This window comes from Stegodyphus dumicola, chromosome 2 (genome assembly GCF_044657685.1).
Source record: "Stegodyphus dumicola isolate Sdum_Otavi_A_Nest chromosome 2, ASM4465768v1".
In the NCBI taxonomy this organism is placed as follows: Eukaryota; Metazoa; Arthropoda; class Arachnida; order Araneae; family Eresidae; genus Stegodyphus; species Stegodyphus dumicola.
Genome location: NC_140769.1, coordinates 208241723 through 208313811, shown reverse-complemented (window position 1 = coordinate 208313811; position 72089 = coordinate 208241723). Strand labels below are relative to the sequence as shown.

Genomic DNA, 72089 nt, shown 5'->3' with positions numbered 1-72089 from the left:
TGTCATAGAAGTCTGTCGCCTGGGAAGAAAGGCAGCCCGTCACATTTGTCTGCAACATTTCACCTGTAGGAAAGTGTGCCCAGACAAGAACGTCTTCAGGTGCAATAACACGTGGAAGTACTTAACAGCAAGATCGAAGCCATAGAATGGATGGTCAGACATCTCCCAGCGAAACGTCTGCAACATATATTTTGTGGAATTCCCCGTATGCGTCCGATGTTGTCGTAGGACACCACAACACCAGCACTGAGCATCCCAAACCATTTGTTCTGAATGGCTCTTCAGATGTTCTCTAGTAAAGCGCAATAAAGATCAGCTTTCACCGGAGCACCACTCGCCAATTCGTCAATGAGCAGAATGCCTTTACTATCCCAGAATACCGTGGACTTCAATTTCCGTGCATAGACTGAGGATCGTCCGGCGCGTGGATCCCTGTGACGCCAATCAATTGTGAGTTGCTGTTTTCTGTGGTGAAGTGAGCTACCCACATCTCATCACCTGTAACGATTCTGTTAAATTGCGTTCAATAAACTGATTTATGTATCTGCTGCCTCTAGTTCTTTGTGTTTAAGTTTTGAGTATTCGAAATGGAACTCAAATACAATCAATCATATATATAGATTACATATCAATTCATATATTTGAATTAAATACATATTTACTTACCGGCCCGAAACTTTCTTAACACGTTGAGCGCGGCGCCGGTCTCTGGGGATTGACAGTGAACTTTCCGTGTGGCCGGCGTCGGTCCCTGGGAACCGGCACTGGAATTTTCGTTTGCCTGGCGTCGTTCCACGGAACCGACAGTATAAGTTAAAAAATAAATATAGTCTCAATGAAATGTGATCAAATTTAGCATTAATGAAATGTATTGAAACATTCTAAACAAAAACACGGCTTAGCTTTAAGGCTTAGCTCGCTGCCGGCTGAACGGAAAGGACAGCAAATTCGGCGCCGAACTCAGCGTGTTAATTAGAAAGCTACCGCTCGGCCTTAAAAACGCACAGCAGTTTGGTTTAAATAACCATTGATAACACTATTCTATGACGTTCTTTCTATAACGTTCTATAACGTATTATTCTATAACGTTCTTTCTATAACGTATTATTCTATAACGTTCTTTGTACGTTAAAGTACATATAGCACAAGAGTGTGCAAGGAAACTGATATATAACAAATTTATTTAATATTTTTCATATAATAAGGATAATTTCAAACTGTAATCATAATTCTAAAAATCCATGACATTATCGAATTGAGACCTGTTTCGATGTCAGATATATCTCGTAATGAAATCTGATATTTTTTGAAATTTAACAACTAATTTTTCGAGGTATTTGACAGTCCAATCTGTATAAGTTTCATTTATTTGTTTAAATGTTTGTAAAGTGTTATCACAGATTTTCATAAAAAAGGGTGTGAGAGATAATTGATAAAATTGATAGATAGAAATGGAGGGAATATTATGCATTTGTTCAGAAACATAAACGTAGTATTTGTGAGATTTCTCGCACAGCCAAATTATAATTGTTTTGTTATTTCTTTTTTTTCATATTTAATTCTTTTAAATTAATTTCTCAAAGTTTGTCATAATTTATGTGACTCAACTAGGTACGAAAAATTGATTCGGAATGTAAAAGAAATATATGTATTCTGTAACATTATTTTTTGTAAAGTTTAATTTTTTTTAATTAACAAGGTCTGTAACCAATGTTTGCACTTATTTAATGCACGGAGTTCCAAGCAGTTTCACTCATCATCCTACAAGCTGCAATAAACACAAAAACACAACTCTGAAAATGAAATATTCTAACAAGGATTGTAAAGCCAAAGGCATATAACTAGTCTCTTCTGTATGCTCAGATCATTCAATATGATTTCTCTCACAGCTTATACATTTTCAGATGAGTTACTCACGTTCGTTTTTAAAGGTAATCAAAATAATGTAAAACTGCAATTAAAAAGATTAAAATTTCGACAAATTGACTAAATGAAATATATATTCGCTGGTCGCTTAAAATTGCTTCAACGGTACCTAGTTCCAAATTGCAAGATGGGTATTCCACACACGGATAATCGAGAATTAGTATAACATTCTACAGCAAAACATTGCAAATTCCGTGCTTTTTTCATATAATGCATTCATGCTGTCAGATTTATTATGTCTAATCTTATAATATTATTGTAAAATTACGGCCGGTAGAAATCATTCCTTGAAAATGAAGGCCCCTTGCCACCTTCTTGATGACTAATTTCAAATGGATAATTCAAACGTGGCGAAAAGAGAAATATTAAAATTTTCAAAAATTCGTGTTTACGGTTTTTTAATACCTAGATTTACCACTGCTAACTAATATTATGATATAATAATATATTAATAATTAGTCAAATGAAATTTATGTGGCTTCGTGTCAACCACTTGGTATTTTTAACGCTGTGTTTGAGCAAAAAAAGAATATTGTTTATTTAAGCTATAATAAACATCCTACAGTAACATTTAGTTATTGTACATTGTTTTTTATCAGCACTTACGAGCTGAAGTTTCGTCTTATTAAACTATCCATATTGGTGTTTTTCATGCTCCTATATTGTTTTTGTATATAAATAATGGAAATTACAATTGGGATGATCAGTTCCATAAAACTCTCAGTATTCTGCAATCCTAACCACATGACCAATGGTGCCCCAAACATACAAGAAACAAACAGGTATTTACAAGTAGGAATGATTTTCGAAACGTTTGCTTAAACTCAAAACAAAATAAAACAAAAGGGTCGAATCAAAATGTTAATGTTTCATAAAAATGTGCAGGATAATGTTAGATGTAAAGCCTGTTTTCGTTTCCCTGGCAGACGTACTAGGAAGTTTCATAAATGAAAGTTTTCTCTTTTGGTGGGATAGTGGCTGTGACCTATACATCGAGCATTCATTGCTGGACAGTACGTGTATAATTACAGATAGATAGAGATAAGTAATTAATAGAGTATTTGACATATATAAACTCATCATTCAGATCTTCGAAAGTGTTCAAATAGTAAAAACACGATACCGTATGCTTTCACCACTTCACTTATGATGTAGACTATGCCCATATGAGGTACTTCTCCCTGTTAGAGTTAACTAAATCTTAGCTATTGAAATATAGCATTTTCAAATTCTTTCCATTTGAATTTAACATGAATAATTTTACTCTGATCTCTCTCTTTCTTTTCTGTTTGTTTCTTACTTCTAGCCATCTATATCCAGTTCTATATCTTCTACTTGTGCCTCTGATATTTAATGTAACGGCATTTTGCTTTAGAGTAAATAGATTTAAATTAATTAAAAATTACATTCCTATTTTCAAAATACTTTTATTAATATTTCAAGGTAAACATTTTGATATTCGTCAAATGGAACTCGAACCTAAAATTTAATTTTTATTAAATCTTTAATCTATTTCCAGCACTATGCATAAAAATGCCCTTTCTTGTTAAAATAACGAAACTGATTTTAGATTTACTAGTAATGAATCAAATTGCAAATTGCTTAGTTGACATTTTTCAGCTCTCAGAGTACATTCCATTTAACTATGCAGTAAATCGAATGATTGTTTGCAGTTAACAATATGTAAAAAGCTGTTTGGGCCAGGTCGAGAAACAGGTGGTTTACATCTGGAGGAAACGAATTTTTGACAATGTCTATATACTATATATAAACGAATAATTAGAAACTTCCGCGTAATGCTCTTATGAAATAATTCACTGTATATTAGAAAAGTACGAGAAACAGACGCATATTTTTTCAAATGAAAAAAATCGAAAAATTATGTGCTTACTAAAATCAAAAATCTCAGGCGAACAACAAATAAGGCCTTGTAAGGCCTTATGTATTGTTCCTTATAAGTTATGTGAATTTCCTTATAAGGCCTATTAAATTATACACACTTTTTGCTGCTGATCATTTAAATTTATTTCTTCGAATTGCTCTTTCAAACTTGAATACCCGATTCCTAAAAGAAAGTTGCTGATTTTGAAATAATGTATACTGCTTAATTTTGGTCGTGCGTTTATGAATTTTTTCTAATTTTATTTCTTTATTAGCGGAAGTACCCGATGTCAATTAAGTTAGATTGAAAGCAATGTATCTAACAACAGAGAGAACGATACCGTTGTAATCCTTCTCTAACGATGTAAAAAATACGATTCATAGTTATACATTTTTCAGTCTGGTGCGATATGCAACCCCACATAAAAAATTTCGATAGAAAAATATAATTCTCTCTCATTGTATCAGAAGCAATGTCACTCAGCTTTTAGTGATTTTCGTCTTTCTAATCAAATGGCCATAACAGCTCAAGTTCCATCCAATATTTCACCTATATTCAACTTTAGTCGATTCAATGTCGCAAAATATTTATCATAATTGATGAGAAATCAATAACGCAAACAAACAAACAAACACACAAACAGACATTCTTCTTTATATATATAGGTTATGTAAAATTGACAAATTTTTTTATTAACAAAATGTAAGATTTGCAAGCGAGCAGTAGCAACACTTTTCGAAATAAAACAATTCTATCTTCAACGCCCGAGACTGTTACCACTAGGAAAAATGAGTGCGAAAATTAGAACTTTCAGAATTTTTAATTAGTATTTTCGCTCATGAAAGTGGTTAAGATGAGAATAGTCGAAATGGCTTCCCTCGAATTTTCGGAATCGGGAATAACGTATTTAATGTTTGGGAAAGCTATTTTTATTTCATCTTTTATCTATTTTCGTATTTTAACAAACTCTAGGATTTGAAAGAGAGCAATGGTAACAACTTTCGAAATAAAGCAGATTTTCGTCTCCAGCTTGCGAGACTGTTGCCACTCGAAAAATGAGAAAGAAAATTATCGTTTTTCCGAGTTTTTATTTATAGCTCTGATTTCAGCTACTTTTTTTTTTTTTTTTTTTTTTTTTTTTTTTTGAGAAACGTGACGTCGACCTAATTGTAGAATGTTTGGTGGTGATAGCTATAGTAGTGACCGAGTTATGAGAGGACAAACACACAAACTTTCTTCTTTATATACTATATAGATAACAAGTATGAAACTTTCCCAAATGTAAGTATACGAACCGCGAGACTGTATTAAAATTTGGATTTACTTATTTGTCAAAAAAGAATTTTTTTAAAAATTTGACATCGCCAAAACATGAATATTTTCGTGATTTAAAAACATTTCCATAACTGGAAGTATATTACTACAAGCAACGATCGCAAAAATAAAGGTCGTGTAGGGACTTTTAAGCCGGATAAAGGATGTTGGTGTACATATACGTGAGCATATACATATACGGTTGGTACAGCTAACCTGCAATATAAAGAGAGAAGCAAGCCTACTCTTTAGAAAATTTCAATATTCTTCGGCTAATCGTTTTTGAGTTATGCGAGATACATACACACATATATTATATCTACATACATACAGAGAACACGAAAAAATCCCTTTTAAATGCATTATAAAATATACTATGAAAAGGAAGAAGTCTTTATTCTGTCCGTATGAGATGTCGCACAAAAATCATCCAAATGGATTCAGATATGGACAAAATGGATATTTCCACTGAAATGTGATACTTGAAAATTTTCGTAATTATAATACTTCCTTTATATTGTAAAATGCAGTAATAAAATATTACCTAAATGGGAAATCTTAAATAGATGAGAATTAGTACCAGAATTCCACAGCTATACTTTTAAGAAGTGGTCGTAAAAAAAAAGTGGTTCGCTGAGAACTTCGTTCTAAAAGTTCAAGCAATAACTAAAACATTTTCGAATAAATTGTGTGTGAAAACTGTATGTCCCGTCGTTCAAAAGTAGTGGACTGTAAATTCACTTGATGTTCCCTCAGTTTAGAACCCAAGAAACCTCAGAGTCATAATGTTGACCGAAACTACTTTATTGGCTTTCAAACATTAAGTTGGCTGAGGAACGGCGAAGAACACTTTGACACCTCTGACTTCAGTAGCGGCTCACCAAGTAAACTCGGGAGAACCTCTGCTTAGTTGAAACTCACAGCAAATTAAAAGCTCTAAACCCGAGCTTTACGATCCTAACAAATTTGTGTCTGCGCCTCTCCCCGGTACAAAGAGAGAAATACAATTTGCGTAACATAGAACTAAAATATTTAATCCTTTGCGGCGCACTGTACGTTAAAGTCGGAATTTCAGCAAGAAACGTTGTATTCAGTCTATTTAGTCCTAAATAAGTATACAGGTAAAATTTTGTAAAAATTGCACTTACCGTTTTAATTCTGTGGGTGTTCCATGAGGTGGAACACTGCGCCGCCAGAGCTTTGAAAAGTGCGACTAAGCGAGCATTGCAGTGAAGCACGAAAATGAGTAGAAGCGTTTGCATAAGAATGAAAAAACTCTGTATTATGGCTGTATACATGGTTTCCTGGATATACACAATATTCTTGAATATATACGGATAAATGAGATACATATCTACATACACAAGTCCTATATACAAAAATGTTTATAAATTTTCCTATTTCTTATCTTCGTGAAATTGTTCAAAGCAAGTCACACCTTTTTGATGGAAGCACAAACCAACTAAGATTAAAATAATTAACTACGATTAATATTAACAAAAAAGAAAAATAAGCTTATAATATATAGATACACGAAAAATATCTACACAATTATTGAAAATAAACGGGAATGAGACTAAAAAGGCAGCAAAAATTTCGCGTAGGTCTAAGTAAAGATGAGTCAAGCTACTAATGAAATTCCCGCCTAAAAACTACCCCCAAAAATTTCGAGATGCCAATATTAATGCTTTCATAACACAAAAACCACCTCGCCCCTTAATGCTGCTTTGTTTGAATTCATTCCCTACCCAAAAAAAATCAACAGAAACAGAAAACGAAAACAACGGATGTTCTCTCCTGAGAGCACAGATGTTCTGATTAGTAAGAGCATGAGATTGCTAAAGGCGCAGTGTTCCCGCTAATGGAACACCTGGTTTTATTCAATGATTCTGCGTATGATTTTTGTATGAAAGATTAAAAAAATAATTTGGAGTACAGCCAGCAAAATTATGCCTATCTTTCTCCAAATAAAATTTTTATATCATTAAAAAAATAGAGAAAATTACTTGAAAAAATGGATTTTAATAACACATAATAAATTAACGTTATGTGTCTCCTTGTGATATGCTACTATCTACGGTTTAAAAAGAAAAGTTCAAAGTATATTATAAAAGCATTTTTATCTATTTACGGTTGAATTTAGAGGCTTTCGAAGCGATTCAATTTGGGTGTTCCATGTAGTGGCACACTGAGACACAGAAGCTTAACCATATTTTAGAATCATTTATAAAAATATATAAATGTAAAGTTAAATATAAAATATTCGTTTCAAAGCGATCGTTGACGATTCCATATCTCTTTAGTCTTCCGTTGATGCGGTCATCTTAGAGAGACATTGTGAAAAACCTATATTTACTTATTTTCTCAGAAACATCGGTCATCTTAGGATGGTAATCGACAAGAGGATTTATTGTACCTATATTTTCTTTTTGTAAAATTCTGCGTTTACATTTTCTAGATCTAAATTTAAATTTGATCTTTCTCAAAAAAATAGTGTGAAAATGAATGCATTTCCGTTAATAATCTATTCCGTTAATAACTCTATCTGGCTTTAGGGGTCCAGAGGTAAAGTCGTTGAACGCTGGTAGCTAGACCCAGCACAAAAACACGCTGCTTGAGAATTTTGTGGTTTTTCTAATGTGTAATGTGCGTACGAAACTTTTCCTGAGAAAGTCCTCCCCAAACGCTTCCCTCCCCTTAGGAAAAGAGCCCTAACGTGCTCTTCCAATAATCCAATAAATATAAATACGGTACTGAAATATTACGTAGTTCATCCTGACTTGTGTCATCACAACTAACGAATCGCAACATGCAAAGGATACTTATATAAAAGGATTACTTTGAAGAAGCTGAAGGAAAAAGAACAAAAGAAGTCTTAATTTTATTCAAAGAACATAATATTAGAAATTTCAGACATGCATAAAACTTTTAAATACATTTAATCTAAAATAAATGCTCCTTTTCCCTTTTTTAATTTTTTAAAAATATATTGTTCATGAAGAACTGCCAATACAACTTTATGAAATGACTTAATTAAATAATAACGTTTAATAGTTAAGTAAATAAATTTAAAATTCTCTTAAAATAAAAATTAAATACTGCGTAGTACTCCCATACGTATCATTAATTTTCTACTTCCTTTCAACTTTTCAATGCAAGAGTTCCTTCTTGGATTTTTAGCAAAAAATTATTAATGAAAGGAAATATATGAAATATAGAGGTAAAAATATTCCTCATTCTTACTCGCACCTATAATTCATTACTCGAATACGCACCAGCACCTTTTAAATGTAGAAAAGATATATCTGCAGAATAATCGTCATGCGATTATTTTATTTACTCTCTTTTATAGGAATATATTTTCCACGACGATATTTTTAAACTGCGAAGTTTTGGAACCTCTTTCTGTTCTTCGTCGATGTTTTGTACCACGATTGTTTTCTTCGATGATGTTTTAGACTTACGATATGTTTTCCTGCCTTCTTTTCTCCCACATGTTTTCTACAACGAAGTTTCCCTCTTACGTTGTTTTCTCCGCTACGTTTTCGTCCGCGATGTCTTCGTCGGACCTCCTAGAATTCACTCGCAAGCAAGCGAAATAATCGTTCCATTTAGACTCTTGTCCTTCGACAAAATAATACCTGGCCCATTATGGATTAATGCAAATGTACAGAGACGTATAAGATTATGGGGTTCATTTAAAAATGACTTTTCAGTCCACTTTCATATTAGTTTGATTACCATTAAAAACGAACATGAGAAAGGTGTCTAAAAATTTGCGTCTTATACTTAGGAATTTTTGAATAAGAATACAATCATTTTTTTTTTCTTATGGTTGGCACTTGCCTATGTCGGCATCGTCCTGCCCTAAGGCCAGATCGGTAGTCTCTTTATCATGGAGGCGCCTAGTAGGCGGGACATCATTGCCTCCTATGAAGGGACAGACAATTTTACATCCATGCCTTCTCCGGGATTCGAACCTGAGCCCTACGGTATCGCACTCAGGTTTCCCTAACCACCATAACGCTAAAAAAAGGCTTGCAGCTACAGATTTGATTTTATTCATGATTTATCGTTATAGTCGTTAGAATATTTTATTCTCACAATTAAATTTTTTTTTTTTTTTTTTTTTTTTTTTAGCTTGTACAACGATGATTCAAATTTTAGTGTTTTTCCAGCATCAAAGCGGTTGCGCACATTGATTACAGACATGTTGTTTAAAAAAATAAAATTTACGAAAAAAAAATGCAGATCAATTTTTTAACAGTGGGAATCAATTTTTCGTAACTATTTCAGTAGTGTCAGTTAATTCAGACTTGTAGAGATTAATATTCAAATATTAAAACTGAGACTCGGTCTTTCAGAAAGCCTCACAAGTACTTTCTCTCTTTCCATAACAATGTATGTTATTGTCGTTATGATTGATCAATACCAGTATTGATCACCGATAATTTTTAAGAAAATCTGTGATAACGCTTTACCGACTTTTAAACAAAGGAATGAAGCTTATACAGGGTGAGCTGTCAAGTACTTCAGAAACTGTGTTCTTAAACGTTTAAAAATATTTCATATCTTTTAATGAAATACATCTGACACTGAAGCATGTCTCCATTCGATGATGCCACCGATGCTTGAAATTATATTCACAGTTTCAGCATGTTTATAATAAAAATTGTAACCAATGTGCTACTCACTAGTTTTCTCATATACTCCTGCGCTTTATGTACTTTAAAATTACAAACGGCTACAACTGTGTCTCTGTTCACCTTGTTTATTTAATCAAACTACTTTGTCTTTAACTGACAGAGTGTTGGCTTTATAGTAATATATACTTATCACACTCCTGCTGCTTTGTTTTGTGTTTAAAATGTTTCTTCAGTTTTATTTGGACCGTAAACGCTTCAAGAAAGTAATTCAGAAATCTGATTTAGAATGTGCGTGTTGATGATTGACTGATTCAGATTCTTGATTATTTTCTGATTAGATCTCATTTGCGTCTGCAAAAAGTGCCAATAATTAGGTAATAAATCTATGCAGACTTTTCGTCAGAACTCGTTGGTATGCAAGTAAATAAAATGCTTACACAAATGAATAAAATACTCCTCATATTACCATTTCGACGTTTCATATACAGATAATTTGACTAAAACCTGATAAAATTTATATTTTCTCTCTCATTGTAATGTTTCTTTATACTTTTATAAACGTTCTTCCAAATAAATGTTTCCACAAAATTATTACAATAGGTTCTCAAGCATTACCCTCTTAACCTTCTAAAACCGGGCCGAAATTCTCATATTATAGCTTTCAGACCAGCGCAATCCGAAACAGTTTTGCCCCCTCTTTGACATTTTCCTAATGAGAAAAGTCGTCAGTTCCCCTCCATGGATGAAGTAAAATTTACATGTTTGTCGGACGCCTACGTCCCATAGTAGAGGAGTTGCTAGATTTGCAATTTTTTCGATGATTATTTTGCTTTCATATTTAAGTGAAAGCAAAATTCTAAATAAATAGTGCATAAATAAATGTGCAGTACTGGATGCATATCCAGTGCACACTTTATTTAGAACAAAATGTATGCAATGTTTATATTTCATTCACTATTTCTAATCAATCTCGTAAATAATTTGTGAATTTTTTAACTTTGTTTTCACTCTTCATTTATATTCGCGTATTTTCGTATTAGAAATTAGCAAGCGAGAACAAAATTTAACAAAATATAGTAAATACAGACTAGATCTGTAAGTCTGCAGGCCGGAATGCGATTTTTAATAACATATTTTCATTAATAAAATAATGGTAATGACTAATTTAATGAAATAATAATAATAATATTTATTACCATTAGATGATTAGAATGAGATTCAATACAAATAGATTTTGAGATGAACTTACAGCAATAATAAAGCTTTACATAACAATAACAGAGATTTAAATCTGCTTTTTTCGATAATTTTGTTATTATAATATAAAAATCAAAATCCGAGATACATTGGTTGCGTTTAATAATTAATTTTAACAAATATTACATTGGACTATCAGGCAAAGAAGGTATATCTTTAACGAGAATTTTTCTTTGTAAAATTGGCTTTTGTTTATGTTAGCCGAGAAAAAAATTCGTGACTTATACATGCAATCATCAAAAGAATTTTGAGAACAGTTTTAAATGTTCATGAAAAATTAATTATACGTCAATTTCTTTCCATAGGTAGAAATTTCGTCTAAAACTATCGTTATATCCAAAAGTTGAAGTCTATTTCATTTTCAACGAATATTCTATTTGCACATAATATATTTTCCAATTTATTTTAGAAAGAGTAATCTTTCACGTTTTCAAAAGAATAAGGAAATATTGGGTGTTGATACCATGTAGTAAATTTGTTTTTTATATTTCTTCCAGTAATGAAAACGATTACCCTGCAATATTTTCAAAGCAAAATTAAGAAAACCGTTTACGCCAAATTGTGCATAAAGTATCTTGTCGTGTATATTTTTATTTAAAGTGTGGAATTTTCTCTTTGAAAATATCAAAAATCATGAAGAGCAAAATTAATTCATGAGAAATAACTTTGAAATGCAATAATTCCATTGTAATATGACATAGTGGATAAAAGTGCAATACAGTTTATTTATTCACAAATAATCCCCCTCATATGCGTAATTTATGTACTGTCGATTGAGAAATATAGGTTAGTAAATTAAACCGGTTAATTCAATACTTTTCCTTTATCAATATTTTTACCTGCTCTTCAGTAAAGCGGTAAAGGTGGCTGAACGCTTATAGCTCGCTTGGATTTGAATCCCGGATAAATAGTTGGAGTCATGGTTTTTGTGTAACGTAAATGCAAGCCAGCTTCTCTTAGAAAGTCCTCCGCGAAGACATAACTCCCCTTATACAGGTAATCGTTGGGTGCTTTGATGTAATTCAGTAAGCGAACAAATTAATCCAATCAATACCGAAGAACGGGTTGATTACATGTGGAGTTTTCCACCAGGAATGTAAATGCGAGCAATTTTCTCTTAAAAAGGTTTACACGAAAGCATCCATTCCCTTAAGCAGATAGCGTTCGCGTGCTTTTCCGTAATCCAATCCTAATTTTCATACATTTAGTAGTAAGTTGACATACACCTTATTACAGACAAAATAACAACTTTTTTAAGATATTTTTTATCAACTTGTCTGAATTCTCTCTATCTTTTGAAGAGTATAAGAATTTCAGCAAATAAAACTGGCCAGAATTTTATAACATTTAACTGATGTTTTGATTCAGTTTAGAAGTAACGTGAGCTTTACTGATATTTAAATATTTTTTGGCAGATCTCATCCTAAAAGAGGGTGTAAAGATAAATTGATTTTATTTAATTTACAATCAATGAAAATCATTGAAAGCAATCACTGAATGAATGAAAATCAGAAAAACTATTATGCATACAATTGTCTCTTATTTATCTCCTGATAAATCAGACAAAATTGCCTGCATAATAGAAGCACTTTGAAAGAGTTGACAGTTCTTAAGGGTTTTATGCACTCCACAAAACAATGTCAAAATAAAATCTTATTATTCATAAGTATGAAAAGGAAGTAAACGAGTAAACGATAAAAACGGTTTTACCTATTTTCTAGAAGGGCATTAAATCTAAAATATTAATCTATTCTTATTTGTTATGATTAAAGAACATTAAATATGGTAAGCTTAAAGAGCGTGCAAAATCGCTGACGTTTTAATCATAGCAAAAGTCAGTACTAAAAAAAATAGCATTAAAATTATGAGACAGATTGAGAAAGAGATGGCCTCTATTTAATTTTCAAGTATATTGGCGCGAGACGAAACCTGCGGTTTTTGCCAAAATGTAGCTAAACTGATAAGAAGAGGGAAATAATGCGTAGCCAGCGGCTACTCTGAGCAGCGACAATGGACCACCCAAAGATCTACAGATAGGCGATTCTCTAAAATGGGGAGGCCATGGATGGTACGACAGTTGTACCGATGCCGGCGTCTGAGAAAGTCATTCTCCTTGTACAACTGCTGTACCAGCCGGCTTCGAGAGGTTAATCGCATTTACGTTTACTCGGCTAGAGAACTCATTAAAGGACTTCTTACCACAATGCCCACAGTTGGATAATCTTCGGTTTCTGGCAAGTACTATCTTAGCTATTAAAAGGCAGCAGACCAACAATAAAGTGCTATTCACATTCAATGTTCGCATGTTTAGCTATTGTCTATTTTGCCTTTCTGCTCACTTTTCGAATATTTGATTTTGAGTGAAACGATCGTTAAGATAGTAGGTGCTTTGAAATTTATAATCATTCATCCTTTGGTATTTAATTAGGAAAATTCTCATCGGAAGACTCAGTGTGAAAGTAATTCAGCGAACAGGGAAGTACTGCTATATGCGGTAGAATTACATTTGCATAAAGGTATAAAACCGGCCCTTTAAAAGAGCTTCAACGTTTTCATATGAACGTGTATTTCTGTTGAAATTCAACTAGTTGCATAAGCACAAATCTTCATAATTTATTTTGAGATGGTGGAAAAACAGTGCTGACGTGTTATCAAGCTAAAAAAAAAAAAAAAAAAAAGGAGGACTGTGCTATATCTCCCGTTCTACGGGGCCGATTGACAAAACTCAAACTGCGTTTTTCATGTCTCGAAAGCGCGACTTAGGAATATATTAGATTTATACATAGCACTATTCTAACGTAGGAATCTAACATAGGCATGTGTTGAAATCTTACTCCAGCTTTGGATTAGCGTGAAACGTGATTGTTTACAAGCTCTTTTGCGATTTCTAAATTTCTTTTGACTTTTTTGAAGGTGTTTTTATTATAACATTGCAGTTTTTGTTTAGTATTTTTATCACCTGATAATTATGGAAAATTGTGAGGAAGATGTAAAAAATAAAAGATCTTATATTCATCGACCAAAGAAAAGAAAGTTCCAGGGAAATCAGCATAATGATACAATGAATAAGAAGTGTGGTGTCAGTTCTTCGTTTAAAAAATTAAATAGTGACACTGTTTTGCCACCAAGAGATAAAGATAACTTTAGAGCCTAATTTTAGTGGTTATAGACTATTTGATTTGGATATCCTATTTCAATGTATTGAAAATAATTTATGTTGTAAAATTTGTAATGTTCATTTAAGTGAACTATTTCATCATGGTTTAAGCTCAAAATTTGAGTTACTATGCTCAAAGTGTTCATGTAAAAGAACTTTCAGAAACTCTAATATGATGGGTGTCCGAAAAAATATATCAGAGCTAAACAGAAGATTTACGTATGCAATGCGAACTCTTGGTCAAGGGAAAGCTGCTATGCAGTAAATACCCCAGGAATTCATATCCGGAATGGGGTCCTTGAGTTTAGAAGTTGGAATTTTATTGATGGGAGAGTAAACAACCCGAAAGTTAAATTTCTGCAAAATATGTGCAACTTTATAGCTAATTGATGGAAAGAAGGGAATAACAACAGAATTTTTATAATCTCCTAAAATAAGAGTGTGGCTTTTAGTGTGTTGAGATGAGAATTTTTTAACTGCTTGATTAATAATGTTAGGTGAAAAGCCCCTGTCAATAGCTATTGCTTTTAAATAATTTAGTTCTTCATCAAGGGCTAGTTTGGAGGAGCAAACTTGAAGAGCACGGAAAACATAGGAATAAAATGAAGCTAACTTTTGTTTAGTCGGATGACATGATTTAAAGTGTGGTGGAAGGCAAACCGATGAAGGTTTACGGTAAACTGTAGTACTGAAGTTGGATGTGTTGCGTGTGACCAGAATGTCGAGAAGTTCAAAAGTGAACTGAATAGCAGGATCAATAGAATTCATTGTTGAAAGAACTCTATTTAAATCATCTTTATTACCTTCAAACAGGGTAAAAGTATCGTCTACGTAGCGGAACCATGCCGGGAAGTTTAAAGTTTCAAACAATTTTGATTCATAATAATGCATGTAGATATCAGCCAGGATGGGACTGAGGGGGCTTCCCATGGCTAATCCCTCAGTTTGCTTGTAATATTTATTTTGGAAAACAAAATGTGTTTGTTTCAAACAGAGTTGAGTGAGAGAAATTAGCTCATCAATTTCGATGCAAGAGAAATGAAATTCGCGAAGTCTGGTTTCTAGACATCTTAATGCACCCTCCACTGGGACATTGGTGAATAATGATTTTACATCAAAAGAAACCATGAGTAAATTACGAGGAGAAATGTTTTTAACCTTTTTTACAAACTCTATTGAATTTTTTATGGTGTAAATGTTATTGTCTAATAGAGTGGAAAATCTAGAAACTAAATATTTAGCTAATGGATACGAGGCAGTACCTAAATTTGATACAATAGGGCGGAAAGGAATACCACTTTTATGAATTTTGGGAAGAACATATAATCTGGCACAATTCGCAACAGATGGGATAAGCGAATGTTTTAAGTTGCTTGAAATGATTTGCGAAGATTTGATCGCAGTTTTTATTTTGGATAAGTCCGAAGGTGAAGGATCTTTAGGGATCGGATTAGCTTAATTTAGCTAAGCTTAATTTTGTTGAATATATGCTTTTTTTTTCTTTTCAATATTCTTTAACACGAAAAAATATTTCAGTCCCCTCAGTTTTGTGTTAAATGACTTTCACTGTATATCTCTTGCACATAAATCCCTTTCTTACATAAAATATAACTGTAAGTATAGAATAACTAAATAAATTGTAAAGGAAGTTTAATTAGCAACTATGAAATCTTAAAAAAGTACATAGTATGAAATTTATAATGGCAAACATTAAAAATAGATGAAAGTAAATAAAATTTAAATTATAGAATATACTTTATAAAATTAATAATAAGTGGTTAAAATATATTTTTTAATTACTTAAAACATAGAAGTTATTTGGCAGAGATTGTTGGATATGAAATTACTACTTCAAATTTTCAGATTACTATTGTTCGTATTTAAAGTCTCAACTTGCAGTCTTAATCCACATAACAACCATTGTAAAAATCACCCGTTATCATATTCCAAAGATCAGCAGCATACATTTTTTTCAAAATCGTGCATAATATTAAATATTGGCTTTTGATAGTCAAGTTGATACAAATAAGATGAACTGTTTTTATGATTTTAGACTAGTAGTTTATTCTTCCATTCACTTATTACAATATTTCATTTTTTATATGCTCAGCTATCCAAAATTTCAAGAGCTTTCCGGATATTTTTTTTGTCGAGTTTTTACTATACATACATTTCAGCATTTACATCGTCAAAATTACACAGACACATACTTGAAGTGAATTTACTTTTACAGCTAAACACAGGAACTGGAAAACAAAAAGTACTTATTCGGAGATTGTATTTCTTTTTCGTTCATGAAAATCAAAGTTCATTACACAAACATGCATTCACACTGCACAAGCATGTATGGAAATTCTTAATACATTTAGTAAATAAATCAGAAAATATTTTAATGTATAACAAATGAATAGTAAGTAGCTAAGCTTTTAGTTAGTAGTTAGCTTTTAGAACTAGTTAAGCTTTTATACAACAGAGCATAATAACACAGTTACGAAGATATTTAATGTTATAAAGTTAGGTAATTTAGTAAATTTCAGTTGTTCACCAGAGAATTATGAAGTTCCTTGTATATCTTTATAAATGAAGTTTATTGCTGTTTTAAGCAATTAAACAACTGTTCAAGTTATTTTAATAATTTTGAAATATATACACTAAAAGAAACAATAAAATGCATTAATCTATTTGTCAACCTTGATTTTGGCACGAAAGTCTGCAGAATGTTTCGTAGTTTTTAAGCACATAGAGGCACTGCAATTTTTTCTTATTCCTTAATCTGAAGTTTTCTGCGTTTTTTTTTTTTTTTTTTTTTAAATTTAAATTGCTGTATTGGCACACATACAATTTTTGTATAGTAGCTTCAGATGTGGATAAGTTTTTCGAACACTTTCGTTTGTTTTACTGGCGTCGCTGAATTTTGCGATGAAATGCAGCACATTTATTGCCGAGTATCACCTTCCAGATTTTTCGAAATATTCTCCTCCTTCCTCAAATACACTACGGCGATAAACAATAACCATTCACTAAAGATTTTGCGTAAATTCCCACTCATAATAATATAAATTGCGAAAATCTCACAATTAGCACCTAAACACACTATTCAGCAGTACAATTCTTTCGAAAGCGCGCCGTAGTAGTCAAAAGTGGGGTAGGCGTCTTGCCAGGTGAAACTAGTCGATATTTCCGTGACGTCAAAAATTCGAAAAGTGGGGTAGGGTTTGGAAATACGCGAGATGGCCATGGACTTGCTGAAGGTTAGATGGCATCACTTTCTTCCATATCCTTTGAAGTTTAGCTATTTTTTCCTGTTTAGCAATCCGTATATGTCTTGGATGTTGCTTGTGGGTGATCACCGGTATCCATTTCTATGTTACGTCAAACTGGTTCAACCTACGCAAGAAGACGAGCGGGAGAAAACATTTTGAGAACCTTGAGTGACACGTTCGGCAGCATTCCTCTCTTCATCGCTTAATTTTGCATTTTGGAATAACTCCGATGTAATGCTCTCCGAAGACTTGAATTCTGGAAGGTTCTGTTTCTTTTAACACCGATCACTGGAGTACATGCTGTTGTTTAGTTAAATGGTTCTCCAATGGTTGTTTAGTTTTGCGCCGTTTCCATCCGTTTGTTACGTTTGCTTTTGGTCTTTCTTTTTTTATTCGTGGAAAAATCGATTAACGGGTGCATTTACCAAGATATGTTATCAGAGTGGTTGTTTCCTGAGTGCGAGGAAGCTGATCCCAGCTTTATTGTGCAGCAAGACGGGGCTACACCACCGTGTAAAAACGTACGCTAGTACCTAAACGATAGTCAACCCCTTCGCTAAACTGGCCGTGATAGGTCATACGATATTCATATGCCATTGCTTTGCTGACTTACGAGATACCTAGCCTCATCGTGAATTTTTCGTGTGGGGTTTTGTTAAAGACAAAGTATTCGTGCTTCAGTTTTCCCAGCAGCAACATTGCAGCAACTGAAGTAACGGACAACTGAAGTGCTCGAATTTTAGACTTTTCACGCTGCATTATAGAGACAAATACAAGAGTTTCAAGTGTAGCGGCACTAAAATAATGTATACGTGCAAAATTCGTAAAACTATATTTCTTTATTTAGGGTAGACAGTAGCATGAAAATGGGCGTTCTGCATCAGGTGGGTCAGTGGGCGTGGCCAATGACATCACAGAGGGCGGGGCCAAAGGCAATGTTATCACACTAGGAGGCGTGGTCACAAGTGGAGTGGAGTTGTTGGTAGACTTCTGATTGAGTTGTAGACCTCCTGCTTTTCATTTAAAGTTAGTTTTTTTATATTGGCAACGGGAAATATTTTCTGCATCTTAATTTAGATGATATTGCGATGCTGCCCTCTATTAAGTGAATTGTATGTTTTAGAAATATATTTTTTAAGTCTGATGTTAAAATTATTCAATGCGCGACTCTGAAAACAATGTAAAAGAAACAAATATAAAAAAAGACTTTCCTTTAATGAAACTACAAGATTTTTTTTTATTACTCAATTTTATTCTGATACTTTTATTCTTTCTAGTTTTCCATGAAACTTTAACTTATTTCTCAGGTTTTCTGTTCATAATAACATATTCATTTACTGTCATATTTTTTTAATACTTAACGTTTCTAATTTGTAATATTTTATTTAATTTCCACATACTATTTTTTTCATACCCTTCATACCATTTCAGCATACCCTGATTTTTAACTTATATATTATATTTCACAAACGTTCCCACACATGCTGTTTATTTGTTACATTACTTAATTTTAGATGCAATTTCACACTTTTTTTAACGTTATAATGTTCAATATATTCTGAATTTTAACTTCATTTACTTTTTTTTTAAACCATTCTAGTATTCTATACACACTTTAACTTAGTGGTTTGAATTACTGTTTAAAAAGAAACGTTTATTTTTCGTGATCTTAGTTCTTTTACTAAATTTTCTACAGAATTTCTAATTTCTTTTACATGTTTAACAATATCTTCCTTACATTACCGAATATTTTTTTTTTAAAAACTTAAGTCTATAATTGTTAATTGCTTTTCTTACGTTCTTGATTTCCCTTCTGTGTTTATATTTCTTAATTCTAGTTTAACTTATTTTATTATAATGTTTTTATTTCTGTCTCATCACTCGTAATTCCAACATTTTATCCCTTTTTATTCATTTTAACGATATGGATTGTTTTCATTTACTCCATATTCAAATATTTCCTTACAATTTTTAAAATACTTGTTTTATTCTCCGATCATAATAGATCATCTACAGGTTTTACTCAGAAATTTCCATTCACAACTTTACAGTTTAATACCATTTATATCTAAATGTATTTCTTTCTCATACAGTTTTATGGTCTTGAAAGTGTCTAACATCACGTTTAGTTTTAAATTCCGATTACCTTTAAGAATGTTGATAATTTTCATTTCTAATTTTACAACCACATTCAGTGTTTCATCCACACATACCAAAATATTTCTTACATCTTCTGATATTTAGTCTATGTCATATTTCAGTACTTCAAATGAATTTACACTGCTCACACTAATATTTTTTCATGTTTTAGAGACACTGACTATACTAATTTTGCTATTTTTCATACACTAATTGCATCTATGTCAGCACTCATGATAAACTAGCAATTGTTTTGCATCACATGCATAAAGAAATTCTTAAAACCAACTTTTTCAATATCGTACTCAAATTACTGTTTTCCAGATGGGAATTACCAGTATTCTTTGGTTTTACTCTGTTACATCTTTTTAAATTTTAACATCTTACTTTTAATTCTAACATACATCTTTTGAACAGTTTTTTTTTTCTTTTAATGATAACCTTACCTTATTTGTTCAAATTAATTCTTTAATTCACCTTCTTTATTACCTTTCAGTACCTTCATAATTCACAATGCAAACGCAATGTCTTTCACTGACATTCTGTTTGATAATACTACAAGTTTCCTTAATTGACAAAAAGCGAATTATTTCTCATTTCAAAATAGAACCACTATATTTTTGCACAAACATTACCTTCATCCATTCAAGACTCCCCTTAACCTGTAACTGACGTAGCGAAAGGAAAGGAGACTCTTATCATATGCTCTTTCGACATTTGAGGTTTTTAGAACTTCTTTGCAAGTATATCAATACCATCAGAAAATATACTTGACATTTTTACCCTGTTTAAAGGCAACATACTGTTATAAGAATGGTTTTAGCTAAATTTATAAGACAAATAAACTCATTTTGTGCTAAATAGGGATAAACATTTAGATTCAGAATATTTCTTTTTAATCCGATGTAAGACTTGAATTTCATTCATGATACGGATTGCTCTTGATTTTTTTTTGTTTGCCTTACACTAATAGAAAATTTTTATTTTACAAGTTCAGCTTTTAACGAAATAGAAATAAAAAGTATGATACACCTGCTGTTTTTAAGAAAAGGAACTTTGATATATTTCTGGAAATGTAAATGCTTCTAGAGTTTTCTTTCAATAACGTTGATTTTCATTACTTTACTAATTTCAATAATTCTCTTATTAGCTAATATGAATGAAAGATTGTCAAAAATGTGACACAGTATAATTCTTACGAACATACGTACCTTTACCAGCATACAGGTATTACCGATTGAAATGAAGAAAGATACAGATATTTTACTCCAATCTACATTAAATTAAAAAAAATATTTAAACTTTCATACATTGCAAAGAATAACCGAAAACTCAATAGATATTGTCATGTTTGTATATATGAGATAAAAGTTTTATGAATGGTATTTAAAGTAATGCTTAGAACTTCCTAAAAGCGAACATTCACTATGTTAATACACATATCATCAGTTATTTACATTAATCAATGTAATATTAATCATTACATGTACTAAATGCATAGATATTTAAAGTTTAATTGTCTTACAATTGAATAATTAACTATTGAGAGAAAGAGGTTCATATCTGACACTATTTAATTCACATGGAACAAATTTTCCCATCAACCACATTGAAATTCGCCAAAGCTCTTTTATTTCTGCATTTTCACACTCACGACACATTTTAAATGTAACTATTGATTACCATTTCAAACACCGATATCATAACTCAGTGTAAAACTACATCATAACTCTTTTTTCCCCTACTAACTACAATTTTATATATTCAAGAAGTACATCTAAGACATGATTATTTTCTATGTTCTAGAAAATCAATTCAATTGCGAATTTACTATTAAGAATTGCGATTTTAGAAGACTTGCATGTATTAACGATGTCAACGTTTCTTCGTTTTTGGAAGATTCGCATCAAACCATGTCGCATTCGAATGTGGTGTAAGAGATCACTTTCTCTTTTAAACACTTGTAAACAATGGATGCAATTTATAAGAAGAGAAGTACCATTCTGTTTCAAAGCATCATCAGCAGCATATTTCTGTTTCTTTTGACACCGGCAAAATCTAAAAAAAAAAAAAAAGGTTCGTGAGATTTTCTTGAAATTCTTTTTTACTTGAAAAAATGTCCGAACATTCAATACGATGTAAAGTTTCATATTGTTTTTAAATTCTTATGCTCACTAAATGTTTTTTATCATGATTTACTCTTAAAAGTAACTTTATAAGTTTTCATATCCTTTTTACATGAAAAGAACTTGTGATTATTCACTACAAAATTCTAAGACGAGAAGCTTCGCGACTTTTCAAACTATAAACTTAAATTTCTTAGGACATACACTACATCTGATGTTTCATGAGATTTCAAATATCTCTTCAGATTACTGGTATTGAAGAAACCTCACAAATATATCACATAAGTAAAACTTCAGCGAATAATCGCTTCATAAACTCTTAAATCTTCAACACGAGTGAATCACTTGAAGCATATACTGCATTGTAAACATATAATACTTGAAAAAATTGTTATAAAAAATAAAAATACATTCATTTCACCAAGAAGCTTTTCTATTTAAATACATTTATTTCCAAAGAACAAGTTTCTGTATTATACATAAAATATACTTAGAATTTTCTTTCATTAGTTAATATCAAATTAACAGGAATATCCATTTACTGACATTTGATATACATGTTTGCTTTAAAATTAAAACTAAAATTTCAATATATTTTTATTAAAAAAACATAAGGAAAAAAATAGTCATAACATCAACCAAACACAGAAATTTAAATAGAATAGCTGTACTTATATTAATGCATTTTTATAATCTTCATAACATTTCGGTTCAAAAAAACCTATCACAAAATAAATGAACAATTTTTTTCTGCTTAAAGAATCTCTTATATTTTTAAAATTAATACATAAAAATATATCTTCACCAATATATTTAATTCTGTCATCAACACTTATTATAATGCAATAATGTCTTGTTTGTGAAGGATGATTTACAATGTAACCTTCGCATTTAAATAATTTTTTAATCACTGAATTTAATTCAGTTTTGATAGAGTTTATAAGTTCTTTAAAAAGTTCATCATCATCCCTTGCCACATCCGAACAATTGTTTTTACATTTGATTTGCAACGGTAAAATAATTTCGAAAATACTTTTATATAAAGTATTAGACACATCAGGAATAATTTCTTTCAATTTTTTTAAAATATGACAGTTTGCTTTTAGGTATGTAGGTTTTAGTTTAAAAGAATTTTCATATTGTTTAAAAACTTGTTGAAAAATACACTCACCTTCTTTGTTGAAAACTACCAACTCATTATTGCAAATGATGCTGGCACTCGTATAGACAAGATTAAATTCATATATTTTTTAAGAAAATTCTTGCCATGTTGCGGGAGTTATAACAACACCGTCTGTAGTAGGGTATAATATTTTATTTTGTTCCACACATTCACGTAGATGAATGTTCAATCTGTTTTCAAACTGATTTATGTACACAAAATATCCCCAACCAAGAGTCCACTGTGCAATCAACTTCAAACTTTGTTTTTTTCTGTTCTCGATTATTCGGCATGAAGATATTTTCATGAACAGATTTCATATAGTGTGCAAACCAGTCATCCTCTGGAAGTTCATCCTCACTATCTTCCAAGCGTCGTTTTTTAATTTTCGAAATTTTTATGTTACGGAATATGATACTAATTCTAGGATCTTTAACGTCAGGTTGAGAGGATATTCCGTGCATCCAAAATTGATTCGTTGGTGGTTTCATTACAAGGAGAGTTCCACGCGTTAAGTCCACGCTTCGAGATGTGAAATTTCGCCTCGTAAATACCATTTGACGTTTTGCTCCTAAACTGATGATAGGTATATCACTTTCAGGTTCGAGACAAGTTTCATTGTCTTTATGAATTGAAATTTTAGCACCTCCATCAGGATAATAGTTCAATAAAGCAAAATTATATTTTTTGCCAGTTATCGTTTCAATATAATCTTTTACATTTAGAAGAGTTTGAGTCCATGGTTCTGCACAAATGCTCGTTCCAGAGAATTTGTAACTAAGTCCTTCATCACCAAAACCGAGTACTTTTCTTCGTGGAACATACTGAGTCCCATTAATTTCAATACTAATATTTTTAAAATCATAATTTAATAGTTCGTCTAACAAACGATTAGCTTCATTTCGTGAATAAAATTCTTCGTATAATTCCACATTTAACTCTGTATCACATATATTCCTCTTATTCGCTTTTGAATCTAACGACAATTCTGAATGATATAGAAATACATAGCATTCTTAAATAGCAAAAATTATCTAAAAAATACATTAGCGAAATGATTTCTTCACTCTGATACAATAGCATTCATGTCTTGTTTGCGAAGCCAGTCTATCGGGCGTCATATGTGTAAAAATAATCTTCTGTTATAAGTTTTTCAGTGATTATCAGAGTTTTCCATTAACCTATCTTATCATGATAACGCAATATACATATGACGCCCGATAGGCTGGCTTTTTACCAGGCGAAATTTCACATCTCGAAGCGTGGACTTAACTCGTGGAACTCTTCTTGTAATGAAACCACCAACGAACCAATTTTGGATGCACAGAATACCCTCTCAACCTGACGTTAAAGATCCTAGAATTAATATCACATTCCGTAACATAAAAATTTCGAAAATTAAAAAACGACGCTTGGAAGATAATGAGGATGAACTTCCAGAGGATGACTGGTTTGCACACTATATGAAATCTGTTCCTGAAAATATCTTCATGCCGAATAATCGAGAACAGAAAAAACAAAGTTCGAAGTTGATTGCACAGTGGACTCTTGGTTGGGGATATTTTGTGTCCATAAATCAGTTTGAAAACAGAATGAACATTCATCTACGTGAATGTGTGGAACAAAATAAAATATTATATCCTACTACACACGGTGTTGTTATAACTCCTGTAACATGGCAAGAATTTTCCTAAAAATATATGAATTTAATCTTGTCTATACGAGTGCCAGCATCATTTGCAATAATGAGTTGGTAGTTTTCAACAAAGAAGGTGAGTGTATTTTTCAACAAGTTTTTAAACAATATGAAAATTCTTTTAAACTAAAATCTACATACCTAAAAGCAAACTATCATATTTTAAAAAAATTGAAAGAAATTATTCCTGATGTGTCTAATACTTTATATAAAAGTATTTTTGAAATCATTTTACCGTTGCAAATCAAATGTAAAAACAATTGTTCGGATGTGGCAAGGGATGATGATGAACCATTTAAAGAACTCATAAACTCTATCAAAACTGAATTAAATTCAGTCATTAAAAAACTATTTAAATGCGAAGGTTATATTGTAAATCATGCTTCACAAACAAGACATTATTGCATTATAATAAGTGTTGATGACAGAATTAAATACATTGGTGAAGATATATTTTTATGTATTAATTTTAAAAATATAAGAGATTCTTTAAGGCAGAAAAAAATTGTTCATTTATTTTGTGATAGATATTTTGAATCGAAATGTTATGAAGATTATAAAAAGGCATTAATATAAGTACAGCTATTCTATTTAAATTTCTGTGTTTGGTTGATGTTATGACTATTTTTCTTCCTTATGTTTTTTTAATAGAAATATATTGAAATTTTAGTTTTAATTTTAAAGCAAACATGTATATCAAATGTCAGTAAATGGATATTCCTGTTAGTTTGATATTAACTAATGAAAGAAAATTCTAAGCATATTTTATGTATAATACAGAAACTTGTTCTTTGGAAATAAATGTATTTAAATAGAAAAGCTTCTTGGTGAAATGAATGTATTTTTATTTTTTATAACAATTTTTTCAAGTATTATATGTTTACAATGCAGTATATGCTTCAAGTGATTCACTCGTGTTGAAGATTTAAGAGTTTATGAAGCGATTATTCGCTGAACTTATGTGATATATTTGTAAGGTTTCTTGAATACGAGTAATCTGAAGATATATTTGAAATCTCATGAAGGGAAACATCAGATGTAGTGTATGTCCTAAGAAATTTAAGTTTATAGTTTGAAAAGTCGCGAAGCTTCTCGTCTTAGAATTTTGTAATGAATAATCACAAGTTCTTTTCATGTAAAAAGGATATGAAAACTTATAAAGTTACTATTAAGAGTAAATCATGATAAAAAATATTTAGAGAGCATTATTATTTAAAAACAATATGAAACTTTACATCGTATTGAATGTTCGGACATTTTTTCAAGAAAAGAATTTGAAGAAAATCTCACGAACCTTTTTTTTTTTTTTTAATTTTGCCGGTGTCAAAAGAAACAGAAATATGCTGCTGATGATGTTTTGAAACAGCATGGTACTTCTCTTCTTATAAATTGCATCCATTGTTTACAAGTGTTTAAAAGAAAAAGTGATCTCTTACACCACATTCGAATGCGACATGGTTTGATGCGAATCTTACAAAAACGAAGAAACGTTGACATCGTTAATACATGCAAGTCTCCTAAAATTGCAAGTCTTAATAGTATGTTCGCAATTGAATTGATTTTCTAGAACATAGAAAATGATCATGTCTTAGATGTACTTCTTGAATATATAAAATTGTAGTTAGTAGGGAAAAAATGAGTTATGATGTAGTTTTACACTGAGTTATGATATCGGTGTTTGAAATGGTAATCAATAGTTACATTTAAAACGTGTCGTGAGTGTGAAAATGCAGAAATAAAAGAGCTTTGGCGAATTTAATAAACGTGGTTCAATGTGGTTGATGGGAAAATTTGTTCCATGTGAATTAAATAGTGTAAGATATGAACCTCTTTCTCTCAATAGTTAATTATTCAATTGTAAGACAATTAAACTTTAAATATATATGCATGTAAGATAAAAATGTATGAATCAGAATTATAATATAATTATAAATATTAATTCTTCCTCTCTATTCTAAAATCGTAATAACTTGTCTGCATTGCGTCATTCAAATTAATTATGCGATCTTACGTAACCGTTAATACCAGATGCCTCTTGACAACCAATCACCGAATTGTAAACCAAAACTTTTCTCTTCGCGTGCTTCCATCTTTCATAACGACGCACTTCACCTCTTGCTCTCTACTGTACTAAGATGTAATTTCGCTGCCTTGCTTTCTATCCCAACAACATCAAAAATGCAAATCTTCTGTGGAAAGGCACGACTAGAGTGCCAAGTGATTGTGGCCACAAATATCAATTGGAAATAAAAATGGAATTGAAACTGCCTCGACTGCCAAGTTCTTTAAATACTACGCAATCAAAATTCTTCTTCAATATGGATCTAAGCACGCATCTACAGTGTTCCGTCTTTTTTCCTTTGCTCTTATTATGACAATTAAGCCGGCAGGATAGTTTCCTGCAGCCTGAAACCTCAATGGAAAATTTAGTTCAGCTCTTCAAATCATCGTTTGTGTAAATCCAAGATAATGTGAAAGAAGTGAATCATCAAATTTGTTTTTTCAGTTGTGAAAGAAATGAATCATCAAATTTGTTTTTTCAGTGTTTAAAAAATAACAGATCATTCTTCTGCTGTGGTGTTTTGCGAGTGCTTCAAAAAAATAATCATGCGTAGTGTTTCCAGATTGAAAGTAATCTCTCGATAAATTGAGAAGTTCGAATGCCTAGTGAAAAGGAATATTGAATTTGCTTTGCCAATCTCTACAATATTTAGAAAAAAAGTGCTTTAAATCATCAGTGAATTACCGTTCAGGAATTAAGCATTACAGCGAGTTCAAGGTCGATCCGAGTTAGTGTTTGCAAGTATGTGCGACAGAAAATTATTTGCACTTCCGCTTTTTCAACAGCTCAAAAATTATTCTATTCGTGTGAATCTAGCTCAGGAACTAAATTATTTAATGTGCTGCGGATTCTATAGTTTTCATTTCAACTGTGGTTAAAATTTCTGCAATTTGTTTGGGAAAATCTGAAATTCTTGTTCATTGATTTTTCTAATTTTTCATAATTATGTGTGTGCAAATTAAGTAACGAATTTTAAGCTATTTAAATTATTCATAGGGAAGGATATTAAGATAAGTTTTTATGTTTTTGAAATTTTGTTGAGAATTTTGAATACGAATTTTATAATTATTCTAAAAATAAAGAAGTTAAAAATAAGTGAAATTAGTACAGATAAGTAATATGAAATTATGGTAAATGCATGTTAAAATTTGTGGGTTATTGTGTTAAGTATAGTATGATGAGAGTGTACTGGTTCCTTCAACAGAGGCCTGTAATTACCTCTGTACCAGTTTTTCCTTTTACCCTCTTCGTGCAAGATAATGATGGAGGCTCTCATTTTATGAATGCATGTAGATTTTTTATATTATTATTATTATATTTTTTTATTATGGAATGTATTAGTGCAGTTCTCAAAGGCCAGTTACCTTAATGCAAGGAACGGAGGCCTTTTCAAGTAACTGCCTAGGCACCCTGGGCCACTAGTGCTGAGAACACGCTGGTTAGCTCAAGAGGACAGCCCTATTGATGGATATGTTTGTTTAGAAGTATTGCGAGGCTTCCAGTTTGGTGAAATCAGGAATTGTAAATGAAAGATGATAACGGTGAAATCATAAATTCTGAAGATCTTAATCCTATTATTTATGATGTTAAATTATAATTTATCAGTATGGAAATAAGTATCATAAATATTTATGTGCATTACATTTTATTATAAGCAATGATTGTGTAAAAGTTTATTTTGTAAGATTCTGTAATAACAAGAACCTTCCCTGAAGAATTATGATTATGTGAACTCTCAAACAAAAAGACTTTTGGACTGAAATGCTGAAAAATTCAATAGGACTCTAAAAATTAAAAATTTATTTAAAAAAAATTGATATTCCATCTTTCATAACGACGCACTTCAGCTTTTGCTCTCTACTGTGCTAAGATGTAATTTCGCTGGCTTGCTTTCTATCCCAACAACATCAAAAATGTAAATCATCTGTGGAAAGGCACGACTAGAGTGCCAAGTGATTGTGGCCACAAATATCAATTGGAAATAAAAATGGAATTGAAACTGCCTCGACTGCCAAGTTCTTTAAATACTACGCAATCAAAATTCTTCAATATGGATCTAAGCACGCATCTACAGTGTTCCGTCTTTTTTCCTTTGCTCTTATTATGACATGCATATAGTACATGTAATGATTAATATTACATTGATTAATGTAAATAACTGATGATATGTGTATTAACATAGTGAATGTTCGCTTTTAGGAAGTTCTAAGCATTACTTTAAATACCATTGATAAAACCTTTATCTCATATATACAAACATGACAATATCTATGGAGTTTTCGGTTATTCTTTGGAATGTATGAAAGTTTAAATATTTTTTTAATTTAATGTAGATTGGAGTAAAATCTATGTATCTTTCTTCATTTCAATCGGTAATACCTGTATGCTGGTAAAGGTACGTATATTCGTAAGAATTATACTGTGTCACATTTTTGACAATCTTTCATTCATATTAGCTAATAAGAGAATTATTGAAATTAGTAAAGTAATGAAAATCAACGTTATTGAAAGAAAACTCTAGAAGCATATACATTTCCAGAAATATATCAAAGTTCCTTTTCGTAAAAACAGCAGGTGTATCGTAGTTTTCATTTCTATTTCGTTAGAAGCTGAACTTGTAAAATAAAAATTTTCTATTAGTGTAAGGTAAAAAAAAAAAAAAAAAAAAAAAAAAAAAAAAAAAAAAATCAAGAGACAATCCGTATCATGAATGGAATTCAAGTCTTACATCGGATTAAAAAGAAATATTCTGAATCTAAATGTTTATCCCTATTTAGCACAAAATGTGTTTATTTGTCTTATAAATTTAACTAAAACCATTCTTCTAACAGTATGTTGCCTTTAAACTGGGTAAAAATGTCAAGTATATTTTCTGATGGTATTGATATACTTGCCAAAGAAGTTCTAAAAACCTCAAATGTCGAAAGAGCATATGATAAGAGTCTCCTTTCCTTTCGCTACGTCAGTTACAGGTTAAGGGGAGTCTTGAATGGATGAAGGTAATGTTTGTGCAAAAATATAGTGGTTCTATTTTGAAATGAGAAATAATTCGCTTTTTGTCAATTAAGGAAACTTGTAGTATTATCAAACAGAATGTCAGTGAAAGACATTGCGTTTGCATTGTGAATTATGAAGGTACTGAAAGGTAGTAAAGAAGGTGAATTAAAGAATTAATTTGAACAAATAAGGTAAGGCTATCATTAAAAGAAAAAAAAACTGTTCAAAAGATGTATGTTAGAATTAAAAGTAAGATGTTAAAATTTAAAAAGATGTAACAGAGTAAAACCAAAGAATACTGGTAATTCCCATCTGGAAAACAGTAATTTGAGTACGATATTGAAAAAGTTGGTTTTAAGAATTTCTTTATGCATGTGATGCAAAACAATTGCTAGTTTATCATGAGTGCTGACATAGATGCAATTAGTGTATGAAAAATAGCAAAATTAGTATAGTCAGTGTCTCTAAAACATGAAAAAATAATAGTGTGAGCAGTGTAAATTCATTTGAAGTACTGAAATATGACATAGACTAAATATCAGAAGATGTAAGAAATATTTTGGTATGTGTGGATGAAACACTGAATGTGGTTGTAAAATTAGAAATGAAAATTATCAACATTCTTAAAGGTAATCGGAATTTAAAACTAAACATGATGTTAGACACTTTCAAGACAATAAAACTATATGAGAAAGAAATACATTTAGATATAAATGGTATTAAACTGTAAAGTTGTGAATGGAAATTTCTGAGTAAAACCTGTAGATGATCTATTATGATCGGAGAATAAAACAAGTATTTTAAAAATTGTAAGGAAATATTTGAATATGGAGTAAATGAAAACAATCCATATCGTTAAAATGAATAAAAAGGGATAAAATGTTGGAATTACGAGTGATGAGACAGAAATAAAAACATTATAATAAAATAAGTTAAACTAGAATTAAGAAATATAAACACAGAAGGGAAATCAAGAACGTAAGAAAAGCAATTAACAATTATAGACTTAAGTTTTTAAAAAAAAAATATTCGGTAATGTAAGGAAGATATTGTTAAACATGTAAAAGAAATTAGAAATTCTGTAGAAAATTTAGTAAAAGAACTAAGATCACGAAAAATAAACGTTTCTTTTTAAACAGTAATTCAAACCACTAAGTTAAAGTGTGTATAGAATACTAGAATGGTTTAAAAAAAAAGTAAATGAAGTTAAAATTCAGAATATATTGAACATTATAACGTTAAAAAAAGTGTGAAATTGCATCTAAAATTAAGTAATGTAACAAATAAACAGCATGTGCGGGAACGTTTGTGAAATATAATATATAAGTTAAAAATCAGGGTATGCTGAAATGGTATGAAGGGTATGAAAAAAATAGTATGTGGAAATTAAATAAAATATTACAAATTAGAAACGTTAAGTATTAAAAAAATATGACAGTAAATGAATATGTTATTATGAACAGAAAACCTGAGAAATAAGTTAAAGTTTCATGGAAAACTAGAAAGAATAAAAGTATCAGAATAAAATTGAGTAATAAAAAAAAATCTTGTAGTTTCATTAAAGGAAAGTCTTTTTTTATATTTGTTTCTTTTACATTGTTTTCAGAGTCGCGCATTGAATAATTTTAACACCAGACTTAAAAAATATATTTCTAAAACATACAATTCACTTTTTCATTAATAGAGGGCAGCATCGCTATATCATCCAAATTAAGATGCAGAAAATATTTCCCGTTGCCAATATAAAAAACTAACTTTAAATGAAAAGCAGGAGGTCTACAACTCAATCAGAAGTCTACCAACAACTCAACTCCACTCGTGACCACGCCTCCTAATGTGATGACGTTGCCTTTGGCCCCGCCCTCTGTGATGTCATTGGCCACGCCCCCTGACCCACCTGATGCAGAACGCCCATTTTCATGCTACTGTAGACAGCACGAGACCTAAGAGTTTTGAAAATTTCCACATAAACATTCGTACAAGTGTTCACAAAGTGCAATCAGTAATTACACTTCAAACTACGAAGGACGTTAAACACAATGCAATGCAAAGCGCATCTAAAGAGAAAGCTAATCCACTGTCACGCTAAATTAACAACTCGCAAAATTAACAGCAAATAGGAGCAGATTCTCTCTCTTCGGCCTTATATAGTTTTCACCAGGGCGCCGAGCTATTTCTAACATTTTGTGCTTTTCGAAATTACTGGAATGTAGAAAATCAGGGTGGAATTACGGTTGCAAATAAAGTGATCAATTATATTTATTCAATTATAATACCTAAATTAATCAGACTGAAAATTAATCAGGGTCGAATTACGGTTGCAATTAAAGTGATCAACTAATTTATTCAATTATAATACTTATTACGGTGCTACAGGGAGCGGACCAAAATGTCGCCAAGTTTGGGGACTTTAGGCGAACTCGCCAAATTTCATTGCCCCTGTATTGTTACTTTTCCGGCATTGAGTCTCTCTTTAGATTTTCCACACCCACATTATAGAGACGAATACAAGAATTTCACATATAATTGCAACTAAAATAATCTATCTATATACAAAATTTGTAACACTATATTTCTTTATTTGGGGTAGACAGCTAGTGGCCTAAGGTCAGCAAAAATAAAGATCAGTCCTGTTGACAACTGAATTCATCTTGGACTTAGAAAACGGCCGCATACAGAAGATTCATAATTCTTGAAGAAGACCAGTCATAGAGGAAGTATTATTAAACAGGGTCTGTTAAGAAATCGAAACAGGTATAATTAAATCAGAAAATAAAGAAAGAACTACGCTACTGCACTCTACTGACTACTTGTTTTCATTTGTGAAATTCTGAATTTTTAAAATCAACAGGGCAGGACAGAGAGCAGTGGGAGCGATACTAGACAATCATCAATGATTTTACAGATATGGTCTCTGGACACTTACTGTTCAGCTCCGTTTGACGGATATCATCCTCCGTGAGTTGCCCTGTCACGAAATGTCTCGAGAGGATTTTTGAATCGCCACGTGGCCTCTTATGGCACAAACGGTATTATCCAAGCCTTTTCCAGAATTTGAACACGGGCTCAAGGAAACAGCAACCAATGTCTCGCTCAAAGTAGAAATCTTTTCCAGCGAGCTAAAATATATTGCTGGTATAGAATTTGAACTTACCTAATACTTTCGCGGCTTAAATAATTTATTCACTACATTCAGTTTTTAAAGGTAAAGCTATTAAATATTGGTTCTATGAATGAAAGCACTAATTCTTACTGCTATCAAGTACTTGAAAACTAGCATATTGAAAGAATTAACTATCTACTCTCTTTCAAGATCTTTAAAGAAAATAGATGTATTCTGTATGGTGCCGTTGAAGCAATACGTTGCATGTGATGGATAGGTTGACTTTGTTCTTTTCGGACAGATTATGGGGAACTCAAACACATGCTTTGCTTATTTTTCCATTCTGGCTTAAATGTTCTTGGATGGTCGACCAATGTTGGTTAAGAGTGTTTGACATGGATTTGTTTCCACTTCTGCCTTTAGCATGTTGTTGTCGACATGCGCAGAAACGACATTACTTTCCAGTCCCCCTATTATTACCTTAATCACAGAAATGTATAATAAAAACAATGCAAAATGCAATGAATTATTTTATCATTTATATAAACGAGAACAGGAGAAACCTTAAAAAGAAAAATCCTAAATAAGGCAGCCTTCTGAGCTTTTCAATAACAATGATAACAAAAGCATTGATTATATCACACAATTCTTTCCGTAATGCTGGGACATCAATAGAAATTTTAAACAATTTTTATGTCCACGTTTTAAGCATGCTTTTCTCTACTATGGGGTAATATCAGTTTGGCCTTTTTCTGTTGTTTGGTAATCTATGGAACGTATTTTCATTACAGTATCTTTCAATGAGTAGTAAAGTCCTCTAAATTCTTTCCATTCTATGCCATTAGAAGGAGATTCATGTGGTCCTTTCAAGTAAAAGCCATTCAGGTTGGAGGCGTGACATTTTCTATACCACCAACCTCCTTTGTAAGTGCTTCACAGCTTCCTTCGAGAATATCATTATCTTTGTCTTTGGTACTAAATGGAACACCGTTTACGTAAGAGAAAGAATCACCTGCAAGAAAATTTAAAATTAAATACAGGAATTTATTCAGGTAAAAGTGACCATGTCATTTGTGGAGGGCCCTTCAGTTTCAAACTAAATGAATGGTACTGCGTGCGAGTAAAACGTTATTTGGCGTCAATTTTATTTAAAATCACTCAAATGAAATTCAAATTCATTCTAATTCATTACTTGGTAATCCAAGTTTTGTAATTCTTAAAAAAAAAAAAAAAAAAAAAAATATATATATATATATATATATATATATATATTATATATGAAATTTTTATTGAATTTCGATAAAATGACCGGAATCCTCTTTGTTAATGTCTTCATAAATCTCATTTATATTCCTCGCGAATGAACTTCTTGCCACTTTCCTAGATGTGATGATCTTTTCCACATTTACGATTCACGTCTTGTCGTCTAGGAGGCCAGATATTGGAAAACTACGATAATCTATTTTCGGCAAAACAAACTACCGAGTCATGTGGCAAGAAAAAGTACTCTTCATACCAGTAATAAAAATATAAATTTATTTAAGGAAAATGTCAGGTTCGTTACAAGTTACAACCGCTACCTTACGAGAGAAAAATAGAACATACTATTGCCAATCCGCTGCGGCCACATATTGGCATTAAAAGGTTTGGCTCGTCAATAGCCAACAGCTTATAGCATTGTATTAATTTCATTACACTTCAGTTGGTGATGCACTACGTTTTTAAATGCTAGTCCATGCCTATCTCAGTGAAAAGTTACGCAGCGGATAGATTGGCCAAGCAGGCAATTAATCGATTAGACTCTAGTTGGGATTACCGGAATTAACTAATGAAAACTCTTCATTAAATGTCGATGTTAAGGACCAAGTTTCTTTGCTGCAAATTCACGAGATCTAAAGAAGTTGAAATAGTACATTACTGCGTTTTAACTTCGATGGACTAGATAATACTGGAACGTGGCTGGGACAATCTGTAGATAAAGTTATACCACAAAGGGAGATTCGAGATTTTGCAATGATTGCAAACAGCTTCGAACACTATTTTCCCATGCCTTTAAACAATGTTATCCTTCCCTTTGGGGTATGAAGCAATAAAACCTTCCTAAAACATTATGACCTAACATTCAATGGACTAATTATAAATAAATTAACAAGTGTAAAGTAATGTGTGGCCTACTGTATGTTCAAGTCTTTCTATTACAAATAAGAATGAAAGCTACATTTCCAAGGTTATTTTTAGTAATTATTAAAATATGCATTACATACCGTGCTCTCATTTTGCTTATTTGTTATTCCACCTAAGCTTCTGGATTGTATTCGTGCATTGATTATATGGTTCTTAAATATTATAAATACTGGATTAACCGTACTGCAGATTAACTAGGCCTGTCTAAAACTAGAAGATTGTTTATTGCTGAACGATGGAAAAGTTACTATCTAAACAATTAAGTTTGAATAAAACTGTATTCTGGAACAAAAAAGAGGAAAAAGAAAGTGCTTAGGATTACTACAATGATAGTACATGATGCCTGCTAGATGAAGTCTGCCAAAAAGAAAAAAAATTCTGATAGACGTTTCTACGTGGATTTGAACTCAATGACATTGTTCAATTGGAAATTTTCCTTTTAAGATTTATCAGTTTGAAAACAGAATGAACATTAATCTACGTGAATGTGTGGAACAAAATAAAATATTATACCCTACTACACACGGTGTTGTTATAACTCCTGCAACATGGCAAGAATTTTCCTCAAAAATATATGAATTTAATCTTGTCTATACGAGTGCCAGCATCATTTGCAATAATGAGTTGGTAGTTTTCAACAAAGAAGGTGAGTGTATTTTTCAACAAGTTTTTAAACAATATGAAAATTCTTTTAAACTAAAACCTACATACCTAAAAGTAAACTATCATATTTTAAAAAAATTGAAAGAAATTATTCCTGATGTGTCTAATACTTTATATAAAAGTATTTTTGAAATTATTTTACCGTTGCAAATCAAATGTAAAAACAATTGTTCGGATGTGGCAAGGGATGATGATGAACCTTTTAAAGAACTCATAAACTCTATCAAAACTGAATTAAATTCAGTCATTAAAAAACTATTTAAATGCGAAGGTTATATTGTAAATCATCCTTCACAAACAAGACATGATTGCATTATAATAAGTGTTGATGACAGAATTAAATATATTGGTGAAGATATATTTTTATGTATTAATTTTAAAAATATAAGAGATTCTTAAAGGCAGAAAAAAATTGTTCATTTATTTTGTGATAGGTTTTTTGAATCGAAATGTTATGAAGATTATAAAAATGCATTAATATAAGTACAGCTATTCTATTTAAATTTCTGTGTTTGGTTGATGTTCTGACTATTTTTTTTCCTTATGTTTTTAATAGAAATATATTTAAATTTTAGTTTTAATTTTAAAGCAAACATGTATATCAAATGTCAGTAAATGGATATAGCTGTTAATTTGATATTAACTAATGAAAGAAAATTCTAAGTATATTTTATGTATAATACAGAAACTTATTCTTTGGAAATAAATAAATGTATTTAAATAGAAAAGCTTCTTGGTGAAATGAATGTATTTTTGTTTTTTATAACAATTTTTTTAAGTATTATGTTTACAATGCAGTATATGCTTCAAGTGATTCACTCGTGTTGAAGATTTAAGAGTTTATGAAGCGATTATTCGCTGAAGTTTTACTTATGTGATATATTTGTGAGGTTTCTTGAATACGAGTAATCTGAAGAGATATTTGAAATCTCATGAAACATCAGATGTAGCGTATGTCCTAAGAAATTTAAGTTTATAGTTTGAGAAATATCGCGAAGCTTCTCGTCTTAGAATTTTGTAGCGAATAATCACAAGTTCTTTTCATGTAAAAAGGATATGAAAACTTATAAAGTTACTTTTAAGAGTAAATCATGGTATAAAATATTTAGTGAGCATGAGAATTTAAAACAATATGAAACTTTACATCGTATTGAATGTTCGGACATTTTTTCAAGTAAGACAGAATTTGAAGAAAATCTCACGAAACATTTTTTAAAATTTTGCCGGTGTCAAAAGAAACAGAAATATGCTGATGATGATGTTTTGAAACAGCATGATACTTCTCTTCTTATAAATTGTATCCATTGTTTACAAGTGTTTAAAAGAAAAAGTTATCTCTTACCCCACATTCGAATGCGACATGGTTTGATGCGAATCTTACAAAAACGAAGAAACGTTGACATCGTTAATACATGCAAGTCTTCTAAAATCGCAAGTGTTAATAGTATGTTCGCAATTGAATCGATATTCTAGAACATAGAAAATGATCATGTCTTAGATGTACTTCTTGAACATATAAAATTGTAGTTAGTAGGGAAAAAATGAGTTATGGTGTAGTGTCACACTGAGTTATGATATCGGTGTTTGAAATGGTAATCAATAGTTACATTTAAAATGTGTCGTGAGTGTGAAAATGGAGAAATAAAAGAGCTTTGGCGAATTTAATAAACGTGGTTTAATGTGGTTGATGGGAAAATTTTTCCATGTGAATTAAATAGTGCAAGATATGAATCTCTTTCTCTCAATAGTTAATTATTCAATTGTAAGACAATTAAACTTTAAATATATATGTATGTAGTACATGTAATGATTAATATTACATTGATTAATGTAAATAACTGATGATATGTGTATTAAGATAGTGAATGTTCCCTTTTATGAAGTTCTAAGCATTACTTTAAATATCATTCATAAAACTTTTATCTCATAGATACAAACATGACAATATCTATTGAGTTTTCATTTGTTCTTTGGAATGTATGAAAGTTTAAATATTTTTTTTTAAATTTAATGTAGATTGGAGTAAAATATCAGTATCTTTCTTCATTTCAATCGGTAATATCTGTATGCTGGTAAAGATACACATGTTCGTAAGAGTTATACTGTGTCACAGCGGGTGTATCGTAGTTTTTAATTCTATTTCATTAAAAGCTGAACTTGTAAAATAAAAATTTTCTATTAGTGTAAGGTAAACAAATAAATCAAGAGACAATCCGTATCATGAATGAAATTGATGTCTTCCATCGGATTAAAAAGAAATATTCTGAATCTAAATGTTTTTGCCTATTTAGCACAAAATGTGTTTATTTGTCTTATAAATTTAACTAAACCCATTCTTATAACAGTATGTTGCCTTTAAACAGGGTAAAAATGTCAAGTATATTTTCTGATGGTATTGATATACTTGCAAAGAAGTTCTAAAAACCTCAAATGTCGAAAGAGCATATGATAAGAGTCTCCTTTCCTTTCGCTACGTCAGTTACAGGTTAAGGGGAGTCTTGAATGGATGAAGGTAATGTTTGTGCAAAAATATAGTGGTTCTATTTTGAAATGAGAAATAATTCGCTTTTTGTCAATTAAGGAAACTTGTAGTATTATCAAACAGAATATCAGTGAAAGACATTGCGTTAGCATAGTGAATTATGAAGGTACTGAAAGGTAGTAAAGAAGGTGAATTAAAGAATTAATTTGAACAAATAAGGTAAGGGTATCATTAAAAGAAAAAAAACTGTTCAAAAGATGTATGTTAGAATTAAAAGTAAGATGTTAAAATTTAAAAAGATGTAACAGAGTAAAACCAAAGAATACTGGTAATTCCCATCTGGAAAACAGTAATTTGAGTACGATATTGAAAAAGTTGGTTTTAAGAATTTCTTTATGCATGTGATGCAAAACAATTGCTAGTTTATCATGAGTGCTGACATAGATGCAATTAGTGTATGAAAAATAGTAAAATTAGTATAGTCAGTGTCTCTAAAACATGAAAAAATAATAGTGTGAGCAGTGTAAATTCATTTGAAGTACTGAAATATGACATAGACTAAATATCAGAAGATGTAAGAAATATTTTATGTGTGTATGTGTGGATGAAACACTGAACGTGGTTGTAAAATTAGAAATGAAAATTATCAACACACATAAAGGTGATAGAGATTTAAAACTAAATATGATGTTAGAAACTTTGAAGATCGTAAAACTATATGAGAAAGAAATACATTTAGATATAAATGGTATGAAACTGTAAAGTTGTAAATGTAAATTTCTGAGTAAAACCTGTAGATGATCTATTATGATCGGAGAATAAAAGAAGTATTTTAAAAATTGTAAGGAAATAATTGAATATGGAGTAAATGAAAACAATCCATATCGTTAAAATGAATAAAAAGGGATAAAATGTTGGAATTATGAGTGATGAGTTAATTACGAGTTAAACTAGAATTAAGAAATATAAACGCGGAAGGGAAATCATGAACGTAAGAAAAGCAATTAAAAGTTATAGACTTAAGTTTTTTAAAAAATATTCGGTAATGTAAGGAAGATATTGTTGAACATGTTAAAGAAATTAGAAATTCTGTAGAAAATTTAGTAAAAGAACTAAGATCACGAAAAATAAACGTTTCTTTTTAAATAGAATTTCAAACCACTAAGTTAAAGTGTGTATAGAATACTAGAATGGTTTAAAAAAAGTAAATGAAATTAAAATTCAGAATATATTGAACATTATAACGTTAGCAAAAGTGTGAAAATGCATCTAAAATTAAGTAATGTAACAAATAAACAGCATGTACGGGAACGTTTGTGAAATATAGCATATAAGTTAAAAATCAGGGTATGCTGAAATTTATGAAAGGTATGAAAGTGAAGTTTATAAGAAAAAATATGAAAATAAATTTTTTGAATGGGGATTGAAATATTAAAAGACTTAGAATGTAAACAAAAAATAATAATGTTAGTAAAAAGATTTGAAAAAAGTATGTAACAGTATTTAGAAAGGTAATTTAATACAGAAATTTTAAATTATGATTGTTTTAAATTATTGCAGTTTTTTTTTAAATATTCTATCTCTATAATGTAAAAATTGATCAAGTTAATGACTTAAAATGTATTGTGTAAGATATTCCCCCGCTAAACACGAAGTAGAGCGCTTTATCATTACATTTTCAGCTTGTTAAAAAAAATTAAAATAAAAATTCATCGCAAAAACTCCTTCTTGTCGCTGCTACAGCCTACAGTGTAGAAAAAGTCCAGTTTTTAGGAAGATGCTAAAAAATCAGTTTTCAGGGGGAGCTATGTTAAAGGTATAGCTCCCCCTGTGCTGGAACTCTCATTTTCCCACTGCCTTAGCTATGTTAACAAAATTTTATTAGGAAGTGTTTCTGATTGGGGATTGCTTGAGGCATGTAGTATTGTTATATTACTGTATACTTTTGACAGCTTAGGACTGACTACAAGTTGTTTTAAAATTAGATATGCCACTGAAAACCGCTTTATGAGGACTTACTAAGGTCTGTGGTCTTCCATATTTATATTACGTTTTCTACCTTAACAGTTTGAAATCATAAGTATTTTCTGGCATATATTTCGTTTCTAATATTTGTAATCTTATATTTGTGATCAAGATGCCTGCAATGATAATTCAGCATATCTAAAATCTCCTGAACAGGCATGGCTACCTGCTGCAATTCAAATTTGGTTTCATTATTTATATAACAGTTTATTTGTTTATTTATTTATATTTTTTATGGCACTGAATAGTTCGTGAATTTCTTGAAACAAAGCCTGGAAGCAAATAAGCTGTTCATTCAAATCTCTTTTCTGAAAGAACTTAACGTAATATTCTCCGAGAAGCTGTTGCATAACAAAATTCTCCTCTAAAGATCGAATTGCTTTTTTGAACTTTGAACTTGTTGTTTACACTAGCTTTCAGCTGCAGAAGTAGATCATGTGAATAACCTTAAATAACCTCATTTTCGTCTCGAAGGTGTGAAATAGTCATCAATTTCACTGTCGGAGAGTTATCGAAAGTAATTTATTTATTTATCACCACTGAACAGGCTTCTGACCTAATGCGTATACCAAACAGAACAGTGCTTGCTCAGGGGAAAATTAAGCAGAATCCAGCAGTCGCCACCACCGTACGGCTGCGCATATTTTTTTAACAAAATCAGAAAGTACATATAGTAGCAGACAATTTGCATCCATATGCTACATATAATTCAGAGTTATAAGTTGGTACTTAATATAATAAAAACAAAGTTGCCGATTAAATTTTATAAATTCTTAATATAATAAACAAAACAAAAAATAAATAAAAATAAAAACAAAAATATAACATTGAAATGAATAAATATATGTATATAAAAATGTAAATATAAATAATAAATAAATAAATAAATATATAAAAAATAAAAAAAGGTTTATGCAACGATTACTTAGCTAGTTGATGAGTATGAATATCGCTATCGAATGAGTACTTAGCTAGTTGATGATTGTAAATATCTTTCTTTAAAGAATTGTAATATTTTAGTCAGTTTACTAAAAGCTCCCTTAGTTTTTAATAGTTGTGAAATCCATTGTTCCCAGTATTGATCAGGTGGCTTGGCCAAGTGAAAAGGTTTCGTAAAGAAGTTATCAAATTTGGCTACAGTTCCGGCTAGACGAGACTTTTTTGAGAAACGAGATTCCGGAGTCACTGATTTAACCGGGAGGATTCCTAGAAAAAAAGAGCGCCGCCTGAAGCGAATTCCCGCCTAGCTACGAAAACGATGTTGTGGCTACACGGGATTTTTCAAACCTCACCGAAAATGTCTCGGCTGGACTTCTGTCCCGGGTAGAGACAACCAATCAGACGAAAGTTCTGATTCTGAAGCATTACGTGATCCCAATCTGAGCGATAATCGATTAGCGTTTGGCGTTCAAGTCTTTGTATTAAGTGAAAATGGTAACCTAGCTACGTGGGTTTCTTGGAATTGTGCGGGTTCTGAGAATTGTCCCTTTTGACGTCAAGTCCCGCGTAGCCGAAGAATAATGTGATTGGGACATTAGACTACAAGAAAAGGCATAATGAACCGGAGTTCTTTTCTGGCCACATTCACAAGTGTCCAGTTCCATAATACCAAATCGATGGAGATATGTTTTGAAAAGTCCATGGTCTGAACGAAACGTTGTCGATGTAGAAGAAAATGTAAGCATCTTAGTAGAGACATGGGGACAAAAACAAGAAGTCTGTCTTCCCATTGTTGCAATATTCCATCTAGATTGGTGATTTATTAAGTGCTTGTAAGTAATCCTTTTAAGAAAGGAATGAGAGATGTTCCGGCAAGTTCGTGCCAGTTGCTGCTTGCTAGGCAAGTTCATCAGCAAGCTAATTGCCAACTATAACCGTTTTTGCTGAAACCCAGTATAACCGTGGATGAAATTCTGACGTTATGTTGAAAAGTAATTTTTGAATTTCTATGACTAGCGGATTTCTGGAATTTATACCACCAATGGCCTCCATACTAGATAGAGAGTCACTGTATATATGGGCTTGTGTATCGAATCTATAGGAGAGCTAAATCGCTTTCTTTATTGCCGTCGATTCAGCTTGAAATATTGAGTTATGATTACTTTGTTTTCTTTTCCAAGTTTGTTTCGTGATATCATTTAACATGACACTCAGACCACATCCTGTGACTGCTTCAGTATGCGAACCATCTGTGTAAATGGCGATCCCGCGAAATTGTCAACTGAGGCCATCTAGAGAAAATATAAATATCGAGCTCATTATAGGAGAGGTGGCAAAGGTAATCTGAATTTTTTGCCTCGTAGTCCGAGGCTGAAAAGTGAATATTCCATACAGTGATATATTAAAATGTTTAACAAATGGCTGTAGATAAATTATTTGTATTTTTTGCAAGCATTATAACATTTAAGAAAACAAAATAAATGAGTTTCATTTAGCTGTCTAATATTTATTTTTTCAGAAAAATTGTGTCCTAGTTATCTGTATATGGAATCTGTGGGTTGTAAATAGTTCAATATTTTCATTAATTTTTATGCACTGATTAGATATTAAGATATTTAAAAAGTTATGCAATTTCTTTTTTAAACTGTGTAATGATTCCCTAAAACAAATGCTGTAACTTTATTCAATATAATTTTATGAACTAGTATTTCAGTAACAGAAAATCCTTCTTTTTTCGAGAGGGAGAGTATTCAAATATGGCATTAGAAGTGTACTTTGTATGTTAATTTTTTAATACTAGTTTTTCTTCACCCCATTTATTTTCCTGTGTAGTTTCCATGGTGTGTGTGATTCATAACCCTTGATAAGAATAAGCATATATCTCTACATGCTTGTTACCTTAAATTAATCTGCTTCAGTTGGTTCACAAGTTTGAAACATTTGAATCGCACAGAATCGTATGCCTATATTCTCCTCTTTCTCTCTACCTTTTAAACCATAAAACTTGTACCTGATCTAATTTATTTCATTAGATGGTTCATTAAGAACGTTTTAAGTCTCACTTTAAAATTTAGAATATTCGAATTAAAAATTTTCGAAAACGGTTAGTTTTTACGAATTTTGAATTAATACTTTAAATTCATGCAATTGTTATACAATTTTATTTCAACAACAACAACAACGACCAAAAAAAAAAAAAAAAAAAAAAAAATGCAGTGCGGAGTAAAATTTTCGATATACTATTTCCTTTTATTATAGTCATTTTTAATGAATTTTAAACTCAATATAAAAGTAAGATCATCTACTTACCAGACGTTCCTCTGTATCCCATTACATGGGCAGTGTAGTTGTGATATTCATTATCTATCCAAAACTCATCATAAATAGCGTAAGTTGTGTTGCCTTCCCAGTCAGTTAACGTAATTTTGATTTGATTGCTTCTTTCATTCGTCAAGGCAAAAGTGTTATCATTACCTATTAGAAAAATTGGCATCAAGTAATCCATATTGGATCGAATGCGTTTATTTATAATATGCCCGTCTGTTGAAAATTTTATAACGTAAAAATTTGCTTACTTTTAAATTTCATTGCTACATATTAATTAAGAAAATCAAGACTATATTTTATTGATTGCTTAAAAATAGCATTGTTGAAATTTAGGTTAAAATAGGCTTTCAGGTTAATCAACTCATTTATCTTTGTTCAATAGGGTTCTGTCTTCTTTCTAAAAATAAAAGCAAATAAACTCAAAGCTCTTGAATAGCTTTTGGTGACCATTACTCTGTTACTCTTTCCTACACTTTGAATCTATTTATCAGCTTTAGATTCGTCAAGCCTAATTTGGTTCGCTACTATTAAAGACCAAGACGAAGCTTATTTAGGCTCGCGTGAATTGCATCTCATGTTCAGTTTAGCAGAACGTCTTGTCCTAGATTTTCCGCAGGCTGCGGAGATTGTGTTTTTGTTATATTTCTGTATTTTGGTTTGTGCAATTATTTGGTTTGTATTCGGTTGCCCTGTTATTAAATAGGTTTCATTTTAAATCTTCACTTTGCGTTTGATATTACTCATGTTAGATGGCATCACGGGACGAAAAGTCGACTGATGGTCTTTACATCTGTAACAGTTTGGTATTTTAAAGCAGTAGGAAATGGTATAGATTACTAATAATTTTTGTCACCACATTGGCTGCATACCTGACGATTTCGCAACAACTTGATGACATTTTAGAAGTTTCCGAAGAACACATTTTTGAAGCCATAGCAGATACTTCCTTTAAAATATACTGCTTACCAAATGGCCGCGAATAAAACCTTCAGATATACGATATTGTCAGCAGATATTCTGCCGAATCCCAGCTCCAGCAAGGACATTATAATTAAAATTCTAAGCACCCGTTATAGCCTAGATGATTGACAGAAAGATTTTCTGCTGCACCAGAACATCAGATTTTAAGTAAATAATATCAGCACCTCATTAATCGAATGCATAAAGAATACTAACCGAAACATAGCAGCCTTTGCGAATTATAATCGCAGCTGTTGCTTATTTTGCATCACTTATCCATACAGAATGACTGCACGTAGCTGCAAATGACTTTTTTACGTGCACCTAGTTCTGCGTGATTTTGTACAGGAACATCTCGCATAGTGCTACTTCACTCTGTGCTGACCCGCTATAGTTTGGTTAGTAATTTGAGTAATAAATTTAACTCAGTACTGATGATTCACTATTGAGCGGTTCGCAAGATTTCAGCTCGAATCATTTGCAGAGAATTGCAGATAATAGGAACGCATAGTCGGGTACCTGTGAGAAAACCAGTCAGTTTTGCCCGACATGCAAGAATTATTTTGCAGGGACATCGGGAAAGAAGACACTGGACATCTGAGGATTGGAAACGGTAATGTGGTCGGATGAATCACGCTACACCTTATTTTGCCCTGATGGAAGATGTCGAATTTGGCGAAAACCAAATGAAACCATGAATCCATCTTGCCTTACTTGCACTGTGCAAGGGTCTGGTGGGAGTATCATGATATGGGGCATGTTCTGCTGGCACAAAGTGGTGCTCTGGTGCTCCTCGACAGTAAACAAACAGCAATGAGATACCTAGATATACTGGTAGACGAAGTGCACCCTACGATCTTGCATTTTTACCCTGATGGCGACGAATACTTCATAGACTATAATGCAACTATACATTGTGCCGGAAGGGTTAAAATTGGTTCGTTGAACATCAGTCTGATTTACAACACCTTCCCTGGCCGCCGCATAGCTCGGATCTTAACCCCATAGAAAATGTTTGGGATTACAAGATCTAAAAAGCTGCATAGCCAATCCATGGCATTCTCTGGACGTAAGTTACACTACGGAACAATGTAGACTCGATGTCAAACGAATCAGAGTAGTTATCCGTGCAAAAGGTCGTCCAATGAAACATTGATCTTTGGTTTCTAATTCATTGGCCAGTGTGTGTAATAATACTGAGCGAGGTATTCCTGTGCATTTACACCCTGTTTGTTATTTAATTTGTACTTATTATGGAGCTTTCATCTGCGTATATATTCATTGTTGATATTGCACTTTTATGTAAATTGCTTAGCATTTATTTTTCTTTGGTAGCTTATATGGTCTCTTCCCCCTTTGCTACTCATTCTTACAATGTGTATATTTTACTTGCTATCTGTAGTAATTATCCCTCACTGTTATACCTCATGGTTGTATATCCACGTCCATGAATGTTTTTTCCTTTCCCGTGACATTATTCAATCTTAAGATATTTTTGTTTCTTATGTTTCTGTCTCTGATTACTAGCCTGCTAGTTGGTTAATTAAGCTATTTGTTTACAAAGTAAGGAGGAAAGCTGTCCTTTTTAGCGGTGCAACGATGCTTTCAGAACAGCTAGGAAAAGCTATAAATATGCAGGGCTAAAGGGCTAGTTCATCAGCTTCTCGCGGCTGAAACCGAAAGAAGAGACTGATGACGTAGTTGGGTTCGCTTGCTCAGTTCTGCTGTTCAGTTTCTTAAGCAGTTGCTTGAGAGTCAAAACGCTTTGAAGAATAGTTTAATAACCAATATGAGCCGAGATTTTAGCTCATGAAATTGCAATATACACATGCATCTATTTATGAACTAGTAATGTATTTACGTCATACTAAATTAAACTCTAATATGCGTAAAACGTAAGTAAAACATGCATAAACATAACTAATTTTTTAATTAACACATATGCGTAAACATAACTAATTTTTTAGGTCGAGTATACCCTAAATATAGAACTCTTTTTCGTAATCATATTTTTAAATATATGTAAATAGTAACCCATCGATAACACGTAAATTTCTACATTTACGAAGAATTCTTTTTGCGTTAAAATATCAGTTAGTCTCAAATGAGAATACATGCTAAAGACTTTACACATCTATCTGATTAAAAATTACTTAATGCTAATAATAGATTTCATAACACATTAAAACGAAACAAATTTCACTTCTTTCATTTTTGATTATCAATTAACGTTGATAATGAGAAGTAGAATTTTGTAAGCTTTCGCAACGACTATTATGAAAGCATAATTATGGAACATCAGCATTATTATTTAACGTCAATTACTCAAAAAATAATTAAAATATTTTTAAGTAGTATTTATATATTTTGTAATAATAGCATATATTCTTACATTTTAAAAGTATATATTCTGATACTAATTTATGTTTATGCAGAATTTCATGGTTTATTTTATATAGTAAAAGTTAGCAGTCTAAATTAGTATATAATAATATATAATATTTTATATAGTAGTCCAAATAATTAGCTGAAACGTGCATAAATTAGGTCACAAATTAAGTGAATAATAAACCAAGTAATGATTCAAATTATTATTTTTGGTAGGAATAATATGAATCAACTTACATGATTTTGTTTTCCTATGTAGTTTGGTTCGATAATCCTCTGTTAGTTTTCATCCATTTATTTGCTTTCTGGTCAGCTTTTCTTGCCGATACACGGGTTGCATTCCTATTCAAGTGCCGAACTCTTATAAATGTTCGTAAACGGCAAAATAAACGAATTGCACTCTTATTCACGGAGGGAAAACGTTTCTCAAGTTCAGAAATAAGATTCTGAATTACACCTCTACCTTTTCAGAAAGAACTGCCATGGAAAGAACGGAAAACATTTTCTATTTTCATCATCGTTTCCATCCAAACTGGTGATGGTGCAGTTAATTCTCCTTTAGATAATAAAAATATCCAATTTGAGTCGTTAGGAATATCTACGAATTGTTTTGATATTTCACCCAAAGTAAGATGCAATATAACCTGCCACATAAGTGAGCGATTCTTGTTCATATGCAGATATATCTCTCGTTGAATCATAAATTTCGGTTTCCCAAGGAAGTGACGTACATTCATCATAGATGTCTTCGTAATTAATTAAATAATCTTCGTATAAGGAAGACTCAAACATTTGTGTTTTTTCATTTGAAGAAAAAGCTGTTTCTAACAGCTCTTTTGTCAAATATGCTTCAACTTTCTTCACATCTAAACAAGCTTTCTAATACATCTTGAGTCAGTCTTAAAATATCTTAAAATATATTTCACATTTATAGATTTTACGTCATCAAATAAACCGAAAAGCGAATTTATCGATATGATAATACTTTTCTGGAAATTGTCTTCTTTCCGCATACTCTGAGATCAAAAATCGTTTGCTTGATCGCATTTAATTTTTCTTTTTGTACTTCATAATAGCTTTCAAGGCAGAAAACAGCTTTTAAAGGCTTATTGCTAGGGGTAATGGTACACTACAATTCATAATGTCAAAAAATACCATCAACTACTGAAAAAAATTACTTGTTGCAGCATTACCAGTCAAATGCATAATTGCGTTAGCCGTTGTGGAGGAAAATAATGCTTTTGCTGGTGCTACTTTCTGTCTCTCGTTTCCTTTTACAGATAAAAATTGAGGTTTCAGTTTATAGCACAGTTTAATTTCTCTGATATTTTTATTAGTACTTCATATATAACGTCTTTGTTTATAATTGTACCATTTCCGAGAATAAATCCTTTATCAAGAAAATGGTTTCTCAAAAGCTTTATGCAATGCGGCATATCAGCGAAAACCCATATTTTGGTACTGAACTTGGGAATGTAAAAGAAAGATTTAACTGTTGAAATTTGTAATTCTTTCCAAAGGGTCTGACTACCTCCCATGTCAGATACACTTACTTTGACTCGAAGCCCAGACGATACAAGTGCAAACAAAATGGAAGACAGAAGATTTTCCTTCATTTGACGATCAAAATCAAAATAAATGGGCTGTTTCCATTGCAAAATGAGTCCTCGAACCAATACAAATTGAATCTTTTTAAAAGGACCTAATATCTGATCTAATTTTGAATCATAACAGAATCTTGTATCTATATGAATTTCATCGAAACTTAATACGCATAATCTTTCTTCGTCAGTTGCATTTTGGCAAATTTTTTTATCAATAACAGTACATAATTTAAAATGCCAGGAATGCAGTTGAACCTTGAGCACCATCTTTTCAGTGTACTTGCACTTGAAAGCAGAATACCCATTTTTTCTTTCTAGAAGTCATATGACTTTAAGGATAATGACCTGATTGCTATGCTTTTTGAAATGTCGTCTGGAGACTATTTAATTCGCTTATTTTTCATTAATGCATTTATTTTTGAGTTTCGGTAAATATGTTTTCATTTTTCTTAGTTTTTCATTTTATTGATTCACTTTTTTAATTTCTTTCTTCAGTTTCTGAATGAACTTTTTCTAATATTAGTTTTCTGTTCCTTTTAAATCTTTTTCTTTGCTGGAAGATAGCTTTTAAATGCTGCTTTCTCTCAGTCTGTAAAATAGTTTTGTGATTAAATTATTCACATTTTTCTGGAGGTTGGAACAGTTGCAACATTGCTGAGTAATATTATTTTCAGTGAGCTCCTCATAGCTATTATTGTTATAGTTTTGAAATTCCAGACATGCCTTTTTAGGACTTAAATTCTTTCTTTCAAATGCACTTTGTAAATTTTTTCTTTTTTGTTACCTTGGTGTATTCTGATAAATAACCAAGTCAGGAATACAAACAGTTGGAATAGCAGTTGACTTCAGTAACTTTTTTGTCAGCAATCCCAGAAACCTATTGTTCATATCATCCTCATAATCAGATTCAATGAAGTGATTGCTGCATGTTCGAGCACTCTTTGTGTTGACAATATTCGCTCTTCGACAACTATGCAACCATTCTTTCGTTAACTGAATATTTTTGTACGAAAATCTATGAAATACCACGTTAGTTTCTTTCGTATTATGATATATATTACTACAGGTAGCAACGGCACACGATACCATTTTTTCAATGATTTCTCATTACAAGAACTTTCTAAATACAAAATACCTTTAAAAGTATCATCAGTTATAACTTTCAAGTAAAAAATAATAATAATAATAATAATAAATAAAATAAAAAATAAAAAATAAATAAAAAACCACCTCTTTCTCTGAAACTAACAGGGCTAAAGAAAGAGAATCTAAGAACTAAAGATTCAATCTTTCGCACTTGATGCTCTGGTCAGTCGACGACGGGACGAACCAAGGCCAACTAGATATCTACAGGCCTGCTCCACCGATTTGTGACGTCACAATCGAAGGCGATCGTTCCCACGGTAGACGCAGCCGACTGTTTCATTTATGTAGTGCGCAGCGTTTTATTTCCAACACAAAAGTCAAGTCAAATTAATTTTTACAACTAATATTTCGAATTTTAGGAATAATAACGTACTATGTTATATCGTAATGATATTTAAATACTAAATACCGATTTATTAAACAGAAAATAAAAATAAGATTTGAGTGATATTGTAAATTTAGCAGAGCTGATTTAAATTAAACTGAAACATATCTGAACTTTTATACGGAAATAAAATGGACACAAAAATTATTTATAAAAATTATACGGTATGATAATATCAATGAAAATATAACATATGTAATGAACTAAACATGAGATGTTTTCATTTTGTAATAAAAAGAAAAAATATGTTAAAGCTCTCAGATGATTTTATATTGCTTAAATTATGAAGACTGATTTATACTGCTTGAATACTAAACAAACACATATAGTATTTCATAATAAAATTAATATCAATTCATTAATTCTAATATAATATTGCTTTATAATTGTTTTTGGTGCAATGATATTGAAGCAAAATGAACTCTTTCTTTTCTTTATTCCCATAAAGATTTTTCAAGTTTCAATCAGAGATCCTAAGATGCTTTTTAATAATAAATACACATGTGGACACTAAGTGAAATACATAAATCTTATTAATACATTAATATATTAAAAGTATATCTGAAGTTTAGTCTACATATTGAAAAAAGATTCATTCTAAAGATGTTTTATAGCAAAAACATTACACAGAATATTCAAAAATATATTTCAAGTTCTCTTAAAAAAAGCAAGATCATAACTATGCAATCAATCCCAATGAGCATCATATCATGCTCCAAAAAATTCTTATGAAAGAAAATCTTATTAAAAATACACTCTTAATACATCTCATTAAAAATACACAATATTAAGCAATGAAAAATCCTGCGAGTCATTACGATAGTATAAGATACTGATTAGCCAGTTGAAATTATCATTTCACATCTGCAATAAGTTGTCATTTGAATTTTTTAAATATTAATAATGGAACATTATTATTGCAGACTCTGATGCGAGGTCCACAAAAATAAACTTCATAAACTTGAATAAGTTTCTACGACTCACTGATATTACAATATATCATCTATATCATTCTATATACCAAAATGGATATAGTTTTCAGATGCTTAGTATTCAATTAATTTAGACATTCTTTTTTTTTCTTTTAAAAATATTTAAACTCTTTATACACCACATACTACTACATTAATTTGTATTGCTTAAATTAATTAGATTGATTTATACTGCTTAAATATTAAAAAGATATGTGATATTACATAACAAAATTCATAAACATATTAATTTAAATAAAATTTTGATTTACAATTATGATTTTACATGCAATTCTATTGAAGCAAAAGCCATTTTTTTTTTCTTTCTCAAAAACATTTCAACATTTAATCCAATATCTTAAAGTACTTTTTAATTATAAACATACAAGTGAACATTTTGGGAAATATATGACAAAAAAAGTTTTATTTTAAAGATGTTTTAAAGCATGAACATTATCCGAGAAATCTTGTAGCATATCCAAAAATATATTATAAAATTCCCTGAAAACAAAGTGAGATCATAACTATGCAATCTACCCCAATGAGCACCATATCATGCTATAAAAAATTCTTATGAAAGAACATCTGATTAAATATACACTGTAAATTTATTTAATAATAGACAAATAGTAAAAGATGCATGCAGTATTAAGCAATGAAAAATCCAGCATATCATTACAATGTTATAAGATATTAATTATTAAGTTAAACGTCATTAATTCACATCAACAAAAAGTTTGCCATTCAAATTTTTGAAATATGAATGCCAAAACAGGCTTATCATTGTAGCCCCTGATTTGAGGTCTACAAAAATAAACATGATTTAGCTAGTTGATTTGGCTTACTTCAAAGGATTTCGATTAATGTGCCTTGAACTACTACTTTGTTTTGTTTTTTTAATCCAATCTATTAATGCTTGACAGTCTGAATCTGATTTAAATCCAGGTGGTTGTTCATATAAATTGGTTTATTCAAGTATCCATTTAAATATGCAGTTTTACATCAAAAATCTTATTTTGTAGTTTTCATAAACATCGTAATTTTCTTATTGATAGATCTTTCAACTAATTTCCAGACTTCATGAGCCTTTATTGAACTTAGTTCTTCTATCATTTCATACATCATACTACATAATTTTTTTTCGGTTGATCTTTACAATATGGTAACTGGTAGTTTGGCGACATTTTGGAGGCGATAAAGGTTACTACCTGGGACTTTGGTAATAATGTGAGCAGTACTCAGTTCCGATTACGCATTATTTTGCGTGAGGGAAATGAGAGATCTTGGGATATGTCATGTGATATTAATGGACGGTTGCGGTATGAATTCGTTGGTGACGTTTATAATATAATAGATGATTTAGAGGTAAAAGTTTTTGGATATTTTATTTATTTTATATGTGGAAATGTTCATATTTGGAAAGGGTAAATACTTTTTCGCGATCAGGTAATTTCATATATGTTCTTTTTACCGGGTTTAAAGATTGAGAAAATTGTCATGTATTTTCGTGAAATTTTTCTAATTTATGAGAAAAAAGCAGTGTACATGGATATAGTGAAGAGTGTGCGCAATGCCATTTTTGTGCAATTCTGGGATGTTTTTTTAAGCAAAAATAAGTCGGCGTGTACATGGTTTATGTGTATGTGTTATTTTGAAAAACGCGTAAGGAGTATTGTATTGTGCACTTTTTCCCAATTTTGCAGTGAATATTTGTCATGATTAAGCAGTTTTGTTTGATAAAATTTCTAGCATAAGTGTAATTCGGCTAGTAGATTGTTGGAAGAAGTGTTCAGTAGATAAAAAGAAAAGAAACATGTCTTTACTTCGTGAAGACAAAATGGCGGCGGGGGAAAAAAAACAGAGGGTTGCTGTAGGAGAGTTGGTTGCCAAATTTTCGCCAAAAAATCACCAAGTTACCATAATGTAAAGATCAATCCTTTTTTCATTGTTCTCGCTCGTCTTTTCTTCTGCTTTAGTTTTGGTAAAAATTGCTTTTAAATCATGATCTACAATTTGTTTATCTTAAAGCTTGTATAATTGAAGCTATATCTTTCTCTTTATTACTTTTGATAATTTTAACAACAATCAACTTTAACGTCCTTCTAGTATGAGGTAAATTAATTTTTTATCTCTTATTTCATCCCAACTTGAATGCTTTTACTTTTCAGAATTACAGCTGTATTCATGTAAGCATCTACAGATTCGTTTTGACTCATTTTCAGTTGACCTAATTCTTTCTACATTTGATATGAATATCTTCTGTTCTTGCCGCCATTTCATTTTTTATTTTCTCCCATCATTTCTTTGTATTCTGTTCATTCACATATTTTAACGCTTATGGAGCTGTCACAGTCCAATTCATTAGATTTCTTGCTATCGCATTATCATCCCATATTTCCCAAGTTTTTATTTCACTTTTAAAATTAACATCTTCCTTTTTGTTGGTTCATCAGCTTCTATCACACTTGTCAATATTTTCGAACTTAATTAACTTTTGATTCTATTTGATCATATAAGGTAATTATCAATTCTATTTGCCCGTATAAGGTAATTATCAGCCAGCCCGTTCGCCGAAATTGGAACTCCAGACCAAACTATCAGTTTTCAGCTATTTTACCACTCAGCCACTAGTAGGCAGCAGCAAGTTTCTATGGCTCAGTTATGCACAGTTTGCAAATACTAATTATTTAACTTTAAAATTACATAAAAAATTCACCTAAATTCCAGAATTATTTACTTAATTTACCCATTTTTCTTTTTTGGTTATTGGTTTCCTTTAAATTGTTATTTTTAACCTTACAGTAAATATTCTGCAATATATTGGAAATGCGTGTGACACAACTTTTCAACAAATCATGCAATGATTTGCCAAATTCACAAATACTATCATTCCAAATAATCCTGTTTTCAACTTTCTCTGTGATGAGACTTATTAATATAGAATGTTGATTTTTTGATGAAATATATAATTTCTCATACATTTCAGATATTAGGATTGAAAATATTTTAAATGCAGAGGAATGAAAAGCACGAATTCTGTTGGCCAAAATAAACCACCTCGATCAATAGCAGCTAAGTACGCAAAATCTTCCCAATGTTCAACTATCATTTCTTCGTCAAGAATTAATTTTTTCCTGGAGAGATTACGATTTATATGCTTCAATACAGATCTACAAACATATCCAGAAATGTAAATTAGACACATTGTATCTTTTTCTGTAACATTAACATCGTTGGATTGATGCAAAACATCACCAAATTCCTTATCAATAAGTTGATCATCATTAAAATCTTCAATATCATTACAAGAAAAATGTTGTAAAATAAATGAACCTTTCTCAGAAATTGCATTTTAAGCAAACTAATTAATTTTAGTTTTCTTTCCGACTTTATAATCTGCTGTAAGGATACATTATAATTACAGCCACTCATTTGTTGAAATTGACCAAAACGTACCTCAAGGTTATCTGTCTGAAATTTTCCTGAAGGAATAAAAGGTAATTTAAATTCTTTTAACAAATACTTTGAAAGTTCATTCAATGTTGCTGTTGTATGGAGAAGAGCAACTTGGGCTTCTTTTGATAGTTTCCCCAATTTGTGACTTACAATTTTTTGTCGTTGGGCAAAAATCGTTCCATGATATAAGCCACGAACAAAACTGTGATAAACATTCTAAGCTTTTATCTTCTGTTGTCCTTATAAGCTGCATAAATACATCTCGAAACTGTAAGGCCTTTTTAGAGTGTTTAATATTCACAATTTTCCACCACTTTAAAATTACATCAATAAAATGTTTAGTTCTTAAGACATCTTTTCCATACCGAATTCTATTATTCTGCGATTCAATTTGCAGAGCAGCTAAAGTCTTTTCATCAAAAAGTTTAATAGCAGTACTACTTACATTCTGTTCCTCTATAGAAGACGGAAATAAAACTTTCCTTGATAAAGTTGGAGCCATTTTAATATTATCGTTTTTTTCTATTTTATACAATTTTTTTAAATGTAGAACACTGGAATTGTAAACAATATTTGAGTTTTCAAATGACGGTATAAAAAATGTTTGGTTTGAATCGTTCTGATTGAACCAGTTGTTTCGTATAGATTTCGATAAATGAACTGGCTTTAGTGTAGAATTGGGTGCCCCTTCGATTGGCGACATTTTTTAAAAAATTTTGGAGATGAAACCTCACTTCTGGTTACCACAATAGTTTTAAATTTGTTTTAGCTTCCCGATTTTATTTAAATGAAAATAGATTGATGTGTACATGGACATATTTAAGGCGCAATGCCTAGTTTGTGCAATTCTAGGATGTTTTTTTAAGTAAAAACAGATTGATGTGTACATGGACACAGATCTTATGCAATTCTTCGACTTCTTATTTTGGTTTTGTGTAGCGGCCATCTTGAAATTGTGACTTCCTGGCGCCGATCTTGGCGTCAAGAAAGAATCGCCAATAAACGAGGGGCACCCAATTGTAAACTTTTACCAATGAACTGTATCAAATAATGTAAATATAGGAAGATTATGCATGGTAAGGTTTATAAATGAGGATTTTAATGCACCACCACAAAGCATTTTGAACATATTTCTGTTAATTCTATTATTGTCTTATATTAGAGTTATGATTCGATAACCACAAAACTGTACATGGTCAATTACTTGTTTTGTAAATATTAATAATTGATGTGATGATAAGTTTTTTATGGGAAACATTGCTACAATATTTCTGTTTTTTGCTAATATAGCTTATCATAAATGTTTGCAGAGTTGTGGCCTCCATCTGCGAATTATCCGAAAAACCTAAACACGACCACTTTTATACGAAACTTGTGGTTTTATATATATCACATCTAATAACAAATTGACAATTTTTTCAGAATCATTTAAAATTTCACATTTTTTTTTTTTTTTCAAATACATCCAGTGACTTGTTTGTAATCCAGAATCTGCTCGGCCAATTTTCAGAGATAACTTTCTTAAGTATGACGGATGAGGCAATATAAAATACTTACTGTTACGTATAATATTGTAGCTGTTTGGATTACAATAAAATATATAACAAGACCAGGCAAAGAATTCTGCACTATACGAATGCTGTTTCATTTGCATTAATTGAATCTGTTCATACAAAAACTTAAATTTCTCAGAATGTGGATTATTTTCTGTTTCTGCACATTTCAACACTAGTTCTGATATTTTATCTAAATTTAAATTGCAGTCATCATGAATATCAGAAGCAGAAAAACCATCCAAATGGCTAATCACTGTCTCAAGTTTAAACCATTTATCACATAGTTTTTCTTCTCCAAATATCCATTTGAACTTTTCAATGGGAATTTCATTTTCATTGAAAAAAACTCTTACATTTAAATCGTCCAATATTTTTTAAAGATAGAAGCACTTTTGAACAGTTTAAAAATTCTAATTTCGATAGCCAAAAGATCTTACCTTTGGTTATGAATATCCATGAAGAGGGAAGATCCATTTTTCTTGCAAAACCATCACTAATGCCGTTCCATCATCACGAACAGCTTTATCTTCTCGAACGACAAATTTTTTCTTCAAAATGCTTAATGCATACACTACTGTGTTTGCCAGCTACAAAATCTTTGCAATTAATATTTTTTATCCATTTCTGAGAGAGTACAGGATACGAAGGAAATTTGAAAGTCGACACATGTTCATTACTGCTATCGTAATTTGATCGGCATTTAGGTACACTACACGTTCTTGGCATTCTAAAACACATTTTTTCTTATAAATTCGAACTCACAATATAATATTTTACTTTCCGGTAAAATACAAAATTTTTCAGAAGAAAAAACACTTGTAAACAATTATCTCACTAGCACTAGTCCTACGGCGAAGCAATGTCAACTTACAAAATTGAAGGACTAAGATTATGACGTCAGATCATGTGATCATCAGATTGGAGCAGGCCTGTAGATATCTAGTTGGCCTTGGACGAACCCAGTGACGTCACATAACATCGGGTATGCTCCCCAAGAGGGTTCGTGTCGGCATCGTTATTCTCAAACGGATGACCCAGCCCTTCTCTTTCTTTAGCCCTGATAAATATGGCTAGATTACAGCCAGGAGCTAGTTCAGTTATTCAGTATGTTAAATACCAGCTGGATGATTATTACTTTAGACTTTGCTCTATGAATAATTTTTGGTGATCTGCGATATTCCCATGTATTAAGGAGATTTTTCTTTATCTCTCCTTTTCTCCTTGAACTGTTTATACCCGTTTATTTTGTTGCATGACCTGTTGATTAGTTCAATAATATTAGTTACTAAGGACATGTCTAAACACCATAACGCGCAACAACGGCATAAAAAATTTTTAGATTTTAAAATACGCCCATACTAATTCTTATAAGGTATAGCAATATTTCAGTATTTTTCTGTCTTGTAAATTATAAACAAACAGCTGTAAAACAGCATATTATATCCTTAATCATGTATTCCGTCGGAAGAAGAAATTAATGCACTCATAATCAAAATACTCATATTCTCGAATGGAGATTCTAAAAATTTATTCTCAAGGGGAAGAGATAGAAAGCATTCTAAACCAAAAAATAATGACTTGTTTAATTTTTATGTGATAGTATTACTTACCGAGCCAAAAATCTTTCGTGAGGTCTCCAAATCCATTTTTGTATGAAACCCAGTCACGGTAGAAGTAGTCTTTTGCACTGTCAAAATCACCCCGTCTTTGGATTACCTGCAGATAGATTATGCGTGAGTTATAACTGAGCTGTGTGCGAAATGGAAACATAAAAGAAAAATTTGTAATTTTAATCTGTGCAACTTCCGCCTTTTTGTTCTAGCTTTGGTTTCGCTAAAATTTAAAAGAAAAATTACTTTTTTTGAACATGCATTAACACATATACGCTTACTGTTATTATTTTTTAAAAGAACAAATTAAGAGCATTGTATTATAAAATTTCTTTTAGCTAACACAGTGTTTTTTATGCTTATTTTTTTCTGTACCTTCTTCCTCTGTCAGCTCTGTTTAGAATGTAAATCAATTTGAGTTTAAGCAATGTACGAATTTGTGATTTGTTCTGCCTGAGGTAAGAAACTGGCTGACTAGCCGGCCTGTGGATTTGGTGAGTCGGTTTTATATTTGCATTTTTTTCAAATAAATCTTCTTAAGAGAAGAAGAATATGGTACGTTGTAATTATTGGATTGGCAAGAAAGTAATTTCGGTTTGCACAAATATATAGCGTTATGTTCGTTTTCTTATTTCTATGTCAATCTTATAATTTGCCATTTCTTTTGCGATTTGGCAGCTGGCACCTTTAAGTTACTACAGAAATAAATTCCCTGTATTTTTGTTTACAACTGTTGTTTACGGTTAATTTTAACATGAACCTCAAAAATAATTTTTTTTTGACGAAAGCGGCTGAGGCTGAAGTTGTGAAGTTTATTGAGTTGATTGCTTAAAGGAACGCATGTGTCAGAATTGGTTTCAAAATTTTCGTTCTAGAGATTGTTTGTTTGAAGATAAACAGCGTTCTGGACGACTTTCTGAAGTTGATGACGACAAAGTTAAAGAAATAATTTAATCAAATCGTCATATAACTGTGCGAGCTATTGCAAAATGGTTAAACGTAAACTACAGAACGACTGAAAATCACATAGCATGTCCTAGACTCTTTAAGAAGCTCGATATTTGGCTTTCCCATGAATTGAAAGAAACTGTCTTGATACAACGAATCAATATATGCGATACGGATTTCGAACTTAATGCAATCGACTTTTTTTTTTTAACGAATTATCCCTGGTGATGCGAAATGGATCGTCTACAATAATATTGATCAGGAAAAAAAAAATCATTGTTCAAGCATGAAGAATCAGCACCCAAATCATATCGAAAGAATCAGAAAAACATCATGCTGTCAGTTCGGTAGGATAACAAATTTGTTGCATATTTTGAGCTGCTTCCAAGCAACCAAACGATAAAATAAGATGTTTACTTCCAATAACTTATGAAACAGAATGAAGCAATAAAAGAGAAAGCGACAGAATTGGCAAACTGCAAATGAATCGTGTTCCATCACGACAAAGGAGCTTGATTGAGAAGTGATGTCGCATCACCCAAATAGCTCCGACCTTACATCATCGGAATATAATTTATTTCGAAGTTTACACAACTTCTTAGGTGTTAAAAAATGCAGTAATAACGATGAACTCAAGACGTAATTTATTGAGTTTTTTGCTGATAAAGACCAGAAGTTCTATAAGCGCGGAATCATGAAGTAACCAGAAGGATGGCATCGGACAGAACGGAAGATATTTAACTGATTAAGTTAATTTTTTGTTTGGGAAAATACTCAGTTTTATTTCATACTAAAAAACAAATTATTTTCTTGCCAACTTGATATACCTTTGTTGTTCTGTAAATAGTGATAAAACTATAGTTAAACTTCTGATTAACTAGTATAATATCAGAAACGACGTCCATAGTTAGCTTATAATCATGGCTCATAAGAGAATGATTAAAAGAACACAGGAAAAGGAAATAACCAGTATGGTAATTAACAGAAAAATATTATTGACAGTTCAATTGTACTTTTAAGCGTTTGAATCTGGTTAATAAGATCTTTGTGTTACGTAAATTAAAACAGTATTTTAAAATTCTATTTTTTGTCTACAAACCGCGAGCGCACTTTCTCTTTTTCACTTTTTCTGTTTCTTCCAGCCATTTTTATTTTAGTTCTCACTTTACTATTATATTTCAATATGAATGAATAAAACAAAAGATAAATAGCTGTATACTTGATTCCTGTATGAGACTGAGCAGTTTACTTTTAATGAATATTCTGAAAATATTTATATATTCCTAGTTATGTGTAGTTAAATTATATACTGATAAATGCAGCCCCAAACGCTAAGACTTTTTCTCCCTCTGAAACAGTTTTGTTTTACGTTGATAGTAGTTTTTTCATCGTTCCATAATTACACAGATTTAAATTTGCTGACAGGGCTCGGGTAAACGGCAGTTGACTGCATAATTGTTGTACGTTAGACAGTATTTTGCACTTATTTAAACATTTAAGTTACTGAAACTCCGCAAATAGTGGTAAATAGTGTTTTTTAAGTATTATTATTTTAATAAACTTAACTGTTAGGATTTGTGTGTATCACTAAAGTTTAATTAGACTTTTTTTTTTGGAAGGATGCTGGATTCTTCGTCGTATCATGGAAAGTTGTAGAAGTGCAGTTATTCACCACGTCCCCAAAAATCCTCAACTGGCCTTTTGTTTTCTCAAATGTTGGTCGTAAATATATACATCCAGTTACAAAACTGTTTTAAATGGAACAAAGATTAATTTTTTCTTATTTTAAACATAAAAATGTTAGTTTTATACAAAATATGAAATTTTCCTCCGGTCACTACACTTACGTTTAGAAAAATTTTATTATCATTGCAAAGAATAAAACACAAGTGTGATTTCCGGGCGACAAAAATCGACCGAGACATTCCACGATAAGATCGGGAATCATATTTAGGGCCGTACATAAATTTAAGAGCGATATATTTCTATTTACGACTAAAAATAAAGTATATCGAAGAAGGTTTCTGGTGTTAAAAGATTATGTGACAAGTATTTCTATTAAGATTTGGAAAAAATATTCTTCAATATAAATTTTTTCAATGTAAAGATCTTATTCACAGAATCTTATAGAACATATGGTCTAGAAAGCACCGGTAGATTTCATTATCTGCACGTGCCCAATTCATAACTGTATTTACATCAATTAAAATGGAAAATATTTGTACTATAATGTATTTTTTGTATGATTTGTATTTTCTGTACGATTTTTTTTGTATGATTATAATTCTAAAATAATAAAACTTCACTGGAATATTAATAACGCATTTGAATTAGTAAATTATTTTTGAGTAATATATTTTGGCATATCAAATGCAATAAAATTATAAATTAAGACTCTAGTAAACCACAAAGCAGCATTTAAGAGGGGAAATATCAGCCTCGATTTATTCTAATTTATATACTAGACGAGCCCTTAATGCGAATTGAATATGACTTCAGACATTGCTGATTATGAAAGTAAATATCTCGGCAGCGCTTAATTTCTAAAATAAGAAGTGCCGGAGCCCTGTGGAAGACCATCAGGAAAGAGGAACAAGAGTAAATAAATAAATAAAATTACTATTAAACTCATTAATAATTTTTAAATTAAACAGTTGATTATTATCAAATTAATTAATAGCTATTTAATGAATGTTTATAAGTTGTTATTTAATCAATAATTATTAAATAATTAAAATTAAATTAAATGTAAACAGATAAATTGAAATTTAATAAGTTATTTTTAATATAATTTTATTGTTAAAAATAAAATTTTCGAGATCAAATTTCTACTGAAATTGTTATTCAATTACATAAAAGAAGCGCCGCAACCTTCTTATTTAGGGCTCCGGTGCGCTCCGGCTAGAATTATAATTTATTACAAAAACTAAGAAGCATCGGAGCTGGGATCCTGTGAGCTTCGGCGCAATTTAGCCTCTGATCGTAGGGGGGGGGAAGTTCTTTTATTATCACAAAAATTAAATATACCTAAAATAAAATATAGCTTATGAAAATTCAGATAATGCTAAAAAGAGAACGAAACAGAATGAGGGCGTGAGGGTATGAGCGGATGGAAACAAAAAATGAGGGGAATCTTGGTGAAAGAGAACGTTTTCTTTGATCGCGGCTCTTTGCTGATATAATTAGAGCCAGTTTGTCAGGGGTAAAATGAGTCCTGAATCTGGCTCCTAAGGATGAATGTAAAGTTGCTGGTTACGTTTTTCGCCCCTGTATTTGGTTACATTAGTGGATACTCTGGGAAGACGATGTTATAGGATGTGCTTGAGCAATTTATCTTATTTCACTCTTATTGTACTCGCTATCACTTAACGCACATTTAAGAACATAAATTTTCCTTCCTGCGAGGATAACTAATCATCGATAACAATACACTAGATACAATGGCATGGCGAGAAATTTACGCGTTTCTAAACAAACATCCCCAAATATATTGCCCTTCTTAAAGGGAAAGGTTTCCGCATGTGAGTGAGGGAACTTTACTTCAACGTCTCATGTTCTCATGAGCTCGTATTTCTAGAAAATAGAGTATTGCAAGATCTGCTAATTTTTAAACTAAAATGTTAGGAATTCTATTTTTTTCCTTGAAATTGTGGCTCAGTTTTATAAAAAGAAATACCGGAGCTTATCTTATTTAGGGTTCCGGTGCGCTCCGGCTAGAATTGTAATTTATCTTAAAAATTGAGCAGCTCCGCTGGGCTCCGGCGCAATTTAAGCACTGTATCTCGGTTAATTTTTGTCATTTGGAAAAAATGTTTTTGCATTTTATTCTTCATAACGATTACAGAATTTTCATAATTAAAAACATAGCGAACGGAGAAACGTATAAAAAGTTAGATTTCATAATATTTACAAAACTGATGTCTTTAAATTTAAAATACCAAAAAACAAAATCTTTATGCCATTTAAAAACTTTTTGTAACTGTAAGCATATGTGTACGAGCAACAGTTGCGAAAATAAAGGCCGAGTAAGGGATTTCTTGGACACGATGTATAATTAAATGCGCTTAATTTTACAGTGAAATATTGTTTTATACAGCGAAAATGTAAAACTATTTTGCATTTATTACATTAAATAAAAATGAAAAATATTTGTACTGTAATGAATTTTTTGTATGATTTGTATTTTCAACATATTCATTTATTTCAAAAATCTTTACAACGGTGACCGAAGTAGTAGTGGAAGTAGTAGTGGTCGATAATTCGTCATCCCTTTGGATCTGATCCAAAAGATCTCGTGGCTCTCTCCTGACACGTTTTAAGTGAAGGAAAATCTAACGAGTTATCATATTCCTACTTTCGTGTTTTCGTTGGGTAAGTGGTTACCACATCCAAGAAGCAGCTGGAAAACTCCTGGTTCGCATTTGAGCGAGAGCACAGTTACTTTTTTCTACTTCGGAAGACGTGATGGTTTCTACATCTGTTTCTTTTTCATTTTAAAGAAATTTTCTTTCCAGCTGTGGCACTCGAAGATTTAGGGAGGCACATTAATAATGAGATCAGAAATATGCATGCTGAAATTGATAGTGACATTATGCAGTATCTTAAAAATATTCATTGTTACATGAGTAATAATTTCCATTACATAATGTAATATTTCTATATTCGACATTTTAAGGCAATTTTCAGAAGTTCTCGATAATTTCTATTCATTGATCCGTTGAAAATCTTTTGATTCTGTTGCATATGAATCACTGTGTATATCAGCACCGGATATGGTATATAAAAGGGATTTACATTTGATATATAAGAAGTATTTGATATGTAAAACGGGATTGCCTCTTAACAATTTTAATTTAATTTAATTACCTTATATTCACGAATTTCAGCCGAGCGGCGAGTTATTCGATATTGCTGTAGAAGCTCAACCGTAACTGAAAACTGTACGTTGCCCAAACTTCAAATCATCCTATAGATCCGCTATATATATCGCTAAAATAGCGAATAATAGATCCTTTAACTTTGACTTATAACAAGCTGAATTTTTATGGTAATTCGCCTTCAATTTCCATTGGAAAAACAGAGTTGAGAGCATTTTAGAAAGAAACCACCCTTAGGCGGCAAGATTTTCTACTTCTCAGTTCTCCCAATGTAGCAAGGCAACAAAGCAAATTCCAAGCGAATTTGCTTTGTTTCTCATGTGTAATAATTATTCTCGAGCGATTATAAGATTCTTTTCCCCCTCAGTTATCCTTTTACAAGTAAAACACGACTTCTTTTTTGGCTATATAATAAAAACTGTTTAGACATAAAACGACTTTTTATTCTGCTAGATTTAAATTAAAATTTATCACTTTTGCACAGAAACGTTGAACTGAAAATGATAGTATCTACGTGATGGGTGACAATGATGTTAATAGTCAAAAAGAGGACAATAACATTCATCCGATGGGAACAATGATGTTATGATGTTCACCTGGTCTTTTCCCAGAAAACTATTTGGGAGAATTACTAGAAAATTCCATATCACATACTAATATTAAGAAATTTAATTAAAGTATGTTAGAATAAAAAATAATAACTTTTCTTCCCTATTATTTAAACTAGAATATTATTTTTGGGACTGAATTATTTATAACTCATTCTGTACTGATACAAAGCCGACCTAAAATTTTATATAGTAAAATATTTGCTAAAATTTTCTGTCTCGTATAAATAAATTTAGAGTAATTTTATACACACTAGAATGATAAAATGATACCTGCTACATTTATCTGCATATTTCCTGGCGTCACTCAGTAGCACTGTAGCTGAATTAAGGAGATCGACGACAACGGAAGATGCATCAATTGAATCTTTTAAATTACATGCGGTACATACAACGAGAACCGCATTCCACACAATGAAATATATCTTCATTCTGAAACTCAGCGTTACTAAAAACTCAAACATCACTGCAAATAACGAGCAGTCAACAGGATTCATCCTATGAGTTTCATTTTAAATAACATCGGTGGTGATAAACCAGATGTAAAACCCTTTATCAAATGCACTTCCTAAATACACAGAACTTCCTGAATTGCTTTCACTTCTAACATATCCAATGGATAGTTATGTTGTTTCGTCTTGATTTCATAATAGGAAGGAAATGAAAGCGAAAGCGATAAAAAGAGTCTATCTTCGCGATAGACTTCAAAAATATTTGCAGCAATCATTGTTTTTATTTCCTTGAAAAGGGAGTATAATAATCACGAAAAATTTTGGGTATCATTATTTCAACAGAACTATCCATTTTAACGATTCCTGAAACTGCTTGGACGATTTGTTTGCTTGACGTCTGTACGTAGGGATAGAATAAAGGATTTGTTTGCCCTAAACGGATTGTAAATGGATTCAAAAGGAATTTTTTCGTGACCTCTGTACGTACGTATGTATGTACCTTGCGTAACTCAAAGTAGATTAACTGTAGAAAGTTAAATGTTGTATATGGAGCTGCTATAACATCCAGTTGTGCAATTCTTTTTTTTTATGTCAGTCAGCGGAACCAAATATATATATATATAGAAATTGAAAAGCTAATAAGTAAAGTGTGGTAAGACCTATTTGGCCTTAGAAATTTTGCGCAATACATGCAACCCCTTACCCGGTTAAAAAGTCCTTATGCAGACTTTATTTTCGCAGTCGTTAATCGTAGTCATATACAAAAAATTGTATTAGAGTATGTATATCTCAGTATATATAATAGTGATTTGTATCTGTGTTAGATGCATTAGTGCGACATTATTTGTTAGCATTGGTATCGTATTAAATGTTCATATCACAGTATATACGATTAAAATGCTTTATGCGTGGAGTTTGAATGTCTCAATGTGTAGAAAAGTGTCATGCATTTGTGTATATTTAGATGTTACAGTTTTGTATTATATGTTAGCATTAGTGTTGTACTATATATTCAACTCACTCTCACATTATAATCTCGAAGAAATTAAAGCTGCAATGGAAAAGCTGTGGGAAGCTGCGAAATAAAATTCCAACATAGCTGTCACAATTGCTACTTCAACCTCAAAAGACTTAAAGGCCTCAAAAGAATTAGAAAACCCAACAGCAATTAACACTCATACAGCAACCCAAATCGTCCAGTTATCTCTACAGTACGCATAGGCGCTCAAAAGACTGCCGTTTGAACTCGCACTTGATTTACCCAAAAGGTGAACAAACACTTGAACAACTGCCAGCTGAACTCAGAAATATTGCTTCAATATCTGGGGATCAAAGTCACGACAGTGAGACCCATTCAGAAACAAGGTTCTGTTGTGGAATGTAACACAACAGAAGACATAAAGAAGCTGTTAACAAAGCTCAAAATTGAGACATCAGGACTCGTGCAAAAAGACTGTCCAATGTGCACAATTCACGACCTCAACCCTAGACAGCAAAACTGAGTCATAGAAAATTAGTTTCTGATGAATTGAATATACCTAAAGTTAATACCAGGGTACTTTACAGATTGATGAGAAAAACAACAATGTAAAGTAGATCGTGAAGCGTCAGCCAGCAGCATTCAGCACAACCATGCAATAACGCCATATCCTCATCGGCTGGCACGCACACCGCGTTACAGAGTCCTCTGGCACCAAAAGGTGCTACAACTGTCAAGAATTCGGGCATACGCAAGAGGCATGTAATAATAGAACATGCTGCTCATAAAACTCTGGTCAACATGAGATACACAAAGGCAGAGCAAAACAGCCCAACAATCACAGGACTGGCAGTTTCCTCACAGCAGACCATCCGTCGTACTCCATCTCCAGCACCACATTCTGTGGAAATATCGAGCAGTTTCAGCGTATGACAGCGTAATAATATTGTCACTGCAACAAACCTGAAACTGATTGTATTAGATGCATCCAAATAAACCTGCAAAAGGCGCGGGCAGCTGCAGCACATACAGTTTCTATGTAATATATATATATATATATATAAATTAAAAAAAATTAAAAAAAAACAAACTAGCCAAAATTAGAGATATTAATTAACTATACTAAAAAAACTGAGAGGTTTCATATTTTAAATTACGTCCAAGGGGCCGTTTATTTAACGTTTTGTGTGTTACCTTTATTTATTAAATATCACGTTCTTTGCACCTAAACCATAAAATTCAGTTCAATGTAGCAAAATAATTTTAAAATGAGCATATCTTTAGAATTTCCGATACACAGTTCCGCGCACTTGAGATAAAAAGATTTTTTTTTTCTGTACAATGTTGCCATTGCTCGTTTTGAAAGCCTTGAGTAATCAAAAATTCGTTAAAGTTTTACAAAATATGAAATCGATAATAAAACAAATTCCAAATTTCAAATTTGGTCTTCCACATGCCCATATTTGTAGGAGGATTATGCCATTCAAAATTCGATGGCTTTATGTACCGTTGTTTTATCTCAATGCGAGAAATATACATACATTTATGCAGATTTTTCTTTATTTAAATATAATTTAAGTATAACGCAGGACTCTAACATTTGGTGGCAACAGTTTGAAAAGTGATTCGTCGTTTATAGTAATTCGACGCAAATTCGCAAAACGAAACAATAGTCCTTTAGGGACAAAGCCGCTTTGGAGTTAAAAAAAAAAAAGAAAGAAAGAAAAAAAAAGCAGATGTGATCTTAGTATAAGAGCGATAGCATAAAAAAGCAAAGTTTCTGGCTTTCCTCTGCAGTGGAACATCTATGAGCGCATCCAAAGATGCCCCGGGCAAGCACCAAGGCCAGCCATCATTTGTTACAACCCAAACTCACCAATATTGCAGAGCTTGATCATGTAGACATACTCCTGGAATTAAACCATCTCACAACAATACCTCAATACCTCCATTTACTCACCTCCTTCAAAAGAAACAGATGCTTCTTCTGATTTCATAAACAATCTTAATGCAGTATGGTCCGCTCCTTTAAAAATCTACGTAGGAGACTACAATATGGACGTAGTAAAACTTGGCGATACGCAGTTACCTATGTAAAAGATGAACTGCTCGAAGATTACGTAGCTGTCAATACCTGACCCTGCATAACACCGTAGGAGCCGTACTATCACATATCGCACATAATGGCAGACACTTGCCAGGTCTTATAATCTCGACACAGCAGGCCAGCAGCTCCATTCAAGGTTGGACAGTGGATGAAGAAAGGAAGGCTTTCCGATTACAACTACATCAACATTACAATAAATCCCGTAACTACAGTCAAATACTACAATTTCCCAAGTAGCAAAATTAACATCTTCAGCAATTGCAGTCGACAAATTCTTTCCAGCAGTCATGCCAGATCTACAAGAAAGCATAGGGAGTGAAAATAGACGCATTCACAATGCAACTGTTAAGCACATTACGCAATACATATGAAGAGATACTCCCAAGAAAACAAGCAAAGAAATTGCACACTCTTTCTTAATTGGTGGACCAAGGATCCCAATAAATGCAGATCACTCCGCCGCAGACTAATAACGGAGAGAAGTTTTAGTATTCCAACTACCACTTTAGAATCATTAAAAAAAAAAAAAAAAAAAAACAGTCTGCAAAAGAATGATCATCAGCGCTAATACAAAGGCTGTTAGCACATTTTTTAGACGATTTTCATTGTATTTACAAATGTTTATATTTTACCTAAAATTTGTGTGTTTTAAATGTTCCTATTTGATAACTCTTATTCTTCACTGTCTTTCCGCACCGTAATTTCAAAGACAATAAAGCCTTGTATAGTATTCTATGAGTTATTTTATCCCATTTCTCTTAAACAGCTTTTTTAAGTCCAGGGAGGTAGGAAGTTCCAAAGTCCAGGGGTCCAAATGTAGTTCGACATTTGGACGTTTGGACCCTTCAGCTTTCAATTTGGAATAAATAACCGAACACAAAAAATTACTCTGTTTAAAATAATTAATAAATTTGTTTAGTTAGGAACAGTTGAGAAACAGAATTTTTAATCCAAATTTAAAAATAATACATAATAATTTGCTATAAGCATTTTACCTTAATTATTGTATTACTAATTTTGTTTCGTATGCTTCATATTATGCTCTGTATGGTGTCAAATAGCTTTGGATATTACACTATTTTTGACATTATAGGGTATTTCTCCCGCTTTCCTAGCGTGCCTTCGTGGTGTAGTGGATCTGCACGCTGGGCTGGTATTCCAGAGGTCCGTAGTTCGATTCCCGGCGAAGGCGATTGCTCATTTTTCATCTCGCCTGCTTCCAAAAATCCTGATGTCTCTACAACATAAAAAGATTAAACAGGAATTTAAAATTACATACAATAGCATATATCAACGAGATATTTATAGAAACAATTTCCATTGGATTAAAATGTATAAAATTACTTTGATTATATATAAAAATAATCAACCGTAACTAGAAAAAAAATGCTTAAGTTTGGGAGAAGCAATAAGGAATCTTATTATCATCCATTTCTCCGAGGCTCCCACGTCTCTAGTTACGGCGTCGTTATAACCACTTTTTTTTTTGGTCTGATTATCTTAAAAGAATTTACGAGTACAAAAGAGCCTCGTCATCTTTTTAATACTCAGTTGACTCTCTAAACATACATTTCGCCGGCTCTCTAGTATGAAGAAAACTGAGACAACTGGAAAGCGCTAACTCTTAAATAGCGGATGCCAGTTAACAACTGAATATCATACGTAAAATATATGAGATTTAAATCCACTATTTTATTATTTTTATTACTTTCTATGGAGAAAATGTTATAAAATTCTCAATGATGATATTTGGAGTACTTTTCGTTTTCAATACCGCATCTGTCGCTCAAATGCCGTATACGTGTCCAGTGTGAGGCCTTTATTCTCGCATTCCTTGGTCGTAGTTATTTACTTCTAAATACAGAAATGTAAATGATGTAAACATTCAACAAAAACAACAGAAAAGTAAATTATATGAAATCAACAAACAGAAATGTAAGTGACGTAAACATCCATGTTTCAGCGGTTTTAAATTAAGAAATTTTTTTTTGTTGAATTTAGGAATCTAATTTTCTATATGGTTCTCCATTCCCTATAATCATGCTTAATAACAGTTCAAATCAGTCTATAAATAACACAAAAATTCGACTCCCTTACCACAAAAATTTTAATTTAATTTTAAAGCTTGAGGACATGTTTTCTCGAAGTTTAGGTGTCGTAAACAAATTGAAGATTGAAATCCCAAAAAAGAAATATCGATTTAGGAAAAGGTTTCTTATACTAATAAAATAAGTGATAAGAATTCATGTGCACAATTTTGTGAAACGTTTAACCATTACAATTTTCTTTTAAGAAATATTATTCACAGAATCTTATAGAATTCGTGTTACAGAAAGCAGCGGCAGGCTTCAAACTTTGACACATAACCAATTCGTAACATTATTTGCATAAAAAATAAAAAGGAAAAATATTTCTAGATGGGGGAATTTTTTGTATGAGAATTCGATTATGATCCTAAAGCTATAAAATTGTATGTGAGTATTGTTAACGTTTCAGATTATAAATTATTTGTGCGAAAATACTATTAGTTCCACGGGCATATCAAATGAAGTAATGTAATAAATCTCAAGAATTTAACGCACTAAGCCACAAAGGATGAATGGCTTTGAACGGGAAGTTGTTATATTGAAAAATAACTATGTTTGTAATTTTAAATACTTTATTCCATTATAACTTAAACTTAACTGACTCACTGTAGTGCCAGATAAATTAACAAAAAAAAAAAAAAAAAAAAAAAAAAAATCAAAATCAGATAATTCACATTCAAAAACTATTTCATAATATTCATATATCATTTCGACATTCTTATAAATATTCGTACAGTAAATCTATCAATCAATCAAATCAATCAATCGTATATCATATCTATCAATCAATCGTATAGTGGTATAGTACAATTTAACTTTTTAGGTTTGCGTTGTGAGTAACCTATGTAAAGGGAAAATCAATAACTCCAAATTCAAGTAAACTCCATGTTTCTTAAAAGCCCCCCGGCTCAAACAAATGGAGGGACATGACAGACCACAGAAACTACACTAAATTAAACAAATGAAACATAAAATACATATCAAACACATTTATTAATTTCTAGAATATTCAAACATATGATAACTAGGTAAACTGATCAGTCTCCTACAAATTAACCTTAAGATGTAAATTAACATATATATCATTTTAAATCTTATACTCATGTTAGGTGTACTAAATTTTTTTAACATTACATAACTCACAATTTAGGCGGTTGTACCGTATATTAATATAGTATCATTACTCGGTTACAATTTAAATACAAAAGACAGAAAAAAAAAATTCACTCACAGGGTGAAGTTCATACATTCAACTCCTATGCCATCATCGACTGATTAATATGGAGTGCTGATAGTTCAACAGATCGTCCTACTCATTGCGTTGACCATTCGAAGAGATCGAGAATGCCATCATCGACGGATTAATACGGAGTTTTAGAGAGTTCAACAGATCGTCCCGCGTCCAAAGTTTACTCGAGCACCACATTATTCCTGCTGTCCTTTATTCACAAAATCATCGTTAATGGAGGCAGACAGTTCTTGCGAATTTTAAAGATGACTTGGTTGCAACACCATTGAAGCTGTCCTTACAATAAATAAATTCCAGAGCATGGAATGATGAAAAAAAAATCGACGCAGCTGGCACAGGCAGAATAAACAGCAATGCACACCTTAGAAGGGTCCTACACGAGTCTCTTTCATTCTGCAAGCCCCGAAACTCACCATAAGCGTAGAGCACCTTTGGAACAAAATCTAATTAGGAAGTCAAAGCCGGTAAAAACAGGAATACCGCATCAGGATGTCAGGATCACCAAGAGAATCTGCCGAACAATTCTTGGGATAAGAGAAATCGAAATTCTTCTGCTGAGCTCTATGCCTTATACCAACGCAAATTCTCGCCAGCTAAAAGCCGAGAGAAAAATCATACCCCCTGCCGGCTGTTCACGCGGCTCGCGAGAAGCAAGACCCGAAGGGTCAAGCCCCCGACTTTTTTCTCCTCTTACTCTTCTTGAAAATCAGAATCAGAAAAAATGAACTCTAGCCTGGTGCAAGCACCCAGGAAAACTCGGTTTCTCCGCCTCTGTGAGTTCATAGGCTTTCAAAAAAAACATAAAATTAAATCTTACCAATCCCGGAATTTTAAGTTATCTAAATTGAGAAAATGACACACCCATGACGAATCAAACACCAGAAAATCTGACAATGAAATCCGAAAAACATCTGCACTCATAACGTGAGAAAAAAAATAGACCCCCCAACTAACAAGTGAAACTAAGCTTTTACGAAAATCCAATTACCAGCCACCCCCACTGTCTTGAAGTAATAAAACTGCAAACTTACAAAGCGACAGGAAAGCAACTTCCGTTTCACACGCATGAGCTAAAAGGGCGACATTGTTAGTGAAACGGCCATAAACCAGATGTGTGTCCTCGCAACCGTCTCTCGCCTTTGTTACAATTCCCACTCAAGAATAATGAGTTAAATAAAACCTTAAGAGCTTAAGAATACTTTTTTTTTCCCAGATTAAAATACACATGAATACAAATAAAAATATTAGAATAATAATAATATAAAACACATATTAATAATTTAAATTCGCTACATAACAAAGTCAATGTCCCATTATCTTAATTTATTTTTTGACCGATCCTTATTAATATTGCT

The 72089-nt window shown here is 31.6% G+C and overlaps 1 protein-coding gene and 1 pseudogene across 1 annotated transcript in view; one reads left to right on the top strand and one right to left on the bottom strand.

Annotated features, from left to right (window-relative positions):
- Positions 1–546, top strand: part of LOC146998804 (uncharacterized) — a 10825-nt gene extending 10279 nt beyond the window's left edge. Inside the window, exon 2 of the mRNA XM_085811675.1 lies at positions 1–546. This exon is cut by the window's left edge and continues 4319 nt beyond it. The gene's annotated coding sequence lies outside the window, so the exon portion shown is untranslated.
- A 32779-nt stretch (positions 547–33325) lies between these two features.
- Positions 33326–67687, bottom strand: LOC118201198 (techylectin-5A-like; annotated as a pseudogene).
- Between the last annotated feature and the right edge of the window lie 4402 nt (positions 67688–72089).